This window comes from Aquarana catesbeiana, linkage group LG01 (genome assembly GCF_042186555.1).
Source record: "Aquarana catesbeiana isolate 2022-GZ linkage group LG01, ASM4218655v1, whole genome shotgun sequence".
NCBI classification, from domain to species: domain Eukaryota; kingdom Metazoa; phylum Chordata; class Amphibia; order Anura; family Ranidae; genus Aquarana; species Aquarana catesbeiana.
This window is the reverse complement of record NC_133324.1, coordinates 332,111,718-332,183,806: the sequence shown is the minus strand read 5'-3', so window position 1 is coordinate 332,183,806 and position 72,089 is coordinate 332,111,718. Positions and strand designations below refer to the sequence as shown.

The window sequence follows — 72,089 nt, the reverse complement described above, 5'->3', positions numbered from 1 at the left end:
GAATCAAAAAGTTCACTGAAAGACAAATATCAAGGCAGATTGCACTTAAGTCAATGGAGGCTAAAATTTGATGAACAATCGTTGCCGCATGGGAGGTGCTGTGTAAGCTATAGCCAAACAATTTTAATTGAAACCAGGCACTAAAGCATGAAAAAAAAGTACAGCCGGGTAGGAGGCCTTTTCATGTGGCTTTGAGAGTGACATGGAAATTACCCAAATCTTTTGGGGATGATTTAAAGCCATTCATAATGTTATGGAACCAAAATGGTTTTGAGAGACAGCCTCAGTGACAGCCTACTTTGACTGGGATTTCTTTCTTTCACAATTAGCTTGGCTTACATATAGCAGCACCCAATCTACTTGTATCTGATTCCAGTAAAAAAAAAAATATATAGATCTATATCTATATAGATATAGATCTATATATCTATATAGATCTATATCTAGATCTATATAGATATACTGTAAATCTATCTATCTATCTATCTATCTATCTATCTATCTATCTATCTATCTATCTATCTATCTATCTATCTATCTACTGTATATACTGTATATACAGCAGGTAAATTAAGTATTGAGCACGTCACCATTTTTCTAGGTAAATATATTTCCAAAGTGCTACTGACATTAAATGTTCACTACATGTTGGTAATACAGGGAAAAAGTATTGAACACATGAGGAAAGGAAGGTGCAGAAAGGCATGGAAAGCCAAGACACCAGCTGAAATCTATCAGTAATTAGAAAGTAATCCTGCCCCTTGCCAGTGCAAATTAATATCAGCTGGTTCAGTCTCAAAAAAGGTGTCTCATTGCCAAGGTGTCACACATCTCATGATGGGTAAAAGCAAAAAGCTCTCTCAAGACCTTTGGAACCTTATTGTTGCAAAACATACTGATGGCATTGGTTACAGAAGGATTTCTAAACTCTGAATGTTTCCGTGAGCACTGTTGGGGCCATAATCCGGAAGTGTAAAGAACATCATTACAATATAAACTTGCTGAATTACGAACATTATGGGCGGCATCGCAGTGCATTGCTGGCTGATGATTGACCAAGCATGCACTATGACCCGCATGCTTTGGCCAATCACAGCGCGGTAAGAACGGAGAGCCATAATTGGCCAAAGGCAGGGTGGCTTTGGCCAATTATGCCTCAGGGGATTTAGTACACACCCCACACTATATAAAGCTGTCTGCACGTCGGCCCTGTGTAGTGTGTTCCGGCGTTGAGAGAGAGATAGAGAGAGAGAGAGAGAGAGACAGTGTCATTTCATTTGAGTTAGATAGAGCAGGCAAGCGAGTCAGTTAGCTGCAGTCAGTGTATTGTGTATATATATGCATCCCAGGTGTTGTATATATATATATATATATATATATATATATATATATATATATATATATATATATAAACTGTATTCAGTTTAGCTAGATCCATTCCTGTTAATCTCTTCCTAATATACTTACAGGCAGGCAGCTGCAGTATTTTCAGTCAGTGTACTGTAGCCTGTGCAGTGTGCAACTAAAGCTAACTGCAGACCATTGCTGGTGTTATCTTTCTAATAATACCTCAGGCAGGCAGCTGCAGTATTTTCAGTCAGTGTACTGTATCCTGTGCAGTGTGCAACTAAAGCTAACTGCAGACAATTGCTGGTGTTCTCTTTCTAATAATACCTCAGGCAGGCAGCTGCAGTATTTTCAGTCAGTGTACTGTATCCTTTGCAGTGTGCAACTAAAGCTAACTGCAGACAATTGCTGGTGTTCTCTTTCTAATAATACTTCAGGCAGGCAGCTGCAGTATTTTCAGTCAATGTATTGTATCCTGTGCACAGTGTGCAACTAAAGCTAACTGCAGACAATTGCTGGTATTCTCTTCTAATAATACCTCAAGTAGGCAGCTGCAGTATTTTCAGTCAGTGTACTGTATCCTGTGCGCAGTGTGCAACTAAGCTAACTGCAGACAATTGCTGGTGTTCTCTTTCTAATAATACTACAGGCAGGAAGGTGATTCAGCTAGCTGCAGTATAATCAGTATATATATATACATCCCAGCTTTGTGCATCTACACCTCACTGCAGCCCATTCCTTGTGTACCTATTCCAATACATCAAAGGCAGTATGTCTGGAAGGCCAACAAGGAGAGGCATACAGTCAAAGGCCAATAAAAGAGGGCAAGCAGGCTCTTTGTCTAGAGGCAACAGTGCTGGTCATGGACACGGTGCATCCTCATCAGCACGTGGCCGTGGGGCATGCTTGTCCTTTTTCTCGGCAGTTGGCCGTGTTGAGCCACAACATGCCGAAGAGTTGGTAGAGTGGATGACCAAGCCATCCTCATTCTCCTCATCCTCTGTCACCCAGGCAACCTTGGCTGCCCATGCAGGTGCCAAAGCGGCCTATTCCTTGGACTCTAGGTCATCATCAGTTACTCCTTCCCTAGCCCCACCGAAGGAGTCCCCCGAACTGTTCAACCACAGTGTTGGGTACATGCTGCAGGAGGATGCGCAGCGTTTTGAAGGCTCTTATGATGGTACCTAGCTTGAGGAAGGCAGTAACGTGAGCCCAGAGAGAGGGGTTGCCCAAGAAGGACAACAAACTGGCAGTCATGTTCCCCCAGCTGCAGCATACTGCCAGGTTTGCTCCAGTGATGAGGAGGGAGGGGATGATGAGCTCACTGACTCTACGTGGGTACCTGATAGGAGAGAGGAGGAGGTGGCAGAGGAGGAGGAGGGGGAGGCACATCTCCAACGAGGCAGGATGCCCTCCAGGGGCCAGCTTAAGGGCAGCCTACCTAAAACACCCACACCAAAGAGCAAGGTGGACCTCTCCTTGCTCTTCCTCATCAGCTGGGATCTCCAACCCCACTATACCTTCAGTCCTCTCAGAAACCTGCACTGAGAGGAACGAAGATGTAGAATTAGGTGTGCCACTGCCAAGTACTTGAGAGCAATCTGCTATCGATACACCAACGTCTGATTCTAGCAGGCAGATTTCCCTACCCCAGTTGCTCCTCCCAGCCATCCACATGCCCAGTGGTTGAATGCTAGCTTGGCTATATTGCTAGCACTTTAACTGCTGCCTTTTCAGTTGGTAGACTCTACCCCCTTCCGTGAGTGTGTGGAATGTGCGGTACCTCAGTGGCAGGTTCCCAAACACCACTTTTTTTCACGGAAGGCGATTCCAGCTCTCTACTGGCATGTGGAAGGCAATGTCCATGCCTCACTGGACAGGGCGGTCAGCGGTAAGGTGCATATTACCGCTGACTCATGTTCAGTAGGCATGGTCAGGGACATTACCTATCTTTCACCATGCACTGGGTGATTCTGCTGGCAGCTGGGAAGGATGCAGGACAGGGTGCAGTAGTGTTGGAGGTTGTTCCGCCACCACGCCTCCAAAATTCTACTAGTGGTGATTCTGCCACACCTCTCTCCTCCACCCCCTCCTCTTCTTCTTCCTCCATAGCCTCTTCCTGTGCTGATTTTTCCTTGGAACCAGCAGTGCTCCGTAGGCGTTCAAGGGGCTATGCAAGCACGCAGGCAAAAAGATGCCATGTGGTGCTTGAGCTGATGTACTTGGGGGTCAAGAGCCACACTGGGGCAGAGATTCTGTCAGCTCTGCAGGGGTAGGCTCAGAGGTGGTTGACGCCTTGCCAGCTTAAGGCAGGAATGGTGGTTTGCAACAATGGCACCAACCTCCTCTCCGCCCTCCGAAAGGGACAACTGACCCATATGCCCTGATCATGGCCCACTGGCGTGGGGAAAAAAAACCAAGCTCCCCTGACCCTGTCCTGGTGCCATAGTCGCACAGGTACTCATTGATGGCCCTCTGCTGCGTGTGCAGCCGCTGCAGCATGGCCAACGTTGAGTTCCACCTGGTGGGCATGTCACAGATTAGGCAGTTCTTGGGCAGGTTAAACTCCTTTTGGAGGTCCGTCAGCCGAGCACTGGCATTATATGACCGGCGGAAATGCACACAGACTTTTCTGGCCTGCCTCAGGACATCCTGTAAGCCCGGGTACCTGCCCAAGAACGCTGCACCACCAAGTTAAGGACGTGAGCCAAACAGGGCACATGGGTCATTTGTCCCTGTCGGAGGGCAGAGAGGAGGTTGGTGCCATTGTCGCAAACCACCATTCCTGCCTTAAGTTGGCGTGGCGTCAACCACCTCTGAACCTGCCCCTGCAGAGCTGACAGAACCTCTGCCCCAGTGTGGCTCCTGTCCCCCAAGCACACCAGCTCAAGCACCGCATGGCATCTTTTGGCCTGCGTACTTGCGTAGCCCCTTGAACGACTACGGAGCACCGCTGGTTCCGAGGAAGAGGCCATGGAGGAAGAAGAAGAGGAGGGGGTGGAGGAGAGAGGTGTGTCACAATCATTAGCATTTTGGAGGCGTGGTGGCGGAACAACCTCCAACACTACTGCACCTTGTCCTGCATCCTTCCCAGCTGCCAGCAGAGTCACCCAATGCGCCGTGAAACTTAGGTAACGCCCCTGTCCATGCCTGCTGGACCATGAGTCAGCGGTAATATGCACCTTACCGCTGACCGCCCTGTCCAGCGAGGCATGGACATTGCCTTCCACATGCTGGTAGAGAGCTGGAATTGCCTTCCGTGAGAAAAAGTGGCGTTTGGGTACCTGCCACTGAGGAACCGCACATTCCACAAACTCACGGAAGGGGGCAGAGTCTACCAACTGAAAAGGCAGCAGTTGAAGTGCTAGCAATTTTGCCAAGCTAGCATTCAACCGTTGGGCATGTGGATGGCTGGGAGCAAACTTCTTTCGGCGGTGCAGCAGCTGGGGCAGGGAAATTTGCCTGGTACAATCTGACGTCGGTGTACCAAAATCAGATTGCCCACAAGTACGTGGCTGTGACACACCTAATTCTACACCTTCATTCCTCTCAGTGCAGGTCTCAGAGAGGACTGAAGGTCTAGTGGGGTTGGAAATCTCAGCTGATGAGGAGCAAGCAGAGGTCCTCTTTGTTCTTTGGTGTGGGTCTTTTAGATACGCTTGCCAACGAACTGCATGGCAGGTCAACATATGTCTGGTCAAGCATGTGGTACCCAAGCGGGAGATGTTTTGGCCACGCGAGATACGCTTGAGACATATGTTGCAAATAGCAGCGGTGTGATCTGATGCACTCGTCTCAAAAAAGGCCCACACCAAAGAACTTTTTGAATAACGTGCAGAGACTGCAGCGCCCTGCACATGTGGAGCTTTGGGGTGTGATGCAGTCAATGTGCTGCCCTTAGGCTGGCCCCTGGAGGGCATCCTGCCTCGTTGGTGATGTGCCGCCTCCTCCTCCTCCTCCTCTCTCCTATCAGGCACCCACGTTGAGTCAGTGACCTCATCATCCCCTCCCTCCTCATCACTGGAGCAAACCTGGCAGTATGCTGCAGCAGGGGGAGCATGACTGCCAGATTGCTGTCCTTCTTGGGCACCCCCTCTGTCCGTGCTCGTGTTACTGCCTTCATCGAGCTCAGTATCATCATCAGAGCCTTCCAAACGCTGGGCATCCTCCTGGAGCATGTACCCAACACTGTGGTCAAACAGTTCGAGGGACTCCTCAGGAGGACATGGTGGGGCTAGGGAAGGAGTCACTGATGACATTGAGCCGAGGGAAGAGGCCGCTGCTTTGCCAGACAAAGTACCCTGGGCATGGGTGAGAGAGGATGAGGAGGATGAGGACGGCTTGGTCATCCACTCGACCAAGTCTTACGCATGTTGCAGCTCAACATGGCCAGCTGCCGAAAAAAAGGCCAAGCGTGTCCCATGGCCACGTGCTGATGAGGATGCACCGTCTCCACGACCAGCACTAGGCACAGAGCCTGCTTGCCCTCTCTTATTGGTTTGTGACTGTCTGCCTCTCCTTCTTGGCCTTCCAGACATACTAATGGCCTGTAGCTGCACTAAGCTGGGATATATATATATATATATATATATATATATATATATATATATATATATGTACTGATACTGCAGCTAGCAAAATCAACTGCCTGCCTGTAGTATGAGAACACCACCAACCTTCTACAGGTAGCTTTAGCTGAACACTGTGAGGTGGACGCACCCCACTAACTTGTAGGTTTAGCAGAACACTGTGAGCAGGACGCACTGCACTAACTGTAAATAGTCTAGCTGCCTGACTGTGGTACTAATAGGATCAAAAGAACACCAGCAATTTTCTTCAGGTAGCTGTATTTACTGTAACAAGACAAGCCTGCCTGTCAGTAAGAAGATAACAGAAACGGATCTAGCTGAACACTGTGAGCAGGACGCACCCCACTAGCTTGTAGGTTTAGCTGAACACTGAGGTGGACGCACCCCACTAACTTGTAGGTTTAGCTGAACACTGTGAGCAGGACGCACCCCACTAACTTGTAGGTTTAGCAGAGCACTGTGAGCAGGACGCACTGCACTAACTGTAAATAGTCTAGCTGTCTGACTGTGGTACTAATAGGATCAAAAGAACATCAGTAATTTTCTTTAAAATACTGTAACAAGACAAGCCTGCCTGTCAGTAAGAAGATAACAGGAACGGATCTAGCTGAACACTGTGAGCAGGACGCACCCCACTAGCTTGTAGGTTTAGCTGAACACTGTGAGGTGGACGCACCCCACTAACTTGTAGGTTTAGCTGAACACTGTGAGCAGGACGCACCCCACTAACTTGTAGGTTTAGCAGAACACTGTGAGCAGGACGCACTGCACTAACTGTAAATAGTCTAGCTGCCTGACTGTGGTACTAATAGGATCAAAAGAACACCAGCAATTTTCTTCAGGTAGCTGTATTTACTGTAACAAGACAAGCCTGCCTGTCAGTAAGAAGATAACAGAAACGGATCTAGCTGAACACTGTGAGCAGGACGCACCCCACTAGCTTGTAGGTTTAGCTTAACACTGTGAGGTGGACGCACCCCACTAACTTGTAGGTTTAGCTGAACACTGTGAGCAGGACGCACCCCACTTACTTGTAGGTTTAGCAGAACACTGTGGGCAGGACGCACTGCACTAACTGTAAATAGTCTAGCTGCCTGACTGTGGTACTAATAAGATCAAAAGAACACCAGTAATTTTCTTTAAAATACTGTAACAAGACAAGCCTGCCTGTCAGTAAGAAGATAACAGGAACGGATCTAGCTGAACACTGTGAGCAGGACGCACTGCGCTAAATGTAAATAGTCTAGCTGCCTGACTGTGGTACTAATAGGATCAAAAGAACACCAGTAATTTTCTTCAAAATACTGTAACAAGACAAGCCTGCCTGTCAGTAGGAATATAACAGGAACGGATCTAGCTGAACACTGTGAGCAGGACGCACTGCACTAAATGTAAATAGTCTAGAAGATAACAGGAACGGATCTAGCTAAACTGAATACAGTGTATATATATATATATGCAACACCTGGGACGCATATATATACACAATACACTTTAAGTGCAGCTAACTGACTGACTGTCCTGCCTAATCTAGCTAACTCAAATGAAATGACACTGTCTTTCTCTCTCTCTAAGCACACCGGAACACACTGCACAGGGCCGCCGTGCAGGCGGCCTTATATAGTGTGGGGCGTGTACTAAATCCCCTGAGCCATAATTGGCCAAAGCCTCCTTGGCTTTGGCCAATTATGGCTCTCTGTTAAGGCGGCGCTGTGATTGGCCAAGCATGCGGGTCATAGTGCATGCTTGGCCAATCATCAGCAAGCAATGCACTGCGATGCCGCAGTGAATAATGGGCCGTGACGCGCCACACGAATTTGGCGCGAACGGCCCATATCGTTCGCAATTCGGCGAACGATCGAACAGGCGATGTTCGAGTCGAACATGGGTTCGACTCGAACACGAAGCTCATCCCTAGTCTTGAGGATGGATCACTGGCCAGAGCTTGCACAGAATGCAATTGAGCTACTGGCCTGTCCTGCATCCAGCATTCTTTCGGAATGCACATTCAGTGCTGCTGGAGGCTTTGTAACTGATCACAGGGTGGGCCTGTCCACCAAATCGGTCGATCGGATGACCATCATAAAAATGAATCAGTCTTGGATCACCAGCTACCAAGCACCTGATGCTGATGTAACCGAATAATTTTTTTGAATGTGACATCCCTTCAAGACTGCCTATGCTGATGCTGAGTGACTATCCTGTTATGCTGAGTGACAATCCTCTTCCTCCTCAATGTTCATGCTGATAGCTTGTATAAACATTTTTGGTTCTGGGCACCGCCACCAGTGGCTAAGGCCCAATTTTTCTGCCCCGGGGCATGTAATTCAAATTTTTGATGCAATACAGGGCTCATTCCTGCACTCCAACTAGAGTATCAGTGGGTAGTAACCCACCCTCAGTGAGGGGTTGCAGTGTTGTGGCACCAGCACCAGTGCCCAAGGCCCAATTTTTCTGCCCCTGTTTAACAGGGGTGTGTAATTACAATTTTTGATGCAATACTTTGCATCAGGGCTCATTCCTGTGCTCCAACTAGAGTATCTGTGAGGGGTCGCAGTGTTGTGGCACCAGCACCAGTGCCCAAGGCCCAATTTTTCTGCCTCTGTTTAACAGGGGCATGTAATTACAGTTTTTGATGCAATACTTTGCAACAGGGCTCATTCCTGCGCTCCAACTAGAGTATCTGTGGGGGGTTGCAGTGTTGTGGCACCAGTGCCCAAGCCCCAATTTTTCAGCCCCTGTTTAACAGGGGCATGCAATTACAATTCTTGATCTAATATTTCACAGCAGGGACAGTTCCCGCGTCCACCAAGAGTAACTGTGAGGCCTTACAGTGTTGTGGAAAAACACCACCACACCGTCCACCACTAAAGGCCCAATTTTTCTGACCGTGTTCAACAGGGGCATGTAATTACTATTCTTGATCTAATATTTCACAGCAGGGCCCGTTCCTGCGCCCACCAAGAGTAACTGTGAGGGCTTACAGTGTTGTGGCAACACCAACACCTAAGGCCCAAATTTCTGCAGAGTATATAGGGCAGGCCTCTACTTTCAAACATTCAACTTACAAACGACTCCTACTTGCAAACAGAAGGAGACAACAGGAAGTGAGAGGAAATCTACCCCTAGGAAGGGAAATTCTCTCCTGTAAGAGTTCCTTGTTTCACTAAAAACCCCAAATTTTTTAAACCCAGTTGTCATTGGGACAGAAAGTGAGGTGAAATCTTCTGAACAGGTGCACAGACAGCAAAACAAATGTTACGGGGGTGATATTCCTTCCCTATGTTTTCCAAAAAGTTTAAAAATAGATTTTTTGGTTGGAGCTACACGTAAAGAATGTACCAGTTCAAAATTACAAACAGATTCTACTTAAGAAACCTACAGTCCCTGTCTTGTTTGCACCGCCTGTATACTGCTGTTCAGAACATGTAGGGCTTGGGGGCCCAACGCCCTTCCTTTTTTATTTTGGTGCAGGGTTCCCCTTAATATCCATACAAGACCCAAAGGGGCTGGTAATGGGCTGGGGGGGGGTTCTCAGTGATTTTTTATCCATATTGCCGGGACCAGACATGACATTAAAGCTGCAAGCAGTTTTAAATGACTTTTTTTCCTTTAGAAATGTCATATAGATAGTTACATAGTAGGTGAGGTTGAAAAAAGACACAAGTCCATCAAGTCCAACCTATGTGTGTGATTATGTGTCAGTATTACATTACATATCCCTGTATATTGCGGTCATTCAGGTGATTATCTAATAGTTTTTTGAAGCTATCAATGCTCCCCGCTGAGACCAACATCGCCTGTGGAAGGGAATTCCACATCCTTGCCGCTCTTACAGTAAAGAACCCTCTACGTAGTTTAAGGTTAAACCTCTTTTCTTCTAATTGTAATGAGTGGCCACGAGTCTTATTAAACTCTCTTCTGCGAAAAAGTTTTATCCCTATTGTGGGGTCACCAGTACAGTATTTGTAAATTGAAATCATATCCCCTCTCAAGCGTCTCTTCTCCAGAGAGAATAAGTTCAGTGCTCGCAACCTTTCCTCATAACTAAGATCCTCCAGACCCTTTATTAGCTTTGTTGCCCTTCTTTGTACTCGCTCCATTTCCAGTACGTCCCTCCTGAGGACTGGTGCCCAGAACTGGACAGCATACTCCAGGTGCGGGCGGACCAGAGTCTTGTAGAGCGGGAGAATTATCGTTTTATCTCTGCAGTTGATCCCCCTTTTAATGCATGCCAATATTCTGTTTGCTTTATTAGCAGCAGCTTGGCATTGCATGCCATTGCTGAGCCTATCATCCACTAGGACCCCCAAGTCCTTTTCCATCCTAGATTCCCCCAGAGGTTCTCCCCCTAGTGTATAGATTGCATTCATATTTTTGACACCCAAATGCATTATTTTACATTTTTCTACATTGAACCTCATTTGCCATGTAGTCGCCCACCCCATTAATTTGTTCAGGTCTTTTTGCAAGATTTCCACATCCTGCGGAGAAGTTATTGCCCTGCTTAGCTTAGTATCGTCTGCAAATACAGAGATGGAACTGTTTATCCCATCCTCCAGGTCGTTTATGAACAAATTAAATAGGATTGGTCCCAGCACAGAACCCTGGGGGACCCCACTACCCACCCCTGACCATTCTGAGTACTCCCCATTTATCACCACCCTCTGAACACGCCCTTGTAGCCAGTTTTCAATCCATGTACTCACCCTATGGTTCATGCCAACGCACCTTATTTTGTACAGTAAACGTTTATGGGGAACTGTGTCAAATGCTTTTGCAAAATCCAGATACACCACGTCTACGGGCCTTCCTTTATCTAGATGGCAACTCACCTCCTCATAGAAGGTTAATAGATTGGTTTGGCAAGAACGATTCTTCATGAATCCATGCTGATTACTGCTAATGATATCATTCTTATTACTAAAATCTTGTATATAGTCCCTTATCATCCCCTCCAAGAGTTTACATACTATTGATGTTAGGCTAACTGGTCTGTAATTCCCAGGGATGTTTTTTGGGCCCTTTTTAAATATTGGTGCTACATTGGCTTTTCTCCAATCAGCTGGTACCATTCCAGTCAATAGACTGTCTGTAAAAATTAGGAACAACGGTCTGGCAATCACCTGACTGAGTTCCCTAAGTACCCTCGGATGCAAGCCATCTGGTCCCGGTGATTTATTAATGTTAAGTTTCTCAAGTCTAATTTTAATTCCGTCCTCTGTTAACCATGTAGGTGCTTCCTGTGTTGTGTCATGAGGATAAACACTGCAGTTTTGGTTACTGAAGCCCCCCGATTCACTCGTGAAGACTGAGGAGAAGAATAAATTCAATACCTCTGCCATCTCCCCATCCTTTGTAACCAGATGTCCTTCCTCATTCTTTATGGGGCCAATATGGTCTGTCCTCCCTTTTTTACTGTTTACATACTTAAAGAATTTCTTGGGATTTTTTTTGCTCTCCTCCGCTATGTGTCTTTCATGTTCTATCTTAGCCATCCTAATTGCACCCTTACATTTCTTATTGCATTCTTTATAAATTCTGAATGCTGTGGATGATCCCTCAACCTTGTATTTTTTGAAGGCCTTCTCCTTTGCTTTTATATGCATTTTTACCTTGGAGTTAAGCCATCCAGGATGTTTGTTCGCTCTTTTAAATTTATTACCCAATGGGATACATTGGCTAATGCCCTTATTTAATATGCTTTTAAAGCAAACCCATCTCTCCTCTGTATTCTTTGTTCCTAATATTTTATCCCAATTTATGCCTTTTAGCCAGGTTTGTAGTTTAGGGAAGTTGGCTCTTTTGAAATTCAGTGTCTTTGTGTTCCCTTCATGTCTCATATTTGTGTGATTTATACTGAAACTAATTGACCTGTGATCGCTGTTACCTAAATTGCCCCGTATTTCCACATCTGTTATCAGGTCTGTATTGTTGGTAATCAGTAGATCTAGTAATGTTTTATTTCTAGTTGGTGCGTCTACCATCTGACCCATAAAATTGTCCTGCAAGACATTAAGGAACTGGCGAGCCGTAAATGAATGCGCGGTTCCCTCCGCCCAGTCTATGTCTGGATAATTAAAATCCCCCATTATGATAACACTTCCCATCCTTGCTGCTAATCCAATTTGTGATAGGAGATCCGTCTCCACTTCCTCCCTCAGGTTAGGGGGCCTATAGCATACTCCCAGTATTATTTTCCCCTTAGCTTCATCCCTTTGGAGCTCTACCCATAAAGATTCCACCTCCTCCCTAGCCCCCTCAGTGATGTCATCTCTCACATTCACTTGTACATTATTCTTGATATATAGGCATACCCCTCCCCCTTTTTTACCCTCTCTATCCTTGCGGTATAGGGTATACCCTTGAATGTTTGCCAGCCAATCATGAGAGCTGTTGAACCAGGTCTCTGAAATTCCCACAAAATCCAAATCCTCCTTGTACAACAGTATCTCTAGTTCACCCATCTTGTCCGCCAGGCTCCTGGCATTGGTGAACATGCCACATAGTTTAGACCGGTCGCATATTGTCCTCGTATTGGGTATTCCCACAAAATCCAAATCCTCCTTGTACAACAGTATCTCTAGTTCACCCATCTTGTCCGCCAGGCTCCTGGCATTGGTGAACATGCCACATAGTTTAGACCGGTCGCATATTGTCCTCGTATTGGGTGTTTCAAGATTGCAACTTGGACTTGCTACTATACTCACCTTGCGTTTTTGTGCTTTGGTTAACCTACCACTAATGCCCCCAATACTACCCTCTGGAGTATCTTCCGCGCTGGCTATCACTGTCTCTGGACCCTCCCCCCCATCGCCTAGTTTAAAAACCCCTCTAACTTTTTGGCCATCTTCATTCCCAGCAGATCTGCACCCTCCTCATTTAGGTGCAGTCCGTCCCTTCTATAGTACCGGTTACCGACTGAGAAGTCGGCCCAGTCCTCCAGGAACCCAAACCCCTCCTTACTACACCAGCTCTTCAGCCACTTGTTTACTTCCCTAATCTCCCTCTGCCTCTCTGGTGTGGCTCGATGTACCGGTAGTATTCCTGAGAACACTACCTTGGAGGTCCTTTTCCTCAATTTAGCTCCTAAGTCCCTAAAATCGTTCTTTAGGACACTCCATCTGCCTCTGACTTTGTCATTGGTGCCAACGTGCACCATGACAGCCGGGTCTTCCCCAGCCCCTCCCAGTAATCTGTCCACAAGATCCGTGATGTGCCGAACCCGAGCGCCCGGTAGACAACATACTGTTCGGCGCTTCAGGTCTTGGTTACAGATTGCCCTCTCTGTCCTTCTAAGAATTGAGACCCCTACCACCAGAATCTGTCTTTCCTTTCCCTTTGCTGCCCCCCCACTCTCACTGGAGGAGTTCTTCCCCTGGCAGCTAGGAGAGTCCCTCAACTCCAGCAGTGCTGGTCCCTGACTGGTTACACCAATGTCACTCAATGGAGCGTACTTATTGGGATGCTCCAGTCCTGGATCGGCCTCCCTGGCACTTCCCCCTCTACCCCTCCTGACTGTCACCCATCTACTCTTTGCTAGTGCCTGCACCTCTTTGTCTCCACCCGCCTCTGTGCTGGCCCCTGCCGGCACCTGCCGTGTACGTTCCTGGCTCACCTTTAGTATGGAGGGACTTCTCAGTGCTGACAGTTGCTTCCCCAGATTCAGAACCTGGGCTTCCAGGGAAACAATGTGCTTACATTTTGCACAGCAGTATTCGCCCTCGATCGGATGATCAAGGAACGCATACATGCGGCAAGATGTACAAAGAGTCGCCTCTCCACACCCGCCGGGCATCGTACCTATTAAATTTAGTGAGGATTTGGGGATTTTACCCTGTCCAAATTACCTAACAACTAGCTTCCTGGCACTAATACTCAAGACAATACACAGGTACAAGACAATACACAGGTACACAATACACAAGTACTAACGATCCACACACACTACTCAGACAACACTCAGATACTCACACTACACAGGTACTATGACCCCTGTTATAACCTCCTGTTTTAAACTCTTGTTTATAACTCCCACTTAATCCAGCTCCACTTACACCAAGCTCCACAGCTTCAAACTGAGCATGCTCAACTGAGTCCTACAACAAGTTAAATAGGCACCTGGGAGCAATTAACCACACCCCTTAATTGATAGACTGATGAAACAGAAAAAAAAAAAAAAAAAAAAAGCTATTTAAAAAGTGACAGCAAAAGGCAAGTTAAAAACTAAAAGGAAAAGTCCCCAAAATGCAACCCAGCAAACACCAACAGACAGCAGCAATACACACACCAACAGACAGCAGCAATACACACACCAACAGACAGCAGCAATACACACACCAACAGACAGCAGCAATACACACACCAGCAGACAGCAAACACCAACAGACAGCAAGACTTATATACTCTAACACTTGTTTATAACTCCCACTTAATCCAGCTCCACTTACACCAAGCTCCACAGCTTCAAACTGAGCATGCTCAACTGAGTCCTACAACAAGTTAAATAGGCACCTGGGAGCAATTAACCACACCCCTTAATTGATAGACTGATGAAACAGAAAAAAAAAAAAAAAAAAAAAAGCTATTTAAAAAGTGACAGCAAAAGGCAAGTTAAAAACTAAAAGGAAAAGTCCCCAAAATGCAACCCAGCAAACACCAACAGACAGCAGCAATACACACACCAACAGACAGCAGCAATACACACACCAACAGACAGCAGCAATACACACACCAACAGACAGCAGCAATACACACACCAGCAGACAGCAAACACCAACAGACAGCAAGACTTATATACTCTAACACTTGTTTATAACTCCCACTTAATCCAGCTCCACTTACACCAAGCTCCACAGCTTCAAACTGAGCATGCTCAACTGAGTCCTACAACAAGTTAAATAGGCACCTGGGAGCAATTAACCACACCCCTTAATTGATAGACTGATGAAACAGAAAAGAAAAAAAAAAAAAAAAAAAAAAAAGCTATTTAAAAAGTGACAGCAAAAGGCAAGTTAAAAACTAAAAGGAAAAGTCCCCAAAATGCAACCCAGCAAACACCAACAGACAGCAGCAATACACACACCAACAGACAGCAGCAATACACACACCAACAGACAGCAGCAATACACACACCAACAGACAGCAGCAATACACACACCAGCAGACAGCAAACACCAACAGACAGCAAGACTTATATACTCTAACACTTGTTTATAACTCCCACTTAATCCAGCTCCACTTACACCAAGCTCCACAGCTTCAAACTGAGCATGCTCAACTGAGTCCTACAACAAGTTAAATAGGCACCTGGGAGCAATTAACCACACCCCTTAATTGATAGACTGATGAAACAGAAAAAAAAAAAAAAAAAAAAAAAAGCTATTTAAAAAGTGACAGCAAAAGGCAAGTTAAAAACTAAAAGGAAAAGTCCCCAAAATGCAACCCAGCAAACACCAACAGACAGCAGCAATACACACACCAACAGACAGCAGCAATACACACACCAACAGACAGCAGCAATACACACACCAACAGACAGCAGCAATACACACACCAACAGACAGCAGCAATACACACACCAGCAGACAGCAAACACCAACAGACAGCAAGACTTATATACTCTAACACTTGTTTATAACTCCCACTTAATCCAGCTCCACTTACACCAAGCTCCACAGCTTCAAACTGAGCACGCTCAACTGAGTCCTACAACAAGTTAAATAGGCACCTGGGAGCAATTAACCACACCCCTTAATTGATAGACTGATGAAACAGAAAAAAAAAAAAAAAAAAGCTATTTAAAAAGTGACAGCAAAAGGCAAGTTAAAAACTAAAAGGAAAAGTCCCCAAAATGCAACCCAGCAAACACCAACAGACAGCAGCAATACACACACCAACAGACAGCAGCAATACACACACCAACAGACAGCAGCAATACACACACCAACAGACAGCAGCAATACACACACCAGCAGACAGCAAACACCAACAGACAGCAAGACTTATATACTCTAACACTTGTTTATAACTCCCACTTAATCCAGCTCCACTTACACCAAGCTCCACAGCTTCAAACTGAGCACGCTCAACTGAGTCCTACAACAAGTTAAATAGGCACCTGGGAGCAATTAACCACACCCCTTAATTGATAGACTGATGAAACAGAAAAAAAAAAAAAAAGCTATTTAAAAAGTGACAGCAAAAGGCAAGTTAAAAACTAAAAGGAAAAGTCCCCAAAATGCAACCCAGCAAACACCAACAGACAGCAGCAATACACACACCAACAGACAGCAGCAATACACACACCAACAGACAGCAGCAATACACACACCAACAGACAGCAGCAATACACACACCAACAGACAGCAGTCATTTTGAGCATTTTGAGCAGGGACTGTTCTAAACACGGAAAACATGTGCCACTTTGCAGGTATACTATAGACACCTCCCAGGCACAATATTTAAAGGAATATTTCACTTTTATTTTTTCACTTTAAAGATCATTAAAATCACTGCTCCCAAAAAAAAACGGACATTTTTAAAACTTTTTTTGCATTGATATTTGTCCCCTGGGGCAGGACCCGGGTCCCCAAACCCTTTTTAGGACAATACATTTTATATTGGCCTTTAAAATTCACACTTTTGGGGGGCATGACCGGAAGCTGACCTGTATAGACGTGTGAGCAGTTAGCTCCCTCTCAGCCCACAGCTACAAGGCCTAATTTGGGGACTTAACTTCACCTGCACATGGGTGGTTCAAGGAGAACCCGATCAACTAAAGTCTGGGGATCATCCCAGCCTCTGTCCAGCACATCGGCGACACTCAGGGGTTATTTTACACCCCCTCCCATGCCGGCTGGCGGGATGGACAAAATGGCACCGGCGTCCTCCTCCACCTTCTCCACGAGGACTCAGTCACCGGGACGCCAGGCTCTAATCCATCCACAGAGCTCCCCTCCACCGCACTGGACTTCACCCGGTCCGCAGACTGCATCGAAGGGCACAGGGAGTCTCTCCCCGCATTCAGTCTCCCAGGAAGGGCTGTACCAGGGAACACAGCCCGCTCCACTAGGCCTCACTGGAGCCTCCTGCACAGAGTGCACAGACGCCTTTCCACGGCTGCTGCGGATGGCCTTGGATCCAGGCATGTCAGCAGCGGCCCCCGGTTCCCCCACCTCCTCTGAGGATTCGGGGGACTTCCCCCCTGCCAGCTCCTCTGTACCCGCAGGACACTGGGCTCCCTTCAGCAGATCTCCAGGGGCAACACATGCCACAGCAGGCCTCCTACCAGGCCCCAGCTCCCCCTACACAAGGCAATCTCACTCCGGGGGTTCTGACTTAGTAAGGGGGGATCGGGACGGTACTGCTACATATGCCCAAGCAGCTAGCCCCTTGCTTTCTACGGTCGTGGGGGATACGCTGAGACGACCTCCTTTGCAACCACAGCCCTCAGTGGAGAATAGCACATGGGGCCTACAGCCATGGTCTGTAGCCCAGGCTCACACCGAGACTTTTTTGCCACATCGGCAAATCCCTGCTTTTCAATATGCCCCTCGCCAGAAGACGCCGGACCCCCAAAATTAACCGCCTCCCTCATGGCAAGATTATCTTCAAGCCATCCCGACCAAGGAGGATTTTAGGCAATTCATTGAAAATGTTAAATCTACTTGCCGAGCTGAAACCGAAGTACTACAAGCTACTATTTTAAACACTTGGCTGACTGGGTGGAAATGGCGGAGGAAGAAATCCAGGAAACCGAACTGGCAGTGCATCGTACCCAATTGCAAGGTGCAGATCATCATATGCTGTTGAGGGATATGCAACGCCGTGTAGAAGACTTAGATAATAGAAGGCGCAGGAACAACATCCGAATCAGAGGCTTACCTGAATCGGAAGGTCCACAGGACTTACACACCATCCTGCAAACCCTATTTAATGACTTCCTGGGAGATCCCCCAAATAAACCCATAGAAATGGACAGGGCTCATCGTGCCTTGCATCCTAAAGGACCGGTCTCTAAACCACGAGATGTCATTTGCAAAGTCAACTCATACCCGCTAAAGGAGGACATCATGCGAAAAGCTTGATCCATTCGGAAGGTGGTTTTTGCCAATACACAAATCCAACTTTATCCAGATCTTTCATGGATTACCTTGCAGAAACGTAGGCTCCTGCAACCCCTTCTTCTCTTACTGCAAAAAAAAGATATTATCTACCAATGGGGCTTCCCTTTCAGCCTAACAGCACGGAGAGATGGACAATCAGCTGTTCTACATTACCCCGAAGATTTGGAGGCCTTTTGTGATACCTTGGGGTTCCCCCGGCTCCAGGACTGGGACTTGCTCGCCACCCCACCCCCTCCCTCCTCAGTCTGGCAGAGGGTCCCTCCGATCAAGCTTTCTCAGGGTCAAGGCTCCCCCCATAAGACTGCTAAGTCTAAAAAGGACTGTAGAGAACAAGTTCTCAGTACTTGACTCTCACAGCTGTAAAAAGCTCATCCCTTAAGCTGATCTCTTTGGCCCACCCCTTAACATATGTTCATGCTCCCCTAGGCCCCCAACTGTTATTTTTCTCAGCAAAATATAATGGGCACTTCTGATTGAAGATCTGAGAGTGGTTGTTCTTCCGATCGCTGGACCCCCCTGTGGTTTACTCCCTAGAGTTCCCTTAAAGTTTTATTATTGTCTCTAGAGTATTTTCACTTTACTTCCTTACGTCCTCCCGGCCTGTTGTTTTCACTTCTGGCAAGTTGGACCTACTGGAACTTAGTTATTCCTGCGTTTTGCAGGACATGCAGAAGTTGTATGCAATGTCTATCATGATTATTGTGCATATTATTGACTTGTCTTTCTCTTCTCTTCCTGCCTCTATTTTCCCCTTCCTTACCCTTCCTCTGGCTCGACTCCCGATCTTGACAATCATCTGCACGGCCTCTCGGCTCTCGGCATCCTCCTTACTTTGGCACCATGGCATTCCGGCGACTGGATCAGCTAAGTATCTTTTTTTTTCCATATATCCAACATATGGCTAAGGTAATGTCATTAAACGTCCACGGGTTGAACTCCAACAGGAAGAGACGTCTGGCGCTCTTCTGGGAAGACTGTCTACAAGGTTTAGGATTGTGTCATTGGGAATGTTTAACCATTCTTCCAGAAGCGTATTTGGGAGGTCAGGCACTGATGTTGGATGAGAAGGCCTGGCACGCAATCTCTGCTCTAATTCATCCAAAGGTATTCTACCGTGTTGAGGTGAGGACGCAAGTTCCTCCACCCGAAAATCTCTCATCCATGTCTTTATGATCCTTGCTTCGTGCACTGGTGCACAGTCTTGTTGGAACCAGAAGAGGCCATCCCCAAACTGTTCCCACAAAGTTGGGAGCATAACATTGTCCAAAATGTCTTGGTATGCTGACATCTAAAGAGTTTTCTTCACTGGAACTAAGGGGCCAAGCCCAACCTCTGAAAAACAACCCCACACCACAATCCCCACTCCACCAAATGATTTGGAGGGGTGGCCCAATACTTTTGGCAATATAATGTAGATGAGCAAGTTTGGAATGGAGGAACTTGACTGGCCTGCACAGTTCTGACCTCAACTCAATAGAATGACTTTGGAAAAAATTAGAGTGGAGGCCTTTTCGTTCAACATCAGTGCTTAACCTCACAAATGTGCTTCTGGAAGAATGAACAAACATTCCCATAGACACACTCCTAAACCTTGTGGGCAGCCTTCCCAGAAAAGTTAAAGCTGCTATACCTGCAAAGGGTGGGCCAACTCAATATTGAACCCTACGGACTAAGACTTGGATGTCATTAAACTTTATGTGTGTGTAAAGGCAGGTGTCCCAATATAGTATATATCAAGTACATCCAAGCATAAAGAGTGCAGGGGTCAGGATTAGGGTCAGGAGTAGGGAACACACCCTCCAGTATAAAGAGTTCATTGGTAAGGAATACAGATTAGTTTCAGGTTTGGGTTGAGCATGGGTTTTGTGGCAAATCAAACTCATTCACAGTTTGCACACACAATGGCATATCTGTACAAACAAAAAACCTTTAGGGACCAGTATCTGTCAGCAACAAATACTTTTGGGTGATAAGTGTGCACCAGGCAGTTTCTAAAAGTACATTCAAACACTTTTTTTAATCATTTAGAAGAACAGAAAAAAAAATTATTTCAAAGAACAAAAGAAAGTGCATGAACTGGTGCACAGGAACCACCTCACATTACATTACATTTACCACACACCCCTATCCCTGTAGATAAAATCAATAGATAAAATAAAGATTAGGCCAGTTATCCCTGAATACAATGATCCTGGTGCTGTCCAATTTTATACTGCTCTTTCCTCTGTGGTCTCATTATTTATTTATGTTTTAAAAATCTTTATGATATTATTAATAGGTAGATAAAATAACCAGTGTGACTTGACAGAACAAGACAGGAAATTATAAAGCTATAAAACTGCTAAACTATTCACAAAACACTAACTATTTTGTAGCTGCCTAAACATACTTATGCTGGCTATATATTGTTCATTTTTTTAGTTAATTAGTGGACTGAACAGAAAAAACAGACCAGATTACCTCGTTAACACATTCAAGGTGGATGGGAATCATTCTCACTGCACTATTGTATTCTGACAGTGGGGAGACCCCCCCACGTCAGAAAACATAGATCAGTACTGTAGTCATTGGCTTCAGCTGCTGATCGAGTGGCTTTTATCTGGAAGGGCGGTTGAACAGAAGTCAATTGGTAGATTGACTTCTGTTTATTTGCAGTGGTCACATGTGGAGCAAAATTTGTCTGCTGTCTGCTGAACTGGTTGAATTTCAGTCCATATATGGACACCTTTAGACTTTACACAATGAACTGCATAAACAGATAATTATTTTTTCTTTATCCACAACAAAATCTGGAAAATTGTAAAGAGTTTGTGAGAGAGTGTGCATAATGGTGAATTTATAGGTAACTAAAATAAAGCCCCCCCCAGGAAGGTGGAAGATTTCCATAAGTCCTGAAAATAATGCAGTATTTCGGTTCCAACATACACAGTTGACCGAAATGGAACAAAGCCTTTTCTTTCCAAAAGTGAGACATCTGTGAGGTTGAAATGTCCAGTATAGCAGGCATAAATGGAAAGAAACTTGCTAAAGAGGCCTTGGAGGTGAGGGGGGATTCACAGGAAAGAAATAGGCCCCAACAGATGAGTAATATCAATTGTAGTGTAGCTACCCCATAACATGGAATTTGGATAAATGGAAGCCAACCATAGTTTATCAACCTCAAGCAAAAATTCCTCCCACCTTCCATGGCAAGTAGAGGAGTGCAGTAACGAGCCAAGAAGATGGGTGGCTGGGGTTCTGGTAAACATGCTTATTAGCCAGTATCTTTGGCAAAAGCTGGCAGGTTCTATCTGTAATCATCAAAATATTCATTTTTTTGTATTGTAGTGCTTACCCCTGAATGATTCACTGCTTCACAAGTCTTCCTGTGCCCATGTAGCACCACACACTCTGACACACTTGCTATGTGGGAAAACAGTACATATTCCAAATTTTAAAAAAACTGTTTCGGAAAGAAGACCACAGTGTGAGGAATGTTAATTGCAGATTTCTGTATATACAACGTAGTGATATTAAGGTGCATAGTCACCACAGTAAATGGTTAAATAATAGCAGGAAGTATTTTGCAATAAGGTAAACCGAAGAAGAAATAAACCCTAATACATAATCAGTATATGAGAAATATACTGCAGTTTTTAAACAGTAGGAGAAATTTGCTGCACTGGTTAAACAGTATAAGGAATAAGGTGCAGAAACAATGACTGGTTTAAAGCACAACTCATCCTAATGCCCTGTACACACGATAGGATTTTCCAATGGAAAATGTGGGATAGGACCTGGTTGTCGGAAATTAGGACCGTGTGTAGGCTCCATCACACATTTTCCATAGGAATTTCCGACACACAAAGTTTGAGAGCAGGCTATAACATTTTCCGACAACAAAATCCGTTGTCGGAAATTCCGATCGGGTGTACACAAATCCGACGCACAAAGTGCCACGCATGCTCAGAATAAATTAAGAGACGAAAGCCATTGGCTATTGCCCCATTTATAATCCCGACGTACGTGTTTTACGTCACTGCATTCAGTACAATCGGATTTTCCAACAACTTTGTGCAACCGTGTGTATGCAAGACAAGTTTGAGCCAACATCCGTCGGAAAAAATCCATGGATTTTGTTGTCGGAATGTCCAATCAATGTCCGACCGTGTGTACAGGGCATAAACCTTACTCTGGGCAACCATAACTGGGGAAAGATTTACCACAATAACAGTTCAACAGTCAGTGATGTACTACTATGCTTCTTTGGTGTTGTGGTGGAGTGCTCAGATTAGTGTCACTTTCAGAACTGAAACAGGTACTGTTACTGTGCTTCTTGCAGACAATGTGTAGTGCTGAGTTGGAGTCAGTATCTTACTTCCCAATTAGATAACAGTCTCGATCAACATCCAAGACATCCTTCTATGTTACAAATAAGCGTCACTGTGTCTCTCTTTCTCTCAGGTGCAGTGTTTCACTTGCAGCTTCAGTTCCATTCCAAGTTATCCCTTCTTTCTTTCCTTAGCCATGAAAGTTAAACCAATCCTCCTACTCTCCATCCCAGTGCCTCTAGAAGCTGAAGTCTTTCCCTTTTAGAGTCTGAAGTCAACTTAGTCTGAAAAAGCTACACTTGCTATAATCCTCCACACTTCTCCCCAGAGTCTCTAGCAGTTCACATCCTCAATGTTCCCCCTAGCGGATGGAGGGCAGGCTTAAGACTGGCTGTGCACAGCTCTACAATACAGTACTCCTCCTGTAGCTGTGCCTCTGTAAAATCTCCTCTACTGCCAGACACACCCTTTTCCATTCAGTGCTGCAGAATGGCAATTTTTTCTGGATTTGCCTCAGTTTTACACTAAGGGCATCTAGAGTTTGGTTTTATGAAGCGGCAAACAGAATTTTCACCCATTCCACCTGTTTATTTGGCCCTTTTCCTCCAGGCCAATTTTTCTTGTTATATATAAAATTACGCAACCGCTCCAATTTAGAAGGGTTTTTCCAAGTCAGGACTGCCTACTCCAACTTGACAAATCTTGTACATTCCAACAGACTTATGTCAATGACTTATTGCCAATTAGTGGATCGGGCAACCATTCACTGTAGACCCATTGCTTTTCAGTCTACAAATTCCCTGTCATTCACTTAACATTCACTGCAAAATATTTCATGGGACAAACCCAGGAGAATATTCCTTAATTCATCCAAGCTTTAAATATAAGCCCCCTGGATTCTGATAAAACATTTGTTGCCAAACCATGCATGATTTACCAAGCTGTCTGATAATGTAACCTTAGGGTGTTGCTGAGGCGTAACTAGAACCTTCAGGGCCCCGGTGCAAAAAACCATGATGGGCCCCCTTTCATCCGAGCCCCGGGCTTCCAATTTTGGGGGGTGTCCATGGACATCCTCCCAAAACCGTGCTTCCCGCATGACTCCTGGGATGTGCATCCAGCGCAATCACAGTGGCCCTTTACCATGTGATCAGCTGATCACATGTAAACAGACTTGCCGGTTATCCGCAACCCTTTCCTCCCACGCTGTGTCTGTGTTAGGAAAGGACTGCCGTTAACTGTCAAGAATGTCAGTAAATTGTTTACACTGATAATCAGTGCCCCAATCATCAGTGTCATCTATCAGTGCCCATCAATGCTGCCTATCAGTGCTCATCAATGCCGCCTAACAGCGTCCATCAGTGCCACCTATCAGTACTCTTCAATTCTGCCCATCAAAGCCCATCAATACTGCCTGAGTTCTGCCTATCAGTGTTCCTCAGTGCCCATCAGTACCACCTATCAGTGCCCATCAATGCCACCTATCAGTGCAGCCTATCAGTGCACATTAGTGCCTTCTATCAGTGACCATCAGTGCCTCCTATCAGTGCCCATAAATGCCTCCTATCAGTGCCCATTAGTGCTTCCTATCAGTGCCCATCAGTGCCTTCTATCAGTGTCCATCAGTGCCTTCTATCAATGACCATTAGTGCCTCCTATCAGTGCCTTCTATCAGTGCCTTTAATCAGTGCCTCCTATCAGTGCCCATTGGTGCCTTCTATCGGTGCCCGTTAGTGCCTTCTATCAATGCCCATCAGTGCCTTCTATCAGTGCCCATCAGTGCCTTCTATCAGTGCCTTCTATCAGTGCTCATCAGTGCCTTCTATCAGTGCTCATCAGTGCCTTCTATCAGTGCCTTCTATCAGTGCTAATCAGTGCCTTCTATCAGTGCCCATCAGTGCCTTCTATCAGTGCTCATCAGTGCCTTCTATCAGTGCTCATCAGTGCCTTCTATCAGTGCCCATCAGTGCCTTCTATCAGTACTCATCAGTGCCTTCTATCAGTGCCCATCAGTGCCTTCTATCAGTGCTCATCAGTGCCTTCTATCAGTGCTCATCAGTGCCTCCTATCTGTGCCCATCAGTGCCTCCTATCAGTGCTCAACAGTGCCTTCTATCAGTGCTCATCAGTGCCTTCTATCAGTGCCCATCAGTGCCTCCTATCAGTGCTCATCAGTGCCTCCTATCAGTACCCATCAGTGCCTCCTATCAGTGCTCATCAGTTCCTCCTATCAGTGCTCAACCGTATCTTCTATCAGTGCCCATCAGTGCCTCCTATCAGTGCTCATCAGTGCCTTCTATCAGTGCCCATCAGTGCCTTCTATCAGTGCTTATCAGTGCATTCTATCAGTGCTCATCAATGCCTTCTATCAGTGCCCATCATTGCATTCTATCAGTGCTCATCAGTGCCTCCTATCAGTGCTCATCAGTGCCTTCTATCAGTGCTCATCAGTGCCTTCTATCAGTGCTCTTCAGTGCGTTCTATCAGTGCCCATCGGTGCCTTCTATCAATGCCCATCAGTGCCTTCTATCGGTGCCCATCAGTGCCTTCTATCAGTGCTCATCAGTGCTCATCAGTGCCTTCTATCAGTGCTCATCAGTGCCTTCTATCAGTACCCATCAGTGCCTCCTATCAGTGCTCATCAGTGCCTTCCATCAGTGCTCATCAGTGCCTTCTATCAGTGCTCGTCAGTGCCTTCTATCAGTGCCCATCAGTGCCTTCTATCAGTGCCCATCAGTGCCTTCTATCAGTGCTCATCAGTGCCTTCTATCAGTGCTCATCAGTGCCATCAGTGCTCTTCAGTGCGTTCTATCAGTGCCCATCAGTGCCTTCTATCAATGCCCATCAGTGCCTTCTATCGGTGCCCATCAGTGCCTTCTATCAGTGCTCATCAGTGCCTTCTATCAGTGCTCATCAGTGCCTTCTATCAGTACCCATCAGTGCCTCCTATTAGTGCTCATCAGTGCCTTCCATCAGTGCTCATCAGTGCCTTCTATCAGTGCTCTTCAGTGCCTTCTATCAGTGCCCATCAGTGCCTTCTATCAGTGCCCATCAGTGCCTTCTATCAGTGCCCATCAGTACTCATCAGTGCCTTCTATCAGTGCCCATCAGTGCCTTCTATCAGTGCTCTTCAGTGAATGCTATTAATTTCCATCAGTGCCGTCTGCCTGCTCAGGACAGCACGGCTCTGAGCGGAGATCGTGTCTGTCATGAAACAGTAGCACTGATAGAAGCACCGGCATTAACTTTCTATTTGCCCGTCCATACTCTCTCGCAGGGGATGAGAGAGGACACACAGCTGATCTCACTGCTCCCCCTTCTCCCCCCCCCTCCTGTGTGTGCTCCGCGGGAAATGTGAGCTCCTTAGCTTCACACTTGACTTCCCACGGAGCACACAGGAGAGGTGAGGGGGGAGAAGGGGGAGCAGTGAGATCAGCTGTGTGTCCTCTCTCATCCCCTGCGATAGAGGATGGACAGGCAAATAGAACATTAATGCCGGTGCTTCTATCAGTGCTACTGTTTCATGACAGACACGATCTCCGCTCAGAGCCATGAATAGCAACCTCGCTGGGCCCCCCCCGACAGTGGCGGAATGCCGGGCCCCGTCGCAAGTGCGACTGTTGCGACCCCCGGTAATTCCGCCACTGGGGTGTTGCTAATACACACATTTTAATTCATGTACAATGGTATATAGTCTGCAATATAGAGAGATATATTTTCTAAGCTCTAGTTTCTTTAGGGAAGCAATTAGAAGAATGTTGTCTTTCTAATTAGTTAAGACTAGACCCTTGGGTACAACTCTACAAAATGTTAGTGCACTATACTATATGCACAGCATTTATAAATAAAAGACACACTAACATTACAGTACTATCATGTGTCAGCACAGAATAACCACAGCACAATGTACTCTACTTTGTGTTTTTGCTTCTTTTAATGTAAGTGTTTCCTCAGCTTTCTGTCTGTAATAGAAAATTTAAGTTGAACAAATACATGTTATTTACTATGGACCAAATGTTGAAGGAAGAATAAGGTATGCATTAGCTTATTTGTGCAATCTGTCAAAGTATTTCTAAACTCAGCAAAGGAAAAACATCTTTAAATAGGGACACATCTGTAGAGTGGTTAATTCTTACAAATGATAAACAAACAATGTGTTCACCTTTTGATAGGCTATAACAGATGAGGACCAGGTATAGTTCCACTCCTGCCAGCTATTATGAGAAAACTTGAATAAATTTGCACAGTCTGAAAAATGTCAATGCCCAAGATGCCAGTGGAATGGTTAGAATTTGGCATACTCAGTGTGAAACCTTTGGGAAGAGCAGGAATGAAAATTTGACACCATTAATGCATATTTGACACATCAGCAGAAACTCTAAATGAGGCTGCAGATGGGCACAGTGAGGCTGCAGATGGGCACTGATGATACAGGTGGGCATTGTTTACCCAGTAGCCGCTGCATTTCCCACCCTAGGCTTATACTCGAGTCAATACGTTTTCCCAGTTTTTTGTGGTAAAATTAGGTGCCTCGGCTTATATTCAGGTCGGCTTATACTCGAGCATATACGGTATGTTATTTTTACAAATGTTAATTCTTTATGTAATGTAGCTGAATAAAAGATAACTGCTTTCCTTTTTTCTTCTAAGTTACATGAGGATACAAGGTATGAACAGCACCCAAGTCACAGTTTTCATCCTCCTTCAACTTTGGGACTCCCCTGCTGGACGTTTTTTTTTCATTATGATGTTTACTATTATTTATGTCCTAACAGTCTCTGGAAACCTCATTATCATCATTATCTGCAGGTTTGAGAAGAATCTCCACACACCAATGTATTATTTCCTTAGCCATCTTGCTGCTTTGGAAATGTGTTACATTTCTGTCACTGTCCCCAAAATGGTTCACAGTTCAGTGACAGGCAACAGCTCTATTTCATTTGTAGCTTGCCTTACCCAACTGTACTTTTTTGGATCACTTGGGTCAACAGAATGTTTTTTACTTGCTATAATGGCTTATGATAGGTTTTTAGCTGTTTGCAAACCATTACATTATCACTCTCTCATGACCTCCAGGATCTGCACCTGCTTGGTGAGTTGTTGTTGGTCATCAGGTTTTATATCTACTATGTCCTCTATTCTTTTCATCTCTGCATTGCAGTTTTGTGGTCCTGACCATATACAACATTTCTTCTGTGACATCACACCACTCCTCAGACTGTCTTGCACCAATGTACATCATACAGAGTTGTTTATCTTCCTCCTGGCTTCTCTCATACTGGTGGGATCCTGTATCATCACCTTACTATCATACTTCAGAATACTCACCACTGTACTGGCAATATCTTCAGGAATGGCAAGGAAAAAAGCTAGTTCAACATTTACATCACACCTTACTGTAGTTACAGTCTACTATAGTACAATGATCTTTGTCTATGTACGACCAACTACTAGTGGATTCTCTGGTTTCAACAAGATTCTGGCTGTGCTTTACACAATCTTAACTCCATTGCTTAATCCTTTTATTTATTCCTTAAGAAACAAAGAAGTACAGGCAGCTCTTAAAAAATTAAAGAATAGGGCAATCTTATATATAGATGGCTTTTCTCTGTTCGGTAAAATAAAATAGGTAAGGATTTCAACCAGTTCAGTATAGTCGATCATCTATTATTTAGGACTAGAAAGTTTGCCAAAAAAATGCAACAAGATTGCAATTCTAAGTTCTTTACCAATGGGTACACACACAGCTTATTAACTATTTTTTAGATGGTATAAATCAGGATTGCTTCCTGTTTTCCAGACTGCTCCACGTATCCCAACTCTTGCAGTTCCAGATCTATCTGGGTTCACTCTGGGCAGGGAAGGTGAGGACAGTACTAGACATGTGCAGTTCATATCGTTCCGAATTAAAATTCAGATAATTTTTTGTTTTCGCAATGTTTTCCGAATTAAAAAAGTACCGAATTTAAACGAATCTTAATTAATGAGATAAAAATTCGGATGGAATTCAAATTCAAATAGTTTTCTAATCGTTTTTGAATACTTTTCAAATTCAAATTGATTTTGAATTCGAAAAGTTTTCCAATTTCCTAAGAAAATAAAATAGAAAATAAAGGAATAGAATAGAAAAAAAAATAATAGACTAGAAAATAATATAACAGAAAATAAAAGAATAGAATATAATAGAGTAAAACAGAACAAAATAGAATAGAAAATAAAAGAACAGAATAGACTAGAATATAATAAAAACAATAGAATAGAGTAGATTAGAATAGAAAGATTATAACCATTTCCCAAAATTCAAATATAATCAATTCGAATTTGAATAGGATAGAATAGAATAGACTAGAATATAACCATTTTCCGTATTTCAAATTTCAGAATAGTATAGAAAAAAACAGAATAGAATAGAATAGAAAGAATATAACCATCTTCTGAATTTCAAATTTCAAATAGAATAAATTTGAATAGAAAATAATAGAACATAATAGAATAGAAGATAAAATAGAATAGAGAAGAATAGAATAGAGTAAACAAGTAAAAAATAATATAATTAAAAAAAACAATCGACTATAATAAATTAGAATAGAAAGAATATAACCATTCCCAAAATTCAAATAGAATCAATTTGAATTTGAATATAATTTTTTTTCTAAACTATTGTGTTATTTTCTATTTTATTCTACTCTATTCTTTTCTATTCTATTCAAATTTGAATTGATTCTATTTGACTTTTGGAAAACGGTTATATTCTTTCTATTCTAATCTATTCTATTCTATTGTTTTTTTAATTATATACTTTTGTATTCTATTTGAATTTGAGAAAATGATTATAATCTTTCTACTTTAGTCTTTTTTTTTATTCTATTCTATTCTTTTCTAGTCTATTCTATTCCATTCTGTTCTTTTATTTTCTATCCAATTTTGTTCTGTTTACTCTATTATATTCTGTTCTTTTATTTTCTGTTATATTCTTTTCTGTTCTATAATTTTATTTTTCTATTCTATTCCTTTATTTTCTATTCTATTTTATTCTCTTTGTAAATTGGAAAACTATTTGAATTAGAAAAATAAATGTCTGTGGAAAAATTATTTTTTTGTAACATACCCCCGATCTTCCTACCAATGGGATAACAAGCGGCAAATATATAACATAATCACCAGACATGTTTTAATAATTAGACCACTCAAGATTATTTGGAACAAAATTGGCCACGGCCTTTATTATTGGTTTTAATATAATTGTATAACAACTCACATAAAATTCACTAAAAGAATTTAAACCAACTTAAATATATAATAACCATTTACTCAGCTCAGCTATTAAAGCTCAAGCTGTATTAAAAAAACACATCAGTATTTATTAAACTGTCCCCACATAGACAGAAGGGCTGCAAGCCCTTCTGGCTACACCCAAACTGCGGCCTGCTCAATACATGTCTGGAGATTATTATTCATTATATCCAAACCTATATTAGCCAAGTTATCCTTCCGATAAAGGCCTGGGATACCCCCTTCAAATTCTAAGTGACTATAAGAGAAACCATAGCCAAGGGCCATAAACTTTTCAACAACCCTATTTATACGTTTCCTTATATTTTCAAATGGGTGAAAAACTGCAAAATCCATTTCAATCTAGGAATAATTTCGGAGAAAATCAATCATGACCAACTCGGGATATATCGCCTTGATAAACCATATGTAATGTTTGATTTGAAAGATTAAATTCAAAGTGTTCTGCTTACCAATGTCATTCCCCCCCAAATTAATGATCAAAATGTCTGGGAGAGGATGACTGTAAGCCATAGAACCCAACTCGGTCAGAAGTTCCCCCCAAACCATTCCTCTTTTACCATGCCAACATACTGAAAAAAGGCTAGAATCCAAATCCAGAGATTCCGTAAGTGGTGAAACTTGTGTTTTTTCAACATTTGTTCAAAGATGTTTAACCACTTCCATACAGGGCATTTTCACCCCCTTTCTGCCCAAGCCAATTTTCAGCTTTCAGCGCTGTCGCACTTTGAATAACAATTGCGCAGTCATGCAACACTGTACCCAAATGAAATTTTTATCATTTTTTCCTCACTAATAGGGGGTCATTTACTATAGAGCTGTGGCGCTAATTAGCGCTAATTGCTGGTAATTAGCACTAATTAGCGCTAAAACGGTATTCACTATAGCACTGATGAGAAAATACTCCCAAAATCGAATTTACTACAGTTCCCTGAAACCAAATAGCTCCCAAACCCTTACTCTGCTATAACCTGGAGAATTGCACATGTAAATAATGTTTAGCGCACGATATAATTGCCTAAATAGTACTGAAATATGCGGTATATTATTTAAAGATAATCTGCTTTCAAACTGTGTGAAAAAGTAATTTTTACACTGAAATATCTTTAAAAGTCTGAGAAGTGAAAAATTCCCCATTTTGGACAACTAGGTTCCAACACAACTGAGCATGCTCAGACCTGAAAATAACTCTCATTTTAACTCAAGTGTCTTTTTTACCTGGCGCTATTGTAAATACCAAAATGAGAGCTAATTAGAGAGCATTTTTTTTAAGTGAAAATCTGCTCTATTCTAGTCCAAATCAAGTATTAGCCATTGATTCTAATGGGACAATTCTAACTTTCACAAAGAAAACCTTTTAATGTTGAGATTAAATGTATCTTTCTGTGAAATAAATTTTCCTTTGCAACATTGTTGCTTCTACTTAAAATATTTTGATTTTAAGAATACTAGAATGTGGAATGTTTTGATGTTTTGGTAAAATATATTTTTCTCTGTCACTTTCACTTGTTACTCTCCATCTCACAACAATCTTTACCCCAAACTCACACAGATGTCTTTATAATCCACAAACAATACCATTGCTGATGCAAATTTAAAATGAATCACAAATTTTTGTGCTTTTTATTATTTCCAAATATTCATAATTTGAGCCCAAAAAATGTGATATGTGTACCAACATCAGAAAGCAAAATGTAATTCCCAAAAATTTGAGGGTAATATTCTACTCTCACCCACAAAAAAACACCAAATATCAGAATAAATCAAGAAGAATAACTCTTGAGTAATATAATTCGATCACCTGTATGTCCAAAGAAATGCAGTATTTATATGTGTAGTTATGTGTAGGAGGCTCTCACATGTGGCAGCTCCGTGACTTAGAGGTTAGAACTTCTGCTTAGTATCCCTGAGGGTCTGGGTTCAAATCCCAAAGATGCTGCTTCATGTAGAGAAGTTGTCTCATCTCCCAGGTCCTTACAACTATGTCCAAATGTAGTATATCTGTGTAGGAGGGTTCCACCACCCTTGTAAGTCTTTTCCAGATACACTATTTAGCCAAAAGTATTGGGACACCTGCCTTTACACACATGAACTTTAATGGCAGCCCAGTCTTAGTCCATAGGGTTAAAATTTGATTTGGCCCACCCTTTGCAGCTAGAACAGCTTTTGGGAAGGCTGTCCACAAGGTTAAGTGTGTCTATGGGAATGTTTGATCATTCTTCCAGAAGTGCATTTGTGAGTCCAGGCACTGATGTTGGATGAGAAGGACTGGCTCGCAGTCTCTACTCTAATTCAGCCAAAGGGTGTTCTATCGAATTGAGGCCAGGACTCTGTGCAGGCCAGTCAAGTTTCTCCACCCCAAACTTGCTCATCCATGTCTTTATGGACCTTGCTTTGTGCACTGGTGTGCAGTCATGTTGGAACAGGAAGGGGCTTTCCCCAAACTGTTCCCACAAAGTTGGGAGCATGAAATTGTCCAAAATGTCTTGGTATGCTGACGCCTTAAGAGTTCCCTTAACTGGAACTAAAAGGCCAAGCCCAACCCCTGAAAAACAACCCCACATCATAATCCCCCCTCCACCAAATCATTTGGACCAGTGCACAAAGCAAGGTCCATAAAGACACGGATGAGTGATTTTGGGGTGGAGGAACTTGATTGGTCTGGACAGAGTCCTGACCTCAACACAACAGAACACCTTGGGGATGAATTAGAGAGGAGACTGTAGGTCAGGCCTTCTCGTCCAACATCAGTGCCTGACCTCACAAATGCACTTGGAAGAATGATCAAACATTCCCATAGACACACTCCTAAACCTTGTGGACAGCCTTCCCAGAAGAATTGAAGCTGTTATAGCTGCAAAGGGTGGGCCAAATGAGTTTTGAACCCAATACTAATACTGGGATGCCATTACAGTTCATGTGCGTTTAAAGGCAGGCATCCCAATACTTAGGCCAATATATTGTATATTGCTTGTGACACTGAGCATGGCTATGGACTTAGGGCTGGTTCACACCAAAGAAATGCAGAAAACATGTGTGAGGCTTCCTGTTGGCTAAGTGGGTAGCAGTTCTGTCTAGCAGCACCTGGGATGTTGGTTCAAGTCCCTAACATGCTAATCATTGTGTTGAAGTTTATATGTTCTCCCTGTGTGGGTTTCTCACCACAATCCAAAGACATGCTGGCACCCTATTTGTCTCCTGTCGAAATAGGTTCTAATGTAAGAAAGTTAATTTTGGACTTTATATTGGAAGCTCATTGCAGCCAGGGACTGATGTTAATGTTTATTAGCACTAATCATGCCCAGGGACTTGGACATTTCAAATTTTAGGGTTTACACTGCACGGGTACATATGCTTAAAAAACTGTTGCTTTGTTTATGTGGATGCAAATGGACTTTGATCTTTGTCTTGTAGTTGGAGATTTGATGCACATAGCCAAGGGCTAACACAGTTGGGAATAGTATTATGTGTTCCTGCCCATCAGGTGCAATCACTTTAGGCATACATGAAGAGACAGATTGAAAGATACTGGTGGGCGTGTACTTCTATTGGGTGTGTCAGTGTGCTAACAATACAACCTCTCTTATATAAAGGCCTGCAGTGGGGGGGGGGGTTCAATTGGCATGAGAAGGTTAGGTTTTTTGCTGTGATTTGTGGGGGAGAAGGAATGATATTGTGCATATTAACAAATGCCCAACTAGGGATATTGGATGAAATTCTTGTGTATTTTTTCAATCAAAAGTGGGTTAATGTGGCCATGCTGTCAATGTTGTATGTGTATTGTTCCTGTCTGATCATGCAAACATTGTTTGGAAGCATCTGCTGACCTACTCTTTTTGATCTCGCTGTTTAATCATGTACACCGAAATGCAGCTTCCAGCAGAACATGGTCACCAATGTATGTATGTGTGGATTGTGGGCTGTTGGTGGGTGTTTTGAATAAGTCTTTTTGTAATATTATGTTGGAATGCTTTGTAAGAATGATTTAGTATGTTTCTATAATCTTGCAGATAAAAATGTGATGTGTTGCCCATTATACACTGAAATTAAAGCTGTGTCCACTCTAAGGTTTTGTCAAATTTTAGATGGTAAGCTCCTATGAGCAGGGCCCTTAAAATCCTATTGCTAAATGTAGCACCATATATCCTGTCCAATTTTTTTTTGAAGCTAGTAAATGAATGTACATTTTTTTTTTTTTTTTTTTTTTTCTGCTGGTAAAATAAAAGTACATTATTGAGCTGAGTTTTGTTTTTTTTTTTTTTTTTGTTTTTTTTTTTCTTCTACTTTTCTTTCGCTTTAGTTTTTGTGGGTGGTGGTTTTGGGAAAGAGCAATATCTCTTATATTTTATTTCAATATGTATTTGTGCACCAAAAAAATGTCTTTGCCCTGGTTCACATTGATGCTACTTTGAAATTGCGCTACTTCACTTGAAGTAGCACGATTTCAAAGTAGCAAGGTCAGCGTGATTTCAGGTGCTACTTGATGGACATTCATGTGGCTTCATATACAAATGTCTATTGAAGTCGCACCTGAAATTGGCAAAAGTAGTGCAGGAACTACTTTAGCAAATTGGTGCGGTGCCACAAAATCAGTGTTGCATTGACCAATTGCTCCAATGTAAACCTAGGCTTCTGCATACCTGCAAGTAAATGACAAAGATGGAATCTTTATATATAACAGCTGTGGAGAATTGCAGGTAATGAATTCAGATGGTGGATAGGCAGTGTTGTATGTGTAAGCTTTAGTTCACATTGGTGCGATTTGACATGTCAAAGCGGTGACAATTGCACTGTTTTAATTGGTGCAACGTTGGGGTGCAATTTGTATTGATATCAGTGCAGAAACCTGCACAGATGTCTCTGAAATTCCCCCTGCAGTCGGGACTGACATGCGGGAATGAAAGTGTGTAATTTCAGCTGAACGATTTCTTCCCTCTGTCAGTGTGAACCAGGGCTCAAACTGGGCCTTTTGTTTTTGTCTTTCACCTGCTGCTAACCCAGGGACACTATTTCTTATTGAATGCCTTTAAATATCATAAGTAGAAATACAAGTTTGCATATCTGCAAATAAACAAAAAAAGTCGAATTGTGGTTGCGATCAATTATTCACAGCAGCGATCAAGAGAGTGTGGTTTCGTCTTCTGACCCAGTAATAAGTCATTGTAATCACCCGGAAGTTCCTGTGCTGGTCAGGATCTCCATCTAGGTCAGTGGTTCTCAACCCTACTAGGGCCTTGACCCCTTGATAAAATTTCCCAAGTTGTGGGGACCCCTAACAGTAAAATTATTTTCGTAGCGTCGGTTATCGGCACCCAAGGCAAGACAAGTAATTGTCCCTAACCCAAGGACATTACGAGTCCCTTCCACTCGTACAGTATTAAATCCTCTTATGGTTTTAATAGGATGTACCACTCTTTCTCTTTGTTCTCCTTTCCTTGCCTTTTATCTCTCTCTGTCCTAATTTCTTGTTTTTTTTCCCCCATCCTTTTCTCGTATTCATTTTCTTCCTTTTTCTTTGTTCCTTCCCCTCTTTTCCTCTCCCTTCCATGTATTCTCTATTTTTATTCCTTCTCATACTCCTTGGTGGAGTGGGTGGGGGGAATGGGATGAGTGGCAGTGCTGGCGGGGAGGTGGAATGAGTGGCAATGCTGGGGGGAGTTCTAATCGGCCAAGTTAAGTGCTCTTGATCAAGGTCATCTGCTGATCTGAGAACTGTAGTGGGGACTTTTAATGGCAACTATAATCACATTTAGTCTTACTCACTGTGTCTCCGGCTTCACTGTGTCTCCGACTTTGTGGTGTCTCGTAGCAGTGACACCTATGTCGAAATCAGGAGATAGGGTCTCCTCCAGCCCTCCCACTTCACATTTCTCACCAGTCAGCTGACCTCTAGTCTCTGCCCCCCACCCATGCCGTGAACTGAATGGGCGGCTGCGAAGAGGCTGAGTGGGTGGCCGTGGGCTCCATGAACAGCCCAGCTGGGCAGTCGCAAAAAAGTCTGGGAGAGTGGTGCGGGCTTCAGGAACAGCCCAGGATTCAGTGACCCCTGGCAATTCATCATTCGACGCCTGAGGGGGTCCCAACCCCCATGTTGAGAACCACTGATCTAGTTGGACAGGGCGAGGTCCCTCTTTAGCAAAGAGGAGGTGCTGCTCATTTTCCGGATAAGGATATGATATGTACTTGTGCTTAATCAATGCGGGAGTGGATGTGGTAGTTAGATTTGGTGTGGGTGGGGTTTATTGATTTGTTTGGCATCCCCACACATTTGCTTCTGGCCCATGTGCACACATCACTTCATGCATTTGTTCTGCTGATGTAAATGCAAGTTTAAATGAGAGCTCCTTTCTATTAAAATATATATGACTTGTTTCACAGTTGGGCGACTTTGGACCTCCGAGTTGCTTGACAAGTTGTACCCCATGATTCTCAATGATAACTAGGGATGGGTCGAACATCCCCCCTGTTCGGTTCGCAGCAGAACATACGAACAGACAAAAAATTTGTGCGAACACAAATGGGACACGAACATGAATAATCAAAAGTGCTAATTTTAAAGGTTAATATGCAAATTATTGTCATAAAAAGTGTTTGGGGACCTGGGTCCTGCCCCAGGGGACATGTATCAATGCAAAAAAGGTTTTAAAAATGGCTGTTTTTTCGGGAGCAGTTAATTTAATAATGCTTAAAGTGAAACAATAAAAGTGTAATATTCCTTTAAATTTCGTACCTGGGGGGTGTCTATAGTATGCCTGTAAAGTGGCGCATGTTTCCCGTGTTTAGAACAGTCTGACAGCAAAATGACATTTCTAAATGAATAAAAAAGTAATTTAAAAGTGCTAGCGCTAGTGCTGGTGTTCTGCTGAGAACGTTCCCCCCGGGGGATAAGGACTCCCCTGTACTGCACAGGCACAGCGCTTGCGCAGTACGAGCCGCCTAAAAAAGTCGAAGCTGAACACCTGTGAGTCAGCTGTACAGGGCGCCTGTAACAGGGCCCCTCGCGGGCTCGCTTCGCTCGCCACGCTTCAGGCACGGCCTCACTTTATTCAGCATATTTTTATTCTAACTCTATGTCCACTTGGATGGTGGGACTTGAACCTGGACTCAAGGCAGAATGTAGTGTGCAGGCGCCGTGTAGAGCTGACAATCAGCTGTTCAACTTCGGAGACTTTTGGCGGCTCCGTAGTCGTTCGTACTGTGCAAATGCAGTGCATGCACAGTACAAGGGGGTCCTTATCCGCCGGGGGGAACTTTCTCGGCAAGACACCGGCTATTAATGAATTGTAGGTCCTGACAATACATATAAAAGTTCATTGATAAAAACGGCCCGGGATTCCCCCATAGTCCATTACCAGGTCCTTTGGGTCTGGTATGAATATTAAGGGGAACCCCAAACCAAAATATTTTAAAAAATGGAGTGGGGTCACCCTCAAAATCTATACCAGACCCTTCAGGTCTGGTATGGATTATAAGGGGAACCCCACACCAAAATAAAAAAAATGGCGTGGGGTCCCCCCAAAAATCCATACCAGACCCTTATCTGAGCACCAAACCTGGCAGGCTGCAGGAAAAGAGGGGGGGATGAGAGAGCGCCCCCTCCTGAACCGTACCAGGCCACATGCCCTCAACATTGGGAGGGTGCTTTGGGGTAGCCCCCCAAAGCACCTTGTCCCCATGTTGATGGGGACAAGGGCCTCATCCCCACAACCCTTGCCCGGTGGTTGTGGGGGTCTGCGGGCGGGGGCTTATCGGAATCTGGAAGCCGCCTTTAACAAGGGGACCCCCAGATCCCGGCCACCCCCTCTGTGTGAAATGGTAAGGGGGTACAAAAGTACCCCTACCATTTCACAAAATAAGTGTCAAAAATGTTAAAAATGACAAGAGACAGTTTTTGACTATTCCTTTATTTCTTCTTTCTTCTATCTTCTTTTTTCTATCTTCTATCTTCCTTCGGTTTCTTCCTCCATCTTCTTCTTCTTCTGGTTCTTTTGGTTTTTCCTCCGGTGTTCTTGTCCGGCATCTTCCTCCACGGCGTCTTCTTCCCTTCTTCTTCTCGGGCTGCTCCGAGCTTTGCCCAAGCAGGGCACAGAGCACAGTCAGAGCCATGATTGGACACAGTCATGATGACGTTGCCCAATCATAGCCTAGGTGCTCATAGTTCCACCCCACACTATTAAAGGTTCCTTCTCACAGGAACATTTTGCAGTGTGTTGTTGGAGTGGAGATAGATAGAGCATGGTTCAGTTTGCTACTAGCAAGTTAGTGTGTTATTGTGACTCTGAGTGTAGAGTGTTAGTGTAGTTTTAGTGTAGTGTGAGTATAGTGTGTCAGTATAGTGTCAGTATAATGTAGTGTCAGTGTAGTGTGTTAGTGTAGTGCAGTGTTTAACACTGCATTACATAATATTTAGTGCTGTATACAGTGCTGTATACCCCCTTTTTTGGTTGTTACATTTGTTTTTGTCCCATGCCTTCCCCCTTTTTTAAATTGTCATATGCAGTTTTTCTGACTGCAATGCTGTTGTTCCTCCTTTTTTTATTTTTTTATGGTTTTTACATTTTTTTCAGAGGGAGTCCTCAATTTAAAGTGCACCAAACACCACTTTTCATTGAATAAAGTGCACCCAATTACACATTTCCCAGTATCTATTACATTTGGGTAATACCCCACCCCATCATGTCTGGGGAGTCAACAAGGAGAGGCAGACATTCCCATGCCCCTATGAGGGGGCCAGCAGCGTCTCTGTCCACAGGCAAAGGTGGACATGGTCCATCTTTAGGCAGGGCATGTTTTTCTATGTTTAGTGATGTTGCCCATGCTATCCAGCCACGGCATGCAGAGGAGGTGGTGGACTGGCTTACTAAACCATCCTCATCCTCTATCACCAAAGTTGACACTAGTGCGCAGTCCACCGCAGCTGCCAGAACAGCTTATTCTGCCTCCTTGTCCACAGCTACTCCTGCAATAGCCCAATCATCATACAAGGAGGAGTCAGCTGAATTATTTGAACACAGTGTCAGTCCTGTGCCCTCCAAGAGTAATTGTGAGGAGTTACAGGGTGCAGGCACCACCAACACCCAAGGCCCAATTTTTCTACACCTTTGTAAAATTTTTAAGAGCAGAATCCAATCCTGCGATTGCCAAGGGTAACTGTGAAGGGTTATGATGTGAAGGCACCACCAACACCAAAAGGCTCAATTTTTCCTCACTTGTTACTTCTATCCTATGTCTGTGAGACTTTATGTAAAAAAATCCTTAACCACTTGACAACTGGGCACTTAAACCCCCTTAAACCCCCTAACCAGACCAATTTTCAGCTTTTGGTGCTCTCACATTTTGAATGACAATTACTCAGTCATGCAACACTGTATCTATATGAAATTTTTGTCCTTTTTTTCACACAAATAGAGCTTTCTTTTGGTGGTATTTAATCACTGCTGGGTTCTTTATTTTTTGCGCTATAAAAGAAAAAAGACCGAAAAATCTGTAAAAAAATAAATTTTTCTTCATTTCTGTTATAATATTTTGTAAATTAGTAATTTGTCTTCATAATTTTTGGCCAAAATTTATACCGCTACATATCTTTGGTAGAAATAACCCAAATTGGTGGATATTATTTGGTCTTTGTGAAAGTTATAGAGTCCAAAAGCTATGGTGCGAATATCTGAAAATTGATCACATACTGACGGCCTATCTAATTTCTTGAGACCCTAACATGCCAGAAAAGTACAAATACCCACAAATCACCCCTTTTTGGAAAGAAGACATGCCAAGGTATTTAGAAAGATGCATGGTGAGTTTTTTGAAGTTGTCATTTTTTCCCACAATTCTTTGCAAAATCAAGGTTTTTTTTTTTACTTTTTTTTTTTCACAAAATTGTCATATTAGCAGGTTATTTCTCACACACCGCATATGCATACCACAAATTACACCCCAAAACACATTCTGCTATTACTCCTGAGTACAGCGATACCACATGTGTGAGACTTTTACACAGCGTGGCCACATACAGAGGCCTAACATGCAGGGGAGCAACTTCAGGCGTTCTGGAGCACCCAGGCCAATTCTGACATTTCTCTCCTACATGTAAAAATCATCATTTATTAGCTAGAAAATTACATAGAACCCCAAAACATTATATATGTTTTTTTAGCAAAGACCCTAGAGAATACAATGGTGCTCGTTGCAACTTTTTATCTCGCATGGTATTTGCGCAGCAATTTTTTTAACGCTTTTTTTTGGAAAAAAAATGTTTTGTGCTTTACAAAAACCAAAACAGTAAAGTTAGCCCAATGTTTTTGCATAATGTGAAAGATGAAGTTACGCCGAGTAAATAGATACCCAACATGTCACCTTTCAAAATTGCACGCGCTTGTGGAATGGCGCCAAACTTTGCTACTCAAAAATCCCCATAGGCGATGCTTTAAAATTTTTTACTGGTTACATGTTTTGAGTTACAGAGGAGGTCTAGGGCCAAAATTATTGCTCTCGCTCTACCGATTGCAGCGATACCTCACATGTGTGGTTTGAACACCGTTTTCATATGTGGGCGGGACTTACGTATGCGTTCGCTTCTGCATGCGAGCACACAGGGACAGGGGCGCTTTAAAATTTTTTTTTTTTTTTTATTGTTCATTTTACTTTATTTATTTTAGTTTGATGCTTTTTCCCCCCCCCAAAATTTTTTTGACCACTTTTATTCCTATTACAAGGAATGTAAATATCCTTGTAATAGGAATATGGCATGACAGGTCCTCTTTACAGTGAGATATGGGGTCAGTAAGACCCCACATCTTACCTCTAGGCTGGGAAGCCTGAAATTAAAAAAAAAAAAAAGATCCTGGCTTTGATTGTAGCGGTGAGTCGGTAGAAGCACGGGAGGTGGGGACATCCCCTCTCGCCTCCCGTAAGAACGATCAAGCAGTGGAACAGCCACTATGATCATTCTTATGGTGTAGGGAATCGCCGGCTGAAAAAGCTGATATCTGAATGATGCCTGTAGCTGCAGGCATCATTTAGATATCCCCGCACAAAGTCAAGGACGTTGTATGACGGCCAGCAGGCGGGAAGTGGTTAAAACACATTTTTTTTTTAACACAAAGTTGTCCATTTATACAATATTTCTACCACATAACATGTACATACCAAAAATGACACCCCAAAATAGATTCTCCTACTCCTCCTGAGTACGGCAATACCACATGTGTGAGACTTCCACAGCCTGGCCACATACAGAGGCCGAGTACAGCCGAGCATGGCTCAGCATGGCAGGGTATGGCTGGGTATGGCGGGGTATTGCAGAGTATGGCGGTGTATTGCGGAGTATGGCGGTGTATTGCGGAGTATGGCGGGGTATTGCGTAGTATGGCGGGGTATTGCGTAGTATGGCGGGGTATGGCGGGGTATGGCGGAGTATGGCGGAGTATGGCGGGGTATTGCGGAGTATGGCGGGGTATTGCGGAATATGGTGGAGTATGGCGGGGTATTGCGGAGTATGGCGGGGTATGGCGGAGTATGGCGGGGTATGGCGGAGTATGGCGGGGTATGGCAGAGTATGGCAGGGTATGGCGGAGTATGGCGGGGTATGGCAGAGTATGCGGGGTAATGCGGGGTATTACAGGGTAATGTGGGGCTTTGCAGAGTATTGCACATAATTGCAGAGTAGTAGGGATGGCTGAGCATGGATGGATGGATGGCTGGATGTCACTGTGCAGCGCTGTGGGCACTACACATCCAGCCCACAGAGCTGCAGCCATCCATCCATCCCCCTCTCCGCTCACAGTGTACCGATCGGTACACAGGAGGGGAGGAGAGGAACCGGCGTCATCAGATGACGCCGGTCTGTTTACATCTGATCGTGACGTTATTTGACGCCGCGATCACATGGTAAATGGCCGCGATCAGCGGCCATTTACCGGGATCCGTGATGCGCCGGGTCCTGCAGACCCGACGGTCACGGATGTGTTCAGGTGCGCGCCCCAGGGGGCGCGCGAGAGGGGAATTCTGGGAGGACGACATAGTACGCCCTCCCAGAGTTAAGCAACCGCCCTGCAGCCGTCATTCAGCTATGGGCTGGTTGTTAAGTGGTTAAACTTGGCCTGAGTGTACTATAATTAGGCTTCTTCACATAAGGATTGCTCACTGTGGTGAAAAACTTTGTTATTTCCATCCAAAGTCTGCCAAAGAGACACCAGAATTTATACAAAAACTGGCTCCCCAAGCGGTTGTTTACAAAATAAAGAAAGCTTGAGAGAAAATCAATGTAAACATAATTCTTTTTTCTTTATAATATCAGTTTTCATGCAGCAGGTTCTACACACAGCACAAATATCCTACTTTACAGGCAGACTAAGGGACCCGCCAGGCACTATATTTAAAGGAATTTTTCATTTTTATTGTTTCACTTTAACTACTTCCATACCGGGCCTATTCTTGCACTCCTCTCCTACATGTAAAAATCATCTTTGTTTGCTAGAAAATTACTCAGAACCCCGAAATATTATATATGTTTTTTTAGCAGACACCCTAGGGATTAAAATGGCGGTTGTTGCAACTTTTTATGTTGCACGGTATTTGCGCAACAATTTTCCAAACGCGTTTTATTGGAAAAAAAACAGTTTCATTAATTTAAAAAATGACAAAACAGTGAAGTTAGCCCAATTTTGTTATAATGTGAAAGATGAAGTTACGCCGAGTAAATAGATACCCAACATGTCACGTTTTAAAATTGCACACACTCATGGAATGGTGCCAAACTTCGATACTTAAAACTCTCCATAGGCGACACTTTAAATTTTTTTACAGGTTACCAGTTTAGAGTTACAGAGGAGATCTAGTGATAGAATTATTGCTCTCGCTCTAACGCACGTGGAGACACCTCACATGTGTGGTTTGAACGGCGTTTACATATTTTTTCATTTTATTGCTTATTTTACTTTTTTTTTTTTATTTTTTTACACTTTCTCTTTTAATTTTTTTTTTAGCACTTTTATTCCTATTATAAGGAATGTAAACATGGTGTGTGACAGGTCCTCTTTATGAAGAGATGCTGGGTCAATAAGACCCCACATCTCTCACCTCCAGGCTGGAAAGCATGAGATCAAAAAAAAATTTACGATCCCATGCTTTCCAGCCGCAATCGCAGCTTTGTTTACAAGCGCGTCATAACGTCGTGCCCGGGCCTCCGATGGTCATAGAGATGACTGGTAACCACCTGGTCACAGTCATCTCTATGATCATCACCCAGCAGCGGCTGCTGATTCTTTCTATATGATCATCACCTGGCTGCGGCTGCTGATTCTTTCGGCCCCCGATGGCACGGGAGAGCCCGGAGAAGCACTGGAGTGTGGCAGGAGTGGGGGGGTATGTCCCTTTCCGTCGCCTGTAAGAATGATCTAGCGGCTGAACTGCCTATATGATCATTCTTACCCCTCACCCCTTCAACCTCTGCAGCAATGATTGTCTTTGGGGGAGGGGGGATTGCAATGTGGAATGTGCCTCACGTGTGTACAATGTGTGTATATGTTGTGTGTGTGTATCATGTGTATATTGTGTGTATCATGTGTATTGTGTGTGTATATCGTGTGTATTGTGTGTGTTTGAGTGTGTATCATGTGTATTGTGTGTGTGTAGCATGTGTATTGTGTATACTGTGTGTGTATTGTTTGCCTTGTAGTGGAATGTCCAGGATGGAATAGATGTGGATGGAGATGTGGATCCCTCTTTGAAAGGGGTGGGGGGAGGGGGTTGGTGTGTGGAAGACCTGCAGATCTCACTCATGGCCAATAGAGCACACAGTAAGCGTCCATGCCCCCAACCCCTTTATTCACCTGTTACTGTGTGTGTGTTGCAACTTGCACAGTACAGACCTGCTTGGTGCCACTGCTGCCTGCTGCACGATGGCTGCTTGCTCCACTGGCTCTCCTCTGCTAGAGATCATAACCTCCCCACCTCCTGTTCACTGCACCGCCTCTTTCTGAGCTTGTGTGTACGAAGCACTTGTACCGGCAAGAGCCTGTACAATGTCACCTGGGCTAATCCTGCGCCCCTCACCTGCTACACCGCTGTCTGCACTCTGCAGGAACACATCCTCTGACACCCGCATTGTTGTATGACGCTGGGAGATGAAAAGAACACTTCACCAGGGGCGAACACATACCCCGCACACATAACCGCGGGCATTCCATGCTCAGCAGTGTCCCCACAATCCCGGAAATTCATACAGCGGTAGAGAGAGATAGTGAAAGCAGGGTGGTGACAGGGGCGGATTCTGCGCCGGTTGGTATAAACAAACTCTCCCGTAAGCCTGCATAGAGGGGGCCACCATCCAGCCTGAATGTGTCCAGGTTTCAGGCGAGCTGAAACCCAGAAACATGACTCAAAAATCAGACTGTCCGGGTAAATTCCGGATAGGTGGCAACCCTAGGTACTACCTAACCATTCATCAAAAAAGTTTAAAAGTTCTAAATGACCCAGGGCCATCTCTTGAGGAAGCGTTACGTATACTGTCTGAATTTTCCATCTATTTGGGACTACAAATTTTACCTACTGAGAGAGGCCCGAGATGGAGTTGACCCTACCCTACCTCTATTATGGTCATCCAGTATCAGATACTTAGGTATTGAGATTTCCTCTAAAACTTCGGAATATTGTGTCTTAAATTTAGTTCCACTTCTTGACAATATGAAATCTAAACTGAAAGCATGGTCCAATCTTCCTTGTCTTTAATAGGTTGCATAAATCTGTTAAAAATAAAGTTGTTACCTGGTTTTCTCTACGTGCTCTGACATTCGCCAGTCTGGATTCCCAAAAAATATTTTAAAATAATTAATTCTAGTCTAACTGCTTTTATTTGGGGGTCACAACAACCAAGATTTAAGTTGACAGTTTTGCAACGGCCGTTTGGCGAGGTTTGGGGTGCCCGGATCTCCACAAATATTTCCTGGCTGCCATGCTCACACATGCCCACAACTGGCTCATGCAGGATGAGACCAATGTGGTGGTAGTATTAGAGGCTTCCTGTGTAGGCTCCTGTGAGGCTCTTAAAAACCTTTTATACAGAGGGGCCTCTGCTTCCCTTCTTTTGACTACAGTCATGAAAGCCGTATTGAAAACCTGGTTGCTGGCCCTAGCTCTGCGTCCTAGCCCCCCGATCATATCTCACAACATACCCTCCTATAGCTCAATCTATTATTACCGGAATTCGCCTCTATACATGATCCACAGGTTTGGGCAGTAAAGGGCATTAAATATTTAGAGCAGATATGTTTAGCTGGAGAACTTAAATCCTTTGACACCTTAAAATTGCACTTTGACCTACCTAATGTATACTTTTTTAGATATCTACAACTGAGACATGCCTTTCAAATACAATTTCAACAGCAACCAGTAGCTTTTTATACCTCAACCTTAGAGGACGTACTCAGAGATGACACCCTCACAAAACCCCTCTCAAATATTTATAAGACCATGTCTCCCTCTGTCCCCTCGGGGTTGGAAGCTCTCAAATCTAAATGGGCGCTGGACGTCCCTAGCTTGGATGATGAAGGTTGGGAAGAAATCTGGGATTGTGCTTTTCTGCACCTGGTTTCCGCAAGGGACAGGTTGATTCAGTACAAACTCCTGCATAGGATCTACCTCACGCCTGCACGTTTACACAGAATATATCCCTCAATTCCTGCAGGGTGTTGGCGATGCACGGCGGATTCAGCAGACTTTATCCACGTATTTTGGCAATGCCCTAGTATTCAAATTTTCTGGGAAGCGGTGGTCTTGGTCATACATTCTGTGACCACTATTCAGGTGCCCCGGACAGTGGAGGTTTGTTTGCTGGGTCTGGTGGACACCCTGGCTCATCTTCGGGCTTCCAGGACACTGATAGAAATACTATTGTTCTACGCAGGTAAAATTATTCTTCTCCAATGGAAATTCCCATTAGCTCCAACCCTAACCTTTTGGAAAAAATTAATTAATGTCAATTTACCACTGTACAAGGTGACCTATTTAGCGAGAGGATGCCCTAAAAAATTCTACAAGGTTTGGGACATTTGGGTAGAGGACCTGTCTACCAATACTGACCCTGAATCTCCTAATTAGTGGATTACCTTACAAACGATCAGATGGACATGTATATGTAATTGAACCCACATCCAATCCACAGGCCTAATAATGGTGACACCATCTTATTAAATGTGGCTTAAGACTACATCTGAACAGCTGATACCTACAATACTCTAACAATCTCTGTAGTTAGTTACTGGAGCGTGTAGTTTGTTCTAGTGCCAACACAGGTGCAACTTGTCATGTGATTTGACAGTTCCAAATCGCATGACAAGTCACACCCCATTGCTGGCAATGGAACCATTCATATCACCCTGACTCATGTCGCAGCGATTAAGAAAAAAGTTCCTGCACTACTTTTTAATGATCGCGACTTACATAGATTTCTGTTAAATGAAGTCGCAAGCCGCAATGAAATCAGCAGTGCAAAATGCAATGATCGCTTTAAAATCGTGCTGAAGTAGCGTGACTTCAAAGCCACACCAATGTGAACCAGGCCTTATAGACAAGGCTGCTACAGTCCAGGTTTCTATCAATGCAATGTCCAGTACTGATCCACTGACAGACTTACTACCCTGTTTCCCCGAAAATAAGACCTAGTGTGATTGTCGGTGATGGCTGCAATATAAGCCCTACCTCTCAAATAAGCCCTAGCTAAACTCCTTGTAGGCCTATTTTTCAGGCTAGGGCTTATTTGGGGGGTAGGGCTTATATTGCAGCCATCACCGACAATCACGCTAGGTCTTATTTTCGGGGAAACAGGATAATCAGCACTACCCAGTGCCTGCTTCATGTGGAAACAGTTGTTTCAAAGTTAAGGAGTTTCTTTCTATATCTTGCATTAGCTTATCTCACAGTTTGTGACAATGAGGTGGAGGAGAGTTGGGGAGTTGGTCATGGGGAGAAGGAGGAAAATGGAAGGATTCCAGGGGGAAGTTTTGTTCCTCCTAAACAAAAAGATTTGTACTTGGGTGAGGTAAAATAGTTAAGGTGACTTTTGTCTTTAGTGACAACATTTCGAGGGACTACTATATGGGGGAAGGATTCTGGATACCTGTTATAAGGGAAAATGGCAGATCTACCGCCACCATTGAGGGAGTACAACTTCAAGAAGATGATGCAGAAGAATCTCTTGGCTGCATTCCCAGATAGTGCAGTATCCCCTCTCATGTCCAATGTGCAGATCTCTGAGATGACTGAAGGCAGTAGTCATAGGCAGCAACTCAAAAAATATTATTACTGAATACTTTTGGGTCAGTCACTTTTCAAAGTTAGTCCCCTGTGGGCTATTGAGTGTCCAGGTGGGACCACTGGCTAGAGGTTGCATTATATGCAATGGAGTTTCTGGATTACCATGCAGCACAGCAAGAGGCAATTCTGGATTAGCACTGAGTACAAAACCCCCGCTGCTGCTGCTACTGACTAAAGCCTCATACACACTATTAGATTTTTTGCAGATTTTTGTCTCCAGTTTTACCAAAACCATATAGTAGGAGATCAAACCTTAAGAGTTTCAATTTGTATGCAGTCAGGCAGGCCCTTGCACTAAATGGTTTTGGTAAATCTGAAGACAAAAATCTGCAGAAAATCTAATAGTGTGTATGGGTCTTAAGGCTCGATTCACTTCTATGCATGTTGCTTTTGATTGTTTCTGCAGTGCTTTCCGCTGTTTTTTTACTGCGATTTGCGTTTTTTTTATGCTTTACATTCACTGTATATAGCCAGTTGCTAAGGAGTGGGCCAGGAAGCAGACTGCCACGTCCTTAACAACCGATGAGTCATCAGCTGTCAGCGGGGTTTCCCACTGACAGCTGAATGTAAAAAAAAGATTTGCCAGCTTAAAAAAATTAAAGAAAAAAATGGCGTGGGCGCCCCTCAAAACCATACTAGACCGAAGGGTCAGGTATGGATTTTGAGGGGAAACTTCACACCAAAATAACCCCACACTAACAGCTGAACATAAAGAAAAAAGATTTGCCAGCTTAAAATAAAAACGGTGTGGAGTCCCCCCCAAAACCATACCAGATACTTCAGTCTGGTATGGATTTTGAGGGTAAACCCCATGCCAAAATAAAAAAAACGGCGTGGGGTCCCCCCAAAAATCCATACCAGACCCTTATCTGAGCATGCAGCACAGCAGGCCAGGAAAGAGGGAGAACGAGTGAGCGCCCCCCCTCCTGAACTATACCAGGCCAGATGCCCTCAATATGGGGGGTGGGTGCTTTTGGGGGGGTCTGCCTTGGCTGTGGGGGTCTGCAGGCAGGGGGCTTATTGGAATCTGGAAGCCCCCCAGATCCCGGTCCCCCCCATGTGAATGATTATGGGGTACATTGTACCCGTACCCATTCACCCAAAAAAAAGTAGTGTAGTGTGACAGAAAACAAGAGACAGTTTTTGACAAGTTCTTTAATAAAAATGTCTTCTTCCTCTGGTCTTCTTCTTCCTCCGGTCTTCCTCCCCCGCTGCCATCATTGCCGCCACCGACCCACTGAAAATAAGAAAATAGCGATCATCATCTGACTGGCTCCTGCCTTTCTGTTTGCTCTGATGTCTGACATTTCTTATATAACTATGGGGTGTGGCCATCGGGTGACATCATCCGGAGACCCCGCTCCTTGGGACATCAAGGACCCATCATGCCCCATCATGATTGCTAAGGTGCAGGCGGCGGCCTGCTCCTTAGCAATCAGCTTTATATAGTGAATTGAAAGCAAAAAATAAAATTACACAAATTGCGGCAAAATCGCAGTAAAACTATGATAAATATGCAGTACTTGCGTTTTGGATGTGGGTCCATTGAAGTCTATTACATGCAAAATGCTGCATGCTGCGGGAAAAAAAGTCCCTGACCCTTTCCAAAAACACAGAGGAACAAAAATGCATTGACGTGAACATGTTCCATAGAAACCCATGTTAAAAAAATGTCCTGCGTTTCTGCAAAAAGCAGAAAAAAACGCATTGGCGTGAATGAAGCCTAAATTTTCAAAACATCTGGCTCCCCCTAAACAAATGGTACACTATTCAACCATCTATTTCTACCACCCCCCCCCCCCCCCAAACCACATGCATAATGTAAACTTAAATGTTTGGTATTTTTCTAATGTTGTCATCAAAGTAACATTAAAAGGACCTTTTCTGTATTGGTACATGTCCCCCATGGCCAAAATTATATTCCATTTTCATCCCCCATAGACATCAATAGAGTTTGCTTTTAGGATTTTTTTAATTTCACACAGGATTTGACGAACCTCCCTAAAATCTATACCTTTTAGAGTAACTGATGTTGAACAAACAGGAAACACAAAGTAAAATCAGGAAAGTCCTTCTCTGCATGTCTGTCAAGGGTCAATGATTATGTGTATTGAAGAGGATGAGCATGACAGCCAGGCAGTTTGCATTATCAATAGGAGTGTTCAGCAATTGCAGCTTCCAAAGCAATGGACAGCAATGCTGGCAATAATGGAAGTGGTTACCATTTCCTATTCTTGCATTTGATTAACATTTTTTAGAGCATCAAAACAACTAATGTAGTAAATATTGTGGTGGCCTGTCTAGCTACTCCTGGTATAAATGCAGTAGGTGTGTTTGTTATACATGTTTTCAGTTATATAAATAACAAGTGGACTCATGAAAGAAATAGTCAATCAAGAATGAACAAAGCGAACTGTCAATTTAATGTAATGAAATTTACTGTCACTGTGAAATGTTATATCATGCTGTAAAAATAATCGCTTACATAAAGAAAACCTGTAAAAAACACATAACAAAGCAATTACAGCATTTGGCTGATATTTAGACAACTAAATGTTTATTTAATTATCAATTTTCTTTAACATTACAACTTGGCTCTGTCTCTCCTATCTCATTAAAGGGCCCATATGGTTGTTTTTAAAGGGGGAAAGAGTGGGGCCAATCTTGACTTTCATAAAGAGAAATTAAGATTTGCATAGAACTGGTTGCTATAATATATGCTTTTTTTTATTGAACTTAAAGTACAACTAAAGGCAAATTTTTTTTTCTTTTTCTGTTTTGGACAGAGTGGAGGTGGATTAGAACCCCTGTCAGTTTTTATTGGTGTCTGTGCCCTGGTTAGGGAGATTCACCTTCACTGTCTGTCCTGTTTACCATTATCATTGAAATTGAAAGTAAAAGAAAATCCCAAATTTTGTGTTGTCCCCAGAAAACTAATGAAGGGGAAATCTTCCATTGGGAACACTAATCATGTAGTCTTGGGAGTCTCCGATGGATTCCCTTAATTTGCAATGATTTCAGTGAGGGGGTCAAGCTCACTGATGCGAGTACAGACCTTGATTGGTCTGAGGATCTATATTTGCTCTGATTTCCTATGGGGAGCACTTGGTGTTACACCTATTAAGGAATGGAGGACATTTACACTTAGTTGTGTATCACCTTTATGGATTTTTCCTTGGACACTTTATTCATTATAATTTTATTCCTTTCATTGAGGATTTTTATTACTTATCACATTATCTTTATTTTTAATCTTACAGCAGCCAGGTTTCCAAATCCCGATTATACCTTCAAGAGGTGTAACTCAAAAGCAACAGCACACCAGTATAACAAATGTGGATATATTTAGGGGCATCAAATATGGTAACTTTGATACCCTCATGCTGAAATACATCTGCCGTGATATACAGTGTAGTTTTTCGCTATGGAGCATGATGTATTTATTATAGGTACTTACATAACACTGTCAATTTAAGCAGTACTTTACATATAGTATATATTCACATTAGTCCCCGCCCCCAAGGAGCTTACAATCTAAGGTCCCTAACTCACACATACATATACTAGGACCAGTTTAGACAGAAGCCAATAAACCTACCAGCATGTCTTTGGAGTGTGAGATGAAACTGGAGGAAACCCACATGGGCACATCTAAGCTCCAGGCAGGCAGTGCTGTGGTTAGGATTCAAAACAATGACAGTAGTGCTGCCAGGTGGAAGTGCTAACCACTTAGCCACTGTGCTGCCCCCGATCTATTTGTGCTCTCATTAGAGTAGCAGGTGACAACAACCACACTGAAATGGTGGCAAACAAATGTTATTTGTTGTGTTTTTATTCATGTTTTGTTATAAAAGACAGAAATGTAAGCCCATATACCATATACAGTATATAGCTGTAATCTCTTTCTGGTGGCATGCAGCACTTTCTTATAACTTGAAACTTTATAGAGGAATACACCACTCTCTGGTAGACTGTACACTCTCCTGTATCGTTTAAGTATTTTTGGTGTTACTGTTTAATCTGAAATGTTCTAATTTTTCACCAACCAGAGTCAAATAGAAATAAATCCAGAATTTACATCTTTTGAAAATCACAGTACAATACTTTTTACAATTAAACCTGGGACTAGATAGATCATTGCACAGAAGTAAGGTTTTGAGTAGGCATCTGTTTCAATAGTTCATAGATACTTTTTTTCTCCTAGGCTTCTATCTTTCATTCTCCTAATTGCCAGTGATTTGAGCTGTGCACCTGTGCATCATTTTCATAATACCCTGGAAACATCTAACAAATCAGGAGGGAAGAATTTTGTCAACAAGAAACCAATTAGTTTGAATATGACTGTAATCATTGGTTTCCACTGGGATCAATTTTCAATGTCCCAGTTAATTAAATTATCAGACAGCTAATTAATGGACACACAAAAATTAAGTCAGTTTTATACAGTTCTTTGTTCAATATCATTATAATAGCTATAGCCTATTTATCAGTATATACAATAATAGAAATAGTATAGTCAATAAAAGAAAACAAACACACAAATGTTTATATTAGTATATATGTTAAAACAAAATAAAGAGGCTTAATATGTACCTAAACATATATACTTTCAGCATAGCTATACAATTTTAGTTTAGCAGCTGTATACACAGCTAAATAGTAATAACTTGCCACTGCATAAAATCTTACTTATAAATATATATATAGTGTACTGTACTGTACATGTATATACACTGATCAGCCATAACTTTATGACCACCCACCTAATATTGAGTCATTTCCACTTTTGCAACCAAAACATCCATGAACCATTGAGACATGGATATTTCTAGACCTCTGAAGATATGCTGCTGTATCTGGCACCAAGTCATCAGTAGCAGTTTCTTTAAGTGGTTGTAAACATACCCAGTGAAGTGACTGGCCTCAGCTAATATACAGAGATTAAACAAATCCCCCTACATAAGTTGTACCTGTTTATCTGCAGTCCCCTCTTCTCTACATCTATTCAAAGTCCAGTAAAGCTTGTCCCAGATGTCCAAAAAAAAAGGGGGTGGAGAGCTGAAATTACACTCAGTGAGGAGAGCTCTGAGAGCTGGTTGGTGAGAAGAAGAAGAACCCTTTTCACACAACACACATTAACAGAGGTGAAGCTGTCAATCAGCTGGAGGTACCTCCCCTGTCACCTTTCTTCTCTTAGTGTCAGGAAAACTTGTCAGAAGTGACTCTGATTGGCTGATAGCAGAGGAATAGAGCAGCAGAGAGAATTGACACTTAGTGCTCTTAATTCAGACAAGTATACACTATAGAAGGATGGGCTTTGTTCATATTTCATGTGTTGTAAAGGGCTGTGTAAACTGTAGGCACTATATAAATTCTATATAATAATAATAATAATAATAATAATAATATTAATGTCTGAGGTTTACAACCACTTGAAGTCCTAAAAGTTACGAAGTGGGGCCTCCATGGATCAGACTTGTTTTTCCAGCGTGTCCCACAGTTGTTTGATTGGATTGACATCTGGAGAATTTGGAGGCCAAGTCAACAGCTCAGACTCGTGTTCCATAACCAACTCAATGCAGGACAGTTTTACCCCCTTCCTGCCCAGACCAATTTTCAGATTTCATTGCTGTCACACTTTGAGTGACAATTACTCAGTCATGCAACACTGTACCCAAATGAAATTAAAAAAAAAAAATTTGAGACAGATAGAGCTTCTGCTTGGTAGTATTTAATTACCAATGTGCTTCTTATGTTTTGCTATATAAGCAAAAAAATAAATACTTAAAATTTTGAAAAAAAAAATGTTTTTTCTTAGTTTCTGTTATACAATTTTGCAAATGAATAATCTTTCTTCATAAATTTAGGCCAAAATATATTCTGCTACATTTTGTTTGGTAAAAATAACCAAAACTAATGTATATTATTTAGTCCATGTGACAGTTATAAAGTCTACAAATTATGCTATATATCCATATTTGAAATTGATTAACCCTGAAGTACCGACTGCTTATTTCATTTATTGAGGCCCTAAAATGCCAGAACAGTATACATACCCCCCCCAAATGACCCCTTTTGGAAAGTAGACAGTCCAAGGTATTTAATAGGAGGCTTGGTGAATTTTTGAGGTTGTAATTTTTTTGTCACAATTTTTTGTAAAAGAAATTAAATAATTGTTTTCTTTGCATACTGTCACCAGAGTAGTACAGTGTCACCATATGACTGGTGTGGCAGTGATCATGGATACTGACTTGTGACAGTATTTTTAAAAACAAATAACTAAATAAAAAAATAATATATATTTTTTTTGTTTTCTTTAACTTTATTTCTTTTTTACAGTTGTAGCGCTACCCAAGCAGGAGCCGCTGGTGAATGGGCACCCTGCACAGCCAGGCACATGGCATTTTCTACAGCACACAAAGTCAGGAAAAAGTCCAAGCAGCTTTGTTTTCTTGTTTTATTAGGGGATTTAAGCTTGAATGGGGATGGGGAATATGGGATGCCCACTTAATCAGTATAGTAAAGTGTTCAGGGACAAGTATATTCATCCAGTATATACACTCCTCTGCCTCCTGCACAAACTTTCTTGCAGATATACTCCTTCTCCTCCAGCAGAACTCTTGCTTTTGGAACTACAACACCCAGGACCAGCTGGCACTGTTTGGATAGTCTAACACAAGGCTCAGTTAGACTAGTAGCAAATGCCCTTTTGGACTGTGGACCCCTTTGGTTGTGTAGCAAAAAGAAGTCCCAGTGCTCAGCTGTCTTACACCTGTGGCTACTGATCCCAGTACCACCTCTTCAGGTACTGCCAGCCCACCTGGCTTCAGTTGCCCCTTTCTCTAGCCCTCCTGGCTAAGACTCCACAGTCCTCCTAGACTGACTCTGCATCCATCCCAGACTGCTTGCACCCAGTCCTCTCAGGTATATCTCACAGTCCACTGACTGTACACTCACCAGTCCTTGCTGATTTCCTTCCTGGAGATTTGCCCGGCAGTGTTCTCCTGCTGCCCTCAACCTTGCTCCCATGCCTCCTGGTCAGGACACCTCTGTGTGTCATGAAGAGGGTCCCTTCCGCACCTGAGCCCATGTGTGAGTTCACCCCCCCAAGCCTAGGGGGTTACTCTCAAAGGCCTCCAACAGCTAACACTGCATCTCCAGCTTCCTCCCGAACTCCCCTGCCCTAGATGGGCTGACCCTGAGCATTTGCGGGGGGGTCTGCCCCCTGCCAACCCATCTGTTGGTGATTGGTCAGGGCCCAAATAATACTTCGGGCAGCTCCACCTCACCTCCCCTTCCATTCTTCTGTAAGTTTCTAGTAAGTTTGAGAAGTAGGAGGGAGGTCTCAGTGATGCTGCCTGTGAGTCACCCAGCCCTCCCTGGATCTCTGCCCAACCCAGGAAAAACACAGGCATGGTTGCCAAGCCGCACAAATTTACCTACACTCAACAAAACCCTAACTCTAGCACTCTAGCAATGCTAGGGGGTGCTACACAATTGTATTTACATACTGTGAGCAGAGTAGTGCAGTTTTATCACAGTGACACTGAACTACTCTAGGGAGGTGATCAGGATTTTTACACTATGATTGCTTATAACAGTGATGATCACTGTTATAAGCAATCATTTTTATCAATGGCATCCATTGATTGTCAGTGTGTACTATTGTGATAGCTATGACTGGTCAAAACTATCACTTGGTATAGATGCACTTTGATTGGCCCTGTCTGTACCACGTGATCACTGTGACCAATCACAGAGATCACCCCATTAATACACAATGAGTGGCTATGATTAAAAGCCTTTTATCATGTACTACTGATTCATAAATTGGTTCGTAAACTGTTTTCATGTATGAGAAAATAAATAGTACTGTCACGTACCTTTTGGCAGAGCCTGGCGTGTAGAGGGAGACCTCTCATACAGCCCCGGCTCAAGGGCCACTGAAGTTGCAACAGTGGCCGCGAGAGCGCAGTGGGTTAAGAGTGCCTCCAAGATCTTCCGTTGGTTGCAGAGGTGTGCGGCAGGTGCATCACCAGAGCTGGGCTGGATGGCTGAAGCAGTGGATGGCAACAGGAACCGTAGATGCAGACACAGCGGATGGAGGACCTGCGTCACCAGGAACAATGCAAAGCAGGACAGACAGGGAACTGGATGCAGGGTCAGACAAGCCAGGTCAGCAATGGATGATCATATATATAGCATAAACAGCAGACAGAGAATGGTCAAGTTGCAGGCAGAGGTTGGCAACAGGATATCAGGCAGATGAAAGATATAACAAAGTCTTAAAGGCAAGCTGAGGTCAGGATAGGTGGAGAGCAAGCGTAGTCAGGATAATCCAGGTCAAACACAAGAATCAAGCAGAGATCACAGGAACGTGTATACAGGTAAAGCTGCAGTTCAGACAGCAATGCACCAGTGCAGCTGCTGCCCTTATATAGGCCATTTGATGGCAGCATCAATTGCTAACACGCATGCACATGCGCATAGGCGTTTGCCTGTTTGTGGCTATATTTTCATGCATGTGCATAGTGTTAGCCTATGCCAGCAAGACGGGCACATGCAGGAGAATGTCTGTGCATGCCTATCTACCTCCGCCTAGGAGCTTCGGCTGTGCTATGGCCAACATGTCCCTGACAAGTACCTAGCGCTAACACTAGTGTTTTAGTGTAGGGAACGTTAGGAAACAGTGTTTTATTCTGATTTCTAGTTCCTAAGGCAATGATCCACTTTCTGTTATTTTTTTTTTTCCTTGTCCTTATTATTAGGGGCTTTTCTTTTTTTAGTTTATTTTAGGGTTGATTTGAGGACAGTAGCATGTTTGGGTGTCTCTCACATCCATAGCAAACTGCTTTTTTTCAGTTTTTCTTTCTGCTTTTGTTTCATCAGGGTTGTCTTTGGGAGTTTTAAGTTCTTTTTGGGGTTCACTTTTTTATTTTATACCGATAGGACCTTTTATTTAAGTTTGGAGTGCTCAAATCACTGCATTAACTTATTGCTGAACATCTGTTCTCGGAGTTGCCTTTCTGTTCTTGGAGTTGTCTTTATTTGCACCACTCCACTAAATCATTTAACCAGTTCCTGACCGCCCACCATACATATACTGCGGCAGGGCTGCGTGAAACAATGTACTAGTACGTTGTGCGTGCCCATGGGTAGTGCCCCCGTCATCCCCGCAGCGATCGGATTCGTTTCAGAACCGATCAGTCTACAGGCCCAGGCCATGATTTCTGGCCTGGACCTGCTGATCATTTTTGGCGAATGACAGGCTGTCCTCTGCTTGTGTAATGTAATCACAGGCACAGGAAGTGATGTCATCTCCTCTCGTGGAGCCCTTTTCGGTTCCAGCGAGCGAAGAGAAGACATCTACAGTGAGTACACGAAGCACTACACTAACACCAGTACACATAGGCGCATTTTTCACCCCCTCATCACCCCCTAATCGCCCCCTTTTGTTAACCCTTTCACTCCTGTCACAGTGTCACCAAGTGCAGTTTTCAGATTTTTCACTGATCACTGCATTGGTGTCACTTGTGACACTAAACAGCATTGGGGAAGTTAGTGACAGTTAGTGGTAGGCCCAGGTAGGTTTAGGGTACCCCCATATGTTTACCAATAAAGGTTTAACCTCTGGATCACCCCCCCGGTTAACCCTTTCACTCCCTGTTTACAGTGTAACTAGTATAGTGTACAGATCTATTTTCTGATTGATGTATTAGTGTCATGTGTGACGCTAGTTAGCTAATTTGTATCATTGTTAGTCTTGTGTAGCATCAGGGTAACCACCATATATTCCCTTTGATCTGATCAGAGTGGGCTGGGCAGTGATCAATAGATCCAGGGCCATCTTCAATATTGATTGGACCCTGGGCAAACATTTTCTTTGGCCCCCTCCCCTATGCAATTTTACTCTCCACCTGCTCTGAGACATACAATAAATAGCAGCTAGGCTTGAAATCAGTTTACTTAATCAGATCAGGCAACAAATGTGATTGGTTGCCAAAGGTTACAGTGCATCATTACTGCTCACTGACTGGCTTCTAGAGGTCACAGCACACATTATGGTTCACTGATTATTTGCTAGAGGTTACAGCACATGACTTCTGCTTGTTGATTGGTTGCTAGAGGTTACTGTACATCAATACTGCTCAATCATTGGTTGCTAGAGGTTACTAGACATCCTTACCACTTGCTAATTGGTTGCTAAAGGTTACTGCACATTATTACTGATCACTGATTGGTTGCTAGAAGTACTGCATATCCTTACCACTCAATGATTGGTTGGAAGAGGTTAGTGCACATCCTTACTGCTCACTGATTGGTTGTTAAAGGTTATAGCACATTATCTCCTCACTGCCTGCACACAACCTCCAATGACCACCAATGTTATGGGGATTTACACTGACCACCAATATAAAGGGGGGTTTAAACTGACCACCAGTGTAAGGGAAATTCTGCACTTGCCACCAGTGTAAAGGGAAATGTACACTGTAATGAAGAATTTACACTTGCAACCAATGTAATGGGGGATTTTATATCAACAACCAATAAAGGGGGATTTCTACACTGGCCACCAACAAAGGGGTGATTTACACTCACCACCAATTTAAGGGGGGGTTCTACATGGACCATTAATGTAATGGAGGATTCAAAACTGACCACAAATGCAAGTTTGGATTTTTCTTACTGATTACCAATATAAAGAGGAGTTTCTATACTGGCCACCAATGGCATGGGGATTTACACTGACCACCAATGTAATAGGAGCATTCACAGTAGCCACCAATATAAGAAGGGATTTACACTGACCCCCAATGTAAGGGGGGACCTTTACACTGGCCACTAGTGTGAATGAAAGGATTGCACACCAAGCCCCAATGTAATGAGAAGATTTTCACTGACTACCAATGTAACTGAGACATTTAGTCTGCATTCACATTTGTGTGTATTGGGAATGCATGCAAAATCGCTTTCCTGACACTACAGAAACGTGCTGCCCTTTAGTAGATACACAGCAGTGCCGTTAATTGTTAATGATACCCTCACCCATCTGCTGAGATGTGCGTATTCACATGCACCAAAATTCAGGGTGCTGTGGCACCATGTTATTTTGAAAAAGCATTCCACCTCCAATTTGCTTACCTTTGCAGAACAGGATGATGTTAGGCTTAATGACCACAGTTGTATGCAAGACTTTCCAACATGCCCCTTTATCTCCCCAGTGGGCAGCATTCAGCAGAAGTGATGGTGAATATGACCTCAGGGAGGCATGATATACATATGAATGCTGCCTCTATTTACATATCAATGCTGTTGGTCCACAGCTATTTACATATTAATGCAGGTTATTTACATGTAAACACAGGGTTTGCAGGTGAGTCAGCAGAACTGGGCAGCATTAGTAACAGAACTTCACACTGAGATATCGGGGCACAGCACGGGACAAAAACTTCAAGGGACAAATTAATTTAAACTGGAATAGTTGGCAAGTATAGGGCAGCTGCATTGGGCCCCACAACAATGATGGGGCCCAGGGCAGCTGCCCCTTTTGCCCTGCCTTAAAAACAGTCCTGAATAGATCACTGTCACTTTACAAAACACAGCACACAAAACTGCAGCATTAGCAGAGTCACTCCTGATCCTTGCTAGCACTAACAGTTAATTTTTTTGTAGCGATTCAGGCAGTCTCTGACAACCAGGTACATTTTTGCCTGTGAGTCACACGAGCTGTACCTGCAAATGACAGCTCCATGGCCAGCTGTTTAATATCAGCAAACTGGCCGGTGATGCTGGCCGACTTTATTGACCATATGTTGTCAATGAAGTCACCTGGGATCCCCTAGCTACTTTGTTTACAATAAGAAGTCAGTGGGGAAGCACATGTTCTTTAGTGGCACGTGTTTTTTTTTTTTAAATGTCACTTTACTCTAGTACATCCTACAGGTGCACTATTTACATGCAGGTTTAAAGCATCCACCATGCATGTTATGTAATAGAATATTTTGTAATATTTGTAATATTGCCCTTCAAGTCTTATTTAAAGACCAGCTCCTTGGCTAATGATTTTTTTTTCTAAATTGTTTTACATTGGTGCATACATTGCTAGTCTGTGCCCTTTTTTTTTACCAAAAGCTTCCAAATTGGCCCTGAAAAAGCTCTAATTACTTAACAAGATTAGAGAGCAGCAGTCACTTCTCAGTGACAGTGCATTCATAAACTACTTTATTTTTTTTCTTTAAAAAAGTAAAAATGTTTCGAGAAAAATTAGAGCCACAGCATTTAGAGTGGGTAAAATCAGCCTCAGTTTGGTGGAACTTCCAATGCCGTGTACACACGAGCGGACTTTACGGCAGACTTGGTTCTGGAGTCCGTCGGATAATTCGATCACGTGTGGGCTCCAGCGGACTTTTTTTTCCCAAAGCAACATGTTTCAAATCTTTCCGACGGACTCGAGTCCGGTCGAAAAGTCCACTCGTCTGTATGCTAGTCCGACGAACAAAAAATGACGCTAGGGCAGCTATTGGCTACTGGCTATGAACTTCCTTGTTTTAGTCCGGTTGTACGTCATCACATACGAATTCGTCGGACTTTGGTTGATCGTGTGTAGGAAAGTCCATTCATTCAGGAAGTCCGTCGGAAAGTCCGTCGAAAAGTCCGCCGCACCAAGTCTGCCGTAAAGTCCGCTCGTGTGTATGCGGCATAATAGACCTAAAAGAAGAGACACATGCCACAGAGAGCCGTCCCTCCAAAACCCATACAGCTAGAGCCTTCAGAGATATGACTGGCTAAAAACTGTCCAGTGGCACATGTACCAAAGCAACAATAAAAAAGAGAGTGAAAAAATGTAAAAATTTGCTTGAAGGGGACCAGTAATTTTAGTGATGCCTAAAGTGAAACATTAAAAAAGTAAAACTGTAGCAAAACCCATGCGTAGTGATGCCCTGACCAAGCCTGTGAAGAGGAGCATCTGTGTAGCATATACAAACTACAGCAGAAAAACTGATGCTCATCACTAGGGATGAGCTTCGAGTTCGAGTTGAACTCATGTTCGACTCGAACATCGGGTGTTCGCAAGTTCACCGAACAGCGAACAATTTGGGGTGTTCGCGGCAAATTCGAATGCCGCAGAACACCCTTTAAAAGTCTATGGGAGAAATCAAAAGTGCTAATTTTAAAGGCTTATATGCAAGTTATTGTCTTAAAAAGTGTTTGGGGACCTGGGTCCTGCCCCAGGGGACATGGATCAATGCAAAGAAAAGTTTTAAAAACTGACGTTTTTTCGGAAGCAGTGATTTTAATAATGCTTAAAGTCAAACAATAAAAGTGTAATATCCCTTTAAATTTCATACCTGGGGGGTGTCTATAGTATGCCTGTAAAGGGGCGCATGTTTCCTGTGTTTAGAACAGTCTGACAGCAAAATGACATTTCAAAGGAAAAAAGTCATTTAAAACTACTCGCGGCTATTGCATTGCCAGTCCGACAATACACATAGAAGTTCATTGATAAAAATGGCATGGGAATTCCTCACAGGGGAACCCCGAACCAAAATTAAAAAAAAAAAATGACGTGGGGGTCCCCCTAAATTCCATACCAGGTCCTTCAGGTCTGGTATGGATATTAAGGGGAACCCTAGCCAAATTTTTTTTTTAAAAATGACGTGGAGGTCCCCCTAAATTCCATACCAGACCCTTCAGGTTTGGTATGGATTTTAAGGGGAACCCCGTGCCAAAATAAAAAAAAAAGGTGTGGGGTCCCCCCAAAAATCCATACCAGACCCTTATCTGAGCACGCAACCTGGCAGGCCACAGGAAAAGAGGGGGGATGAGAGAGCGGCCCCCCTCGTGAACCGTACCAGGCCACATGCCCTCAACATTGGGAGGGTGCTTTGGGGTAGCCTCCCAAAACACCTTGTCCCCATGTTGATGAGGACAAGGGCCTCATCCCCACAATCCTGGCCAGTGGTTGTGGGGGTCTGTGGGCGGGGGGCTTATCGGAATCTAGAAGCCCCCTTTAACAAGGGAACCCCCAGATCCCGCCCCCCCCTGTGTGAAATAGTAAGGGGGTACAAAAGTACCCCTACCATTTCACTAAAAAACTGTCAAGAATGTTAAAAATGACAATTCCTTTATTTAAATGTGTCTTCTTTCTTCTTTCTTCTATCTTCCTTCATCTTCTTCTTCTTCTTCTGGCTCTTCTGGTTCCAATGTTGAGGGCATGTGGCCTGGTACGATTCAGGAGGGGGGCCGCTCTCTCGTCCCCCCCTATTTTCCTGCGGCCTGCCAGGTTGCGTGCTCGGATAAGGGTCTGGTATGGATTTTTGGGGGGACCCCACACCATTTTTTAAAAAAATTTTGGCGTGGGGTTCCCCTTAAAATCTATACCAGACTGGTATGGAATTTAGGGGGACCCCCACATCATTTTTTTTTTTTCATTTTGGCCGGGGTTCCCCTTAATATCCATACCAGACCTGAAGGGCCTGGTATAGAATTTAGGGGGACCCCAACGTCATTTTTTTTCTTTTAATTTTGGTTCGGGGTTCCCCTGTGGGGAATTCCCATGCCGTTTTTATCAATGAACTTTTATGTGTATTGTCAGACCAGCAATGCAATAGCCGCGAGTAGTTTTAAATGACTTTTTTCCTTTGAAATGTCATTTTGCTGTCAGACTGTTCTAAACACGGGGAACATGCACCCCTTTACAGGCATACTATAGACACCCCCCAGCTACGAAATTTAAAGGGATATTACACTTTTATTGTTTGACTTTAAGCATTATTAAAATCACTGCTCCTGAAAAAACGGACGTTTTTAAAACTTTTTTTTGCATTGATCCATGTCCTCTGGGGCAGGACCCAGGTCCCCAAACACTTTTTATGACAATAACTTGCATATAAGCCTTTAAAATTAGCACTTTTGATTATTCATGTTCGTGTCCTACAGACTTTAACGGTGTTCGCGTGTTCGAACGAACTTTTTTCCTGTTCGCATGTTCTGGTGCGAATCGAACAGGGGGGTGTTCGGCTCATCCCTACTCATCACCCCTCCCTTTCCTGGTCTGCCAGGCTACATGCTCAGATAACAGTCTGGTATGGATTTTTAGTGGGTACCTTATGCTTTTTTTTTTCATTGATTTTTTCATGGGGTTCCCCCTTAAAATACATAACTGACCCAATGGACCTGATATGAATTATAGAGAACCCCCCGTGCTTTTTTTTATAGAACTATTTCCAGCTCCTTTGCTTTCATGGCCAGGGATTCCTGACTATTTAAGTGAATGGGGCTGGTAGCATCACTGGTTGTTAAGGACTCTGAGGTGACTTGACCTGCCATCGTCCTTAGCAACCACTGACCACGAAAATCAATCATGTATTATGCCGCGTACACATGGTCGGATTTTCTGAAGGGAAATGTTGGATGTGAGCTTGTTGTCGGAAAGTCCGACCGTGTGTATGCTCCATCGAACATTTGCTGTCGGACTTTCCACCAACAAATGTTTGCTGGCAGGTTCTCAAATTTTCCGCCAACAAAACTTTGTTGTCAGAAAGTCTGATCTTGTGTATGCAGCATAAGAGTGGTAGTAATAACATTCTACATGACTTTTGGCTCATGAATATTTGTGTGAACTGAACATTTAGGCTGGGTTCACACCAGTGTGAATTGGATGCCGGTTTCCCCACATCCAATTCGCATAGCAGGAGATTGTGACCGGCTCTCTATGGAGCCAGTTCACACATCTCTGCAGTGGCTACAGTGCAAATTGCACAGGAGTCATGTGTGTCTTTTAGTCCATTTCAGGTCTGAATTCAGCTCAAAATTGGGGCTGAAATCAGATCTGAAATGCTGAATGGAGATGACCGGACTCCTGCTGTGAGCCGCTGCACTCTGAAGTGTCAACCCAGCCTAAAGGATAAGTTCATATTACATAACATGTTACATCCATAATCAGGGTGTAATATGTAACATATTAGGTATGGACCAGCCCCCCCCCCCCCCCCCCAGCTAGCGGGGATCTTCTCTCCTTTGCTAGCTCTCACTATTTTTAAAAAACATGGCTGAGCGGGGCTCCGCCTACCCGGCCACATCATCCATTCACAGTGTTCTGTGAATGGAAACCTACAAGGTCCAGCATCCTTTGTGGCTGTTGGCTTTTAGTTTTTCAATGAACTACCACGTCGCTGTGGAGCACTGTGGTAGTTCATTCTCTCTTCCTGCCAGATTGTATCTGCTTGTCCGTATGGGAATGTACGGGCACACAGATACACTGACAGTCTGCAGGAGACCTGCATGGCATTAGTGATCTGCTGATCGCTAGGGCAATGCTTTAGAGTAGGGGTTTCAAACTGGTGGCCCCCTAGCTGTTGCGAAACTACAAGTTCCATGAGGCATTGCAAGGCTGACAGTTACAAGCATGACTCCCTCCGGCATAGACATGATGGGACTTAGTAACAGCTGGAGGGACGCAAGTTTTAGACCCCTGCTTTAGAGGCTCCAGAAACAAAAAATAATAAATGCACATTTTTTTACCTGCAAAAAAATGTGCATTTATTATATTTTGTTAAAAGGTGAACTTATCCTGTAAGCTCAATTTTTTATTTTGTTAGGTGAAATCACTACATCTCCGTTCAAAAAAACATGATGGTGTTATAAAATTAGTGAAAACATTACCTTGGGGTAAATTTGAAATGATATCTCAAGAGTGGAAAGTCTTTAGAGATGTGTTCACAAAAACAGCTCTGCTTTGAAAGTCATATTACAAATGCATATATACCTTGGTCCCCTTCATATAATAGTTGTGTCCTACAATTACTTTAATGTATGTTACACTAAATTCATTTATCCATGAAACAAGTATTTTATTGTGGTCTGTTTGCCTCTGTTAAATACTACATCATGCATTCTATATTCAAGTAAGTCATAGGGCATTTCCCTACTTTTAAAAAAAAAAATAGTAAAAGTATACTCAAGCAGACCGTATTCAAGGATACATTTAGGGTATGTTCTAAGACATATTTGGCCACAGTTTTAAAAGTGACTGCTGGCTGCAGTTCAGCATTTGATATATTGACAAGAAGCCAGCAGTAGGCACTAGTAAGTTTGAAAATGTTATCATAGTTATTATACTATACTCTTTCACATACTTATTTATGATTCTCAAACATTTTCTGCATGAACCAATATATATTTCAGTCTACTTAACTTTTAACCTTTTTTCAGTTTTAGAGTTTAACATTTTGGATTGTTTTACCATATAAATAACTAGAACTGAGTGACTCCAGTATCGCAGAAGAAGGCTTGAAAATACAATCGAGCTGTTGGTAAAAAAAATTTTAAACCCCCGCATGCTGATTTGATAACATCTTAATAAGTGAACATGATAGTGAAAATATGAATGACAACACAAGTGTTAATCAAAATATGGATAACCAAACAAATATTAGAAATGTGTTTTTCCTTGATGCGTTTTCTAACATCAGACCAAAGGGTCTGTATTTCTTTATATTCCTTACCATATACCTTGTAACAGTGATTGCAAATTTCCTGATCATCATCATAACAAATATAGATTTTCATCTTAACACGCCAATGTATTACTTTTTGAGGAATTTGGCTTTCTTAGACATTTGTTATACTTCTACAACTCTGCCACATATGCTTGTCAGCTTTTTAATTGAGCATTTGCCTATTTCCGTTCCTGCCTGTATTATCCAACTTTACTTTTTCCTATCTTTGGCAGCTTCTGAGTCCTCTTTATTAGCAGCAATGGCATACGATCGGTATATTGCCATATGCAATCCTTTGAGATATTCAGCTATTATGAATAAGAATGTTTGTTTCTATATGGTCTCTGGAATTTGGGTAGTTGGAAGCATATATGGAGCAGTTCACACTGTTAACACTTTTAGTTTGCCCTTTTGTGGCTCTAGGATCCTTCACCACTACTTTTGTGACATCCCAGTTTTGTTAAAGGTCTCCTGTATTGATACATTCTCTAATGAGGTTACTGTGTTTGGTGTTGGTGGTTTACTTATGATTGGCTGTTTCCTGTTGATTGTGGGGTCCTACATGCACATTCTATTTTTTGCCATGAGTGTTCAAAAGGGACATGGGAGAAACAAAGGCCTTTCCACATGTGTAGCACATCTAGTTGTTATTCTGCTCTTTTATGGAAGTGGAAGTTTCATGTATTTTCGTCCAAAGTCTGATCTACTAGCAGATAAGGAATGGCTTCTCTCTATTTTCTACAGCAACATTACACCTTTATTGAATCCTATTATTTACAGTCTAAGGAACCAAGAAGTCAAAGGAGCTTTTAGAAAACTCTTTAACTGCTTATACTGACATAGATAATGTTAGTGTTCTGATTAAAAATGAGATTTACATGAAAGCTATGCTTTTTTCACTAATGTACTAGCAAGAGGGATGAGGTTTGATATTGCCAATTATAGATGGGCCGAACGACCCCCTGTTCGGTTCACGGCAGAACTTTTGAACACTGCAAAGGTTTGGAGCCAAATAACGAACCCCATTAAAGTCTATGGAACCAGAACTGGAAGTATCAAAAGTGCCCATATTGAAGGCTTATATGCGAGTCACTGGGCATGCAAAAGGTATGAGGGTCCTGGTACTGCCCTGGAGGACATGTATCAATGCAAAAAAGTTTTTAAAAAAGATAATTTTTAAATTAGCAGTAAGTAATTGATGCTTAATGTGAAAAAATAAATTGAAAAAATTCCTTTAAATATAGTGCCTGGGGAGTCTCCTCAGTCTGCCTGTAAAGTGGTGCATCTGTACCATGTATAGAACCTGCTGCAGCAAAAATGACATTTATAAAGAAAATAAAAAAAACATTTCCCTGCAAGCTTTCTTTATTTTGTAAACAACAGCTTGGGGAGCCAGTCTGTATGATAAGCCCCCAATTTAGTGCACTTGGAACAAGATTGGAGATTATTTGGAAAAATTCTGGTGTCTGTTTCGCAGACTTTTGATAGAAGTAATTGGTGCCAAAAAATTGGGGTTTGGGTGTTGGTGGTGCCTCCACACCATAACCCTATATGAGGTACTCTTAATGAAAGCAAGAATTGACCTTGCTGTTAAAAAAATGAAATGATATGCACCTGTCAAACAGGTGTGGAAAAATTGGCCCTTGGGGGTTAATTGTGCCCATGAAACCTATACAAAAAAATGTCTTCACCATAAAATTAACACCCACAAAGCTAGACAGCCTAGACAGTCTTGCACAGATTCCACGTCCCAAAAACATTTAATCTGCAACATCAGCATCAGGGGTGTCACGTATATGATGATGGAGCCTGATATGCAGAGGACGGCCTCTCTTACAACTTTGACTTGGAGCCCCTGATAGAGCTGACAGGAAGCACCAAGATGCAGAGTCGCACAAGTGCCTGGCGGGATCGCTGAACCTGGAGCTGGATCGGAGAACTCAGCTGGGCTGTAGAAGTGTCTGTAGGAATCCCAGAGCAGTGGTAGGCAGGTAGCTGGAGCGAGTAGACAACCGGTCCCCACAGGCAGAAGTGCAGGTGCAGCAGAAGGGATGGTGGCACCCTCGAGGCTGAAGAGAAGGCAGGTACAGGCAGGCCGGGTCATACACAAACAGGCACGTCAGGAACAGAGGCTGAAGCGGAATCAGATTACAGGCTGGGTCGTCAGCAGACTGGCAGCGGAGTGGCAGAAGGAGCAGGCAGGTGCAGAGTAGAGGACAAGCCAGGGTCAGATGCAGGCAGGAAACAGGAATGTCAGGAAGCAAGCCGGGTCACAACAGGAACGGAAGTCAGGTAAGTAATTGCAGGATACACAGGGAACGCTGTAGAGCAGACATCACTGAGTTTGGAAACTGACTGAGTTTAAATAGCCTGTTTGGACGACAAAAGCTGTCACAAAGTGCGTGTGCACCAATGACATTCTGACAGGGGCAGAGGTAACAGGCCATCTTCTTCGGCAGCCATCTTGGGTGCTGGCATGCCCTTCCTGACAAGGGTTTTGTTTGCTGCTAATCTAGGACTGATTCATTTTCATAAATGTCAGCTGGTCAACCAAGTCTGTGGACCGACGCGCTCTTTTATCTGTCACAAAACCTCCGGCAGCACTGAATGCCCATTCAGAAAGCACACTATATGCAGGGCAGCCCAGCAGCCTAATTGCATACTGGGCAAGTTCTGGCCAGTGGTCTGTTCTCATGACCCAGTAATCCAATGGATCGTCGACTGGAAAGCTCTCCATGTCGGTTTTCACCCCTAGAAAATCTTCCACCGTATGATGCAGATGTTGCTGATGGGATGTGGAAGCTGACAGCCCTGGGCCTCGAGGACTAAATAAATTTTGAAAGGCTTAACTGAGGCAGTTCCCTTATACACCGCTTCTACTTTGACCAAAAGAAGCTGCAAAACTAGCTTTTCCATGAGACTGTAACCTTTGTGGGGAGGGTATGAGTTCCAAGACTTTCTCCTTATAACGGTGGTCAAAGAGGGTTGCCAACCAATAATGATTCTTCTTCTTGATGCCAGGAATTTTCTGGTCCTTTTGCAGGCTTTGAAGCATAAGGGAAGTAATGCATCGCAAGTTTGCGGAGGCATGAGAAGCTGAGTCCTCCTCGGGAGTCACTGAGGATTGCAGTATCTGAAACTGCCTCTCCTAGCCACAAACAACTACCAAGGGTTCTGGGGATGGAAAACCATCTCATAAGGTTTGACATATGTCTAATGCCGCGTACACACGAGCGGACTTTACGGCAGACTTTGCCCGGCGGACTTTTCGATGGACTTTACGACGGACTTTCTGAATGAACGGACTTGCCTACACACGATCAACCAAAGTTTGTCGAATTCGTACGTGATGACGTACGACCGGACTAAAACAAGGAAGTTCATAGCCAGTAGCCAATAGCTGCCCTAGCGTGGCTTTTTGTCCATCTAACTAGCATACAGATGAGCAGACTTTTCGACCGGACTCGAGTCCATCGGATAGATTTGAAACATGTTTCAAATCTAAGTCCATCCAACTTTTGAGAAAACAAAGTCCGCTGGAGCCCACACAGGATCGAATTGTCCGACGAAATCCCATCCGCCAGGCAAAGACTGCCGTAAAGTCCACTCGTGTGTACGCGGCATTACTCTGCTTCAATGCCTCCAAAATTGCCAGAAACCTCCTCCTCCTCCCTCTCCTCTTGTGTGTTCTGTGGCGACGCAAGAATGGTGTCTGCATAAAGCGGGCCTTGAGAGGAAAGGAAGTACTCCTCTTCCTCACACTGCTCTGCCCTCAAGTGCCCTGTCCATAATGCCAGCAGGAACACAGGAGGGATTGTGTCACTGATGCATGCATTGTCATGGCTCATCATCCTTGTCGCCTCCTCAAATGGTTGACAGTACAGTGCATGCATCCTTTATCAGCAGCCATTGGCGTGGGGAAAAAAAGCTGAACTGCCATGAGCCTGTTGTTGTGCCATACTCACACAGGTACTCGTTGATGGCCCTCTGCTATAATGGCAGCTGCTGCAGCATTGCCAAAGTTGAGTTCCACCTAGTAGGCATGTCACACATCAGGCAGTTTATGGGCAGGTGGAATTCCCACTGAATTTCAGCCAATGGTACACTGGCTGTGTATGACCGCCTGAAATGGCTACAGACTCTTCTGGCCATTTCTCTTGCAACCCTGGGTACCTGTTTATGAAAAAGATAAAACTCACATCATCACCACCAGCTGTATAGAGAAATGGTGTCAAAACAATCTCCAGCACTGAGTCCTGTCGTGCATCCTTCCTAGTTGCAAGCTGAGTTACCCAGTGTGCTGTGAACGAAATATAACATCACGGACCATGCTTGCTGGACCACATGTCAGCAGTAACTGCCTTGACCAACAATGCCACAACATTGCCTTCCACGTGATGATATAGACCTGGAATGCCTTTACGTGAAAAGAAATAGCGACTGGGAACCTGCCATTGTGGTACAGCATGTGCTGCAAATTCACGGAAGAGGGCAGAATTTACCAGACGGAAAGGCAAAAGTTGTAAAGCCAGCAATTTCCACAAGCTGGAATTTAAATGCTGGGCATTTGGGTGGCATGGACCGTATTTCTTTTTTCGTTGCAGCAGCTGGGGCAGAGAATTTGCCTGCTATACTCTACAGCTAGTGATATGCTGCTTGCAGATGTGCTGCAAGGACATGGTGAGTGATCGTGGATGAGCAGAGTATGGGATATAAACAAGAAGTAAAAGTAGATGATAATGGTAAAGGTAATGTATAAAATGAAAACTAAAAATTGTTTAAAAATGCAAACAGGGTTAGAAAACAAATAAACAAGAATTATCTGTGACAGCTTTCATTTACCAAAACTAAAAGATGAGAATAAGGTGGGTGGGGGAGGGGTTGGAGTGGAGGGGAGGGGGGGGGAACAGGGTGAGAGGGGAGGATGTGGATGGATGGGAAATGTGGGCAGATGAGTACTGGGATATGGAGAAAAGCAAAAGTTAAAAAGTATGTATTAAAAAATATATATGTGTATATGTCGAGATGTTAAGATATTACAATATTAAGATATTAAAATCTTTTTGGCTCTATACACCACCACAATGGATTTGAAATTAACAAGATGTGCTTTAACTGCAGACTTTCAGATTTAATTTGAGGGTATTTACATCCAAATTAGGTGAACGGTGTAGGAATTACAACAGTTTGTATATGTGCCTCCCACTTTTTAGGGGACCAAAAGTAATGGGACAGATTAACAATCATCCATCAAACTTTCACTTTTTAATACTTGGTTGCAAATCCTTTGCAGTCAATTACAGCCTGAAGTATGGAATGCATAGACATCACCAGACGCTGGGTTTCATCCCTGGTGATGCTCTGCCAGGCCTCTACTGCAACTGTCTTCAGTTCCTACTTGTTCTTGGGGCATTTTGCCTTCAGTTTTGTCTTCAGCAAGTGAAATGCATGCTCAATCAGATTCAGGTCAGGTAATTGACTTGGCCATTGCATAACATTCCACTTCTTTCCCTTAAAAAACCCTTTGGTTGCTTTCACAGTATGCTTCTGGTCATTGTCCATCTGCACTGTGAAGCGCCGTCCAATGAATTCTGAAGCATTTTGCTGAATATGAGCCGATAATATTGCCCAAAACACTTCAGAATTCATCCTGCTGCTTTTGTCAGCAGTCACATCATCAATAAATACAAGAGAACCAGTTCCATTGGCAGCCATACATGCTCACGCCATGACACTACCACCACCATGCTTCACTGATGAGGTGGTATGCTTTGGATCATGAGCAGTTCCTTTCCTTTTCCATACTATTCTCTTCCCATCACTCTGGTACAAGTTGATCTTGGTCTCATCTGTCCATAGGATGTTGTTTTAGAACTGTGAAGGCTTTTTTAGATGTTGTTTGGCAAACTCTAATCTGGCCTTCCTGTTTTTGAGGCTCACCAATGGTTTACATCTTGTGGTGAACCCTCTGTATTCACTCTGGTGAAGTCTTCTCTTGATTGTTGACTTTGACACACATACACCTACCTCCTGGAGAGTGTTCTTGATCTGGCCAACTGTTGCGAAGGGTGTTTTCTTCACCAGGGAAGGAATTCTTCGGTCATCCACCACAGTTGTTTTCCATGGTCTTCCGGGTCTTTTGGTGTTGCTGAGCTCACCGGTGCGTTCTTTCTTTTTAAGGATATTCCAAACAGTTGATTTGGCCACACCTGATGTTTTTGCTATCTCTCTGATGGGTTTGTTTGTTTTTTCAGCCTAATCATGGCTTGCTTCACTGATAGTAACAGCTCTTGAGCTCATATTGAGAGTTGACAGCAACAGATTCCAAATGCAAATAGCACACTTGAAATGAATTCTGGACCTTTTATCTGCTCCTTGTAAATGGGATAATGAGGGAATAACACACAGCTGGCCATGGAACAGCTGAGCAGCCAATTGTCCCATTACTTTTGGTCCCTTAAAAAGTGGGAGGCACATATACAAACTGTTGTAATTTCTACACCGTTCACCTGATTTGGATGTAAATACCCTCAAAATTAAAGCTGAAAGTCTGCAGTTAAAGCACATCTGGTTTGATTCATTTCAAATCCATTGTGGTGGTGTATAGAACCAAAAAGATTAGAATTGTGTCAATGTCCCAATATTTATGGACCTGACTGTATGTACTGTACATGAACATATTTGGTCAGTGACATCAGTCACCCAGGATACCTTCCCATTTGTTTAACTTCAGTGATGGGGACAGAGAGCTGTCATTTGCAGTAAGTAAGCAACGAAATTGGATATATGGGTAGGTTTTTCATTCGGTGGGTTCGCAGGCTCTGTTCGTCATGATTGAAAAGGATCAATGCTGGACAATGCTGGATTTACATCATGACATTTTTCTTTTAGTAAAGAACCTGAGAACCCGTGTGTTTCTTTACTTTCTTTGTAAATGAGCCAGGTTACTATGTACCCCATACTTACTCACATAGATGTATAATCTGGGAGCCCTCTTAGTTTTAGAGGGGGCTTCCAGATCCCAATTAAAAACATTTTTTTGGGGGAAGTGGTTAAAATCCATAGCAGACCCAAAAGGTCCCCCCACGCCATTTTTTTACATTTACATTATTTTTTGTACAATATTTTTTTTTTAAATTTAGCTCTCAGCGGGGAAGCTTTAACAACCTATTGACTGTGCACTCAGCGGGCGAACATCCTACTAAGTGCCCAGAAAGTTTGGGTGTTAGGGGAGTACCTGAATGGGCGATGTTCAGGCTAAACTTATGCTTGGCCCAAACCGTTCGCCCATCCCAAGTGGTATCTGAGCACTGTAACCCCTTACAGTTACTCTTGTTGGGTGCAGGAATGGGCCCTGTTAAAAATTAGAAAAAAACTGAACCTACATGCCCCTGTCAAACAGGTGCAGAAAAATTAGGCATTGGGTGTTGGTGGTGCCTGAACACTGTAACCCCAAACAGTTACTCTTGCTGGGTGCAGGAATGGGCCCTGCTGTTAAAAATGTGTTAAAAAAAAATGAAATTACATGCCCCTGTCAAACAGGTGCAGAAGAATTGGGCCTTGGGTGTTGGTGGTGCCCTAAACCAAAAATATTGTTGGAAGCTAGCATAAT

General features: G+C 43.3%; 2 protein-coding genes across 2 annotated transcripts; both read left to right on the top strand.

The window, feature by feature from the left end:
• Nucleotides 1–27,117: 27,117 nt before the first annotated feature.
• Nucleotides 27,118–50,325, top strand: LOC141113350 (olfactory receptor 6B1-like). Its single transcript, XM_073606427.1, has 5 exons — nucleotides 27,118–27,944; nucleotides 36,105–36,171; nucleotides 43,342–43,462; nucleotides 46,571–46,696; nucleotides 50,237–50,325. Exons 1-5 carry the CDS (start codon nucleotides 27,118–27,120, stop codon nucleotides 50,323–50,325), a joined length of 1,230 nt encoding a protein of 409 aa, XP_073462528.1.
• Nucleotides 50,326–64,391: 14,066 nt separating this feature from the next.
• LOC141132550 (olfactory receptor 2D3-like) lies at nucleotides 64,392–65,315 on the top strand. The gene has a single exon (XM_073621145.1). It carries the CDS (start codon nucleotides 64,392–64,394, stop codon nucleotides 65,313–65,315), a length of 924 nt encoding a protein of 307 aa, XP_073477246.1.
• The last annotated feature ends 6,774 nt before the right edge of the window (nucleotides 65,316–72,089 follow it).

Bases quoted from the DNA above. Each gene is read 5' to 3' on its own strand.
- LOC141113350 (XM_073606427.1), top strand. From the start codon at position 27,118: ATGATGTTTACTATTATTTATGTCCTAACAGTCTCTGGAAACCTCATT. The intron at 43,463-46,570 runs GTAAGCGTCCAT...ATCTTGCATTAG, and splicing joins CATGGCCAATAGAGCACACA to CTTATCTCACAGTTTGTGAC. The intron at 46,697-50,236 runs GTGAGGTAAAAT...TTAATCTTACAG, and splicing joins ACAAAAAGATTTGTACTTGG to CAGCCAGGTTTCCAAATCCC.
- LOC141132550 (XM_073621145.1), top strand. From the start codon at position 64,392: ATGGATAACCAAACAAATATTAGAAATGTGTTTTTCCTTGATGCGTTT.